Source organism: Plecotus auritus, assembly GCF_963455305.1.
Source record: "Plecotus auritus genome assembly, chromosome: 2".
Taxonomy (NCBI): domain Eukaryota; kingdom Metazoa; phylum Chordata; class Mammalia; order Chiroptera; family Vespertilionidae; genus Plecotus; species Plecotus auritus.
This window is the reverse complement of record NC_137771.1, coordinates 50613314-50685402: the sequence shown is the minus strand read 5'-3', so window position 1 is coordinate 50685402 and position 72089 is coordinate 50613314. Positions and strand designations below refer to the sequence as shown.

The window sequence follows — 72089 nt, the reverse complement described above, 5'->3', positions numbered from 1 at the left end:
GAACCTCAGCTGCCAGCCTGTGGGAGTGGGGCCAGCTCTTTTTGCATCTTTGCCCTTCCTACCGGTCTCAATGTGGCTTTTTCTGTGAATTCTTGGTTATAAGACTTCTCTTCAGCTAGTCTTCTGTTGGTTATTCTGGGTGATTATTCTATAATTTAATTGTAATTCCAATTTGGTCCAGGGAAGATGTGAATGTAGCTTCCACATACTCTGCCACCATCTTGGATCTCCCCTCCTGATGGCTTTTCTGTTTCTGTTTCCTATCCCTCATGAGGCCCAAATGACCTTCCTGTTCCCAACTTATGTGAAATAAGATCAATCCACATACAGTACATATAAATTTGCTCTACAGCACTACTCCCTAGAGTTTCTGATTTGTAGGCCTGATAATTTGTATTTCTAAAATGTTTACAGGTGATTCTGATAGGTGAGAAGGGGACCACACTTTAAGAATTACTACCCTAGGATCATATATACACTGGGTTGGAGTGATGGGATGGGGTGGTTACATAGTTCAACAAATTAGAGTCTTCAATTCTAGATGTGATATGAATTATCCCTGTGATATCAATTGTCCAATCATCCAAGCACCCCTTTGTAGAGTAGTGTTTCTACCCCCTCTGTGATAACTTAGGACTACAGGAACTATTAATGTGTCTCAACCAATGACTTCTAGTGCCACAATCCACTCAGTATTAGAGAAAAACCAAGACTTCCAAGAATTATGGGTATGATGAGAACAAGATGCTGGTTCCTATTACTCAACAACCTTCCACCATCAGTGACACCCACACTCAAGGACTCTAACTAACATTGTCTCTTCTAGGATGGACCACTTCCTTGGAATCCTTCCCAGCCCCAAATAATCAATTTCTATTACCCTGATGAGCCTAGATTTAAAAAAAACAAAGATTCTATTTTATATCCTGTGAAGACAAGGGGCTAAGTCACTGGAGGAGGAGGCAGAGGAGGAAGAGTTAAAATCTCTGAATGTAGAACGCAGATAATTAAATTTTTGGCAAGTACTGAAGTAGATATCTAATAAAGCTGTGCTAAGCTTCATAAAGTACAGGGTCTATGTCCCAGTCTTGAAGAAAAAAACCTATCAACAAGTCCTTAAGGTCAGAATTTCAGAGTATCAAGTCACCTTGGCATCAAAATCAATTCCTGAAGATATTTATTCATTCAACAAATATTCATTGGGAATTCATATCTCAGTGGTGGATCTGGCTTTATGGTATCTTACTCTCATACAATTTGGGAGAAAAGGGTCTTCTTTTCTCAAAATCATCTAGGAAAGTATTTATTTAGAATAAAAAAATAAATCACCACAAATTTTACACAATACCTAAAACAGAAAATCTAAAGATGGAATATTTCTATTAATTAACTTCCTTTACTAAATTAACTTTCAGTTTCACAATTAGTTACTGGTAGAACCTTGCAAAAATTTAGGGCTGTTGTCATATTTGTGAAAACTTCAGTCTGGAAGAGAAGTGTTTTTGATTAAGTCTTGATAGAATCCATTTTTCTACTTACATTTTACTAAAATTAGCTTCTGCATCTGAACATTTCCAACTTTGTTCTCTTTCTACATATTTTGCATACTGAGGCTATAGAATGAATTCATAGCATACACTATCTATGATGCACTTTTATGTCTCGACCCTGATAATGTCAACAGAACAGATTACAGTAACATTCCTAGAAAAGATTTTTGCAATAACATGACTAGCAGTAATTTAACTATGCAGGGGAGTGACTTCCAACCACATAAATAAATTTCATTACATCCAATATATTGCCAAATCAATTCCTGTAAGTCAAATCCCAAAACTTCCCACAACTACCTGAATGCCAACTCAATACAAGGGGAAGTAAGAGGTAAAGATGCAGTGGAAACACTGATTATAGATAGAAAAAAATTGCTTTTAAAAAACATTGCCAAAATTTACAAAAATATATGAACATTATTAGGGCCTCTCCCAAGAATAACGAGCCCATGCAAAGTGAGGGATCCTGAAACCATGTTTTCTTTAATTCATGCTAAACCTACCTCTGCATCTTCTCACAAGCAAGACCAAGAATTAGGATTATTTTAGAAAAATGGGTGATGTGTAAAGTGTAAATGCTCTAGAATCAAGGAAGCTGGGAACAACTTACAAGTTCCTACTTAAACCCTATTGGCCACGGATCATGTACTTCACTTTAGTTCCCTCATTTCCAGTATGAGAGACATGACAATAAATGTCTCCCAAAAGACATAATTTAAGTGAGTGCAGTTTTTAGACTATAGAATATTTTATAAATGTTTATAATTATTTTTATTAATCATATCAGTACTACTGTTAGCAATACTGTTAGTATGAATAATAAACTTAAGGTTCTAAAATTGCTTTTGCCCTTGTGTATTCCTAGCACCCAGTTTCTATGATGTTTGCTCCTCTGTGGCTAACTAAATGAAATAAAAGCATAGCAAGATTATAGCCTTGCTATGCATGGACTCACAGCACACAATTAGTCTTTTCCAGGGAGGAAAAGGTTTCCCTGGTAACTTGCCTTACTAAGCCCACTTCTCATAGGTACCTGAAATAGCCAAGCAAACTGGTTGAGAATACAAGTTATTTTTTAGCAATCTCTATGAATTCCTAGCCATTTTTTTAACAGACTTCTTCAAAAGATTTTATCTTTTTCCCTTTTCTTAAATATTATTAAAATGCACTGGAACAGAACCTTATGATTAATTTTATTTGTGTTTTTAATAAAGAAATGTAGGAATTTGCTCATACCAAGTGATCAAACTAATAGATCTCAAGATAACTCATGGCTTATCTCTAAGGAAAATCTACTTGGGAACCCAGTAATATTCTCAAAGTTTATAAGGAATAATAAGACATATCATTCAGTAATTTAGTCAACTGTACCTGGCACACTAAATTTAGATTTAAATTTTCTCTTAAATTCTTTGCTTAGAACGCAAGTTTTCAGAAAAGAACATTTTAAATCTAGGAAAATAATCAGCCATTTTAAACTAAATATAGAACTCTTACAAAAGCACTTAAGTGCAAAAGGGACTATTTTAATGTGATTTGAAAAAAAAATGAACAAAAATAAAAATATTTCTTGGACTGTACCTTTTAATAATCCTGAGTAGACCTGAGATCATTTCATGTCATTTTCTTATAGCAGAACTCTCTGCACAAACACAATAAAGATTTAAATTTATTTCTCCAATTCTCATAAAGTAATTATTTAACTAATTTGTAGAAAGTTAAACCAAAGCATATGAAAATCTACACAATAAACACAATGATATCAAAGGGACCAATTTAAGAACATTAAGTGTTATAAAGTATTAAGATGATGATAGAAATTTCTCTGGGTACCTATATCCAGGATTGTGTTTTCTCTATCTATTGTGTGCCATAAAGCTTAGGGTCAGCTTTTCCATGTATTGTAATTTTATAATCATACTAGAGGCCTGGTACACAAAATTCGTGCACGGGGGTGGAGGGGAATGTCCCTTAGCCCAGCCAGCACCCTCTCCAATCTGGGACCCCTCGAGGGATGTCCGACTGCCCATTTAGGCCCAATCCTGATAGGACATCCCTCTCACAATCCAGGACTGCTGGCTCCCAACTGCTCGCCTGCCTGCCTTCCTGATTGCCCCTAACCACTTCTACCTGCCAGCCTGATCACCCCCTAACCACTCCCCTGCCAGCTTGATTGATGCCTAACTGCTCCCCTGCCAGCCTGTTTGCCCCTAACTGCCCTCCCCTGCCGGCCTGATTGCCCCTAACTGCCCTCCCCTGAAGGCCTGGTCACCCCTAACTGCCCTCCCCTGCAGGCCTGGGTCCCCCCAAACTGCCCTTCCCTGCAGGCCTGGTCGCCCCCAACTTCCCTCCTCTGCTGGCCTGGTCACCCCTAACTGCCCTCCCCTGCAGGCTTGATCACCCCCAACTGGCCTCCCTTGCAGGCCTGGTCCCCCCCAACTGCTCTCCCCTACTGGCCTGATCACCCACAACTGCCCTCCCTTGCAGGTCTGGTCCCTCCCAACTGCCCTCCCCTGCTGGCCATCTTGTGGCTGCCATCTTGTGTCCACATGGGGGCAGCCATCTTTGACCACATGAGGGCAGCCATCTTGTGTGTTGGAATGATGGTCAATTTGCATATCACTCTTTTATTAGATAGGATAGAGGCCTGGTGCATGGGTGGGGGCCAGCTGGTTTGCCCTGAAGGGTGTCCCGGATCAGGGTGAGAGTTCCCTTGGGGCGTGGGGCAGCCTGGGCGAGGGGCCTGTAGTGGTTTGCAGGCCGGCCATGCCCCCCAGAGACCCAAGCAGAGGCCCTGGTATCTGGGATTTATTTATCTTCTATAATTGAAACTTTGTAGCCTTAAGCGGAGGCCAGGGCAGGCCAGGGCGGGCAGAAAGCTTGGCTTCCTCCACTGCCGGGGGCAACCCAAGCCTCCTGCTCTCTCCAGCTCTGTGGCCACTGCCATATTTGTTGGGTTAATTTGCATACTCACTCCTGATTTACTGGTGGATGTGGCTTGTAGGTGTAGTGGAGGTATGGTCAATTTGCATGTTTCTCTTTTATTAGATAGGATATTCAACACTGGAATATAAAATGAGAACAAAGACTAATGACCCCATTTCGGTGGTATTGGCAATTTTTAGTAAAGTGTAACAGGTTCATATCAGATTTTGTCCTGTTTTCCAGGAATAACTGCAGAGGCTCAAAATTATACACAATACATGCAAAGTTCTTGCATTCTAAACTCAGAGATTCACCAGTAGTTGGGGCAAGACACTTTTATCTTCAAGGTCTAATGAGCGGCAAGAATCCAAGAATCCTCTCCACCATACCCACTGCCCATCATCTCTGACAATCAAAACACATACAAGACTGGAAGTAAGAGAGTAAATTGCCTTTTCAGATACATGGTATCCAAGGAGAAAGACTATTTACTTTCTTTCCAACACAAGTCTATAGGAATGCTTCTCTTTCCAAAATCAACTAGAAATTGGGAGCTTCATGAAAATCACTTATACAATAGTGGAATTTCTACAGGAAAAGGAGAAAAGCATTTTGTTCCCCAGTTATACACTTGCATAACCAGCAGAGTCACTAATCTGCTCTCATGGGTCACCATGAGCTGAGAAGAGAGAAGGAAGATGGAGCTAAGAGAGGAAAGCAGTGAAACCACACCTACACTGTGAGGGCTGGAGCAGTGAACACCTCAAAAGGTAGCTGGATTTGAGCTATCTCGCAGGAGCTTCTCGCAAAAGGAACCACAGCAGCAAGATGCTGTGAGACAAGCCAGGAGCTAACGGTGCAGGGGGTGGAAAATACAGAGCCAGATCTCCTGTATCTAGGAATCAGTAGGAAATCTGAACAGGGTCTTTCCGAGTCCCATGAAAAAATTGACCAATGGGAGCCAGAAACCGCTCCTCAATTCACAAGTAATTGCTTCCACTCACAGCTCAGTAAAGACAGGTTTGCCATTTTCCTCTCCTTCCTCTTCACCATGTTCTGAGACAGAAGCTAGCACCTAGCAGATGGAAAACTCTGCTTTGGCTGCTGAAGATAGATCATCCTAGCTGTGCTTTGAAGAGAAAGGAGAGCTTTGAATAGAGTTTGAGACAGTAGTCTCAAAATATACGAGACTGGATGTTAAATGCTGAAATAGTACTGTTCTAACAACTGAAAGTGCCTGGAATATTAAACTGACTGTTCACAATTCCATTAGGCAAAGGGAGTGGCCTTGCTCTCCCCAGTGTTTGGCCCAAGTCATGAGCAAGGCTATCAGCAACAGAAATGGAGTTAAGTAGATGGGTTTGCTAAAAGCTAGATGTGAGGTTTAATTTAAGCAGGCTGAATCCCAGAAAAGATACCTTAACTGAAGATACAAATTTGGAAGACCTCAGTACTTTAAAATGATAGCACCACCCAGCTGGTGTGGCTCAGTGGTTGATCATCGACCTATGAACCAGGAGATACCAGTTCAATTCCCAGTCAGGGTACAAGCCTAGGGATGCGGCTTGACCCCCAGTGTGGGCATACAGGAGACAGCTGGTCAATGACTCTCTCATCATTGATGTTTCTATCTCTCCCTCTCCTTTCCTCCCTGAAATCAATAAAAATATATCTAAAAATAAATAAATAAAATGATAGAACTGACAAATAGTATTAACAAAAATATAATATTAACAATAATATTAACAATAACAATTAACATTTATTGACCTCTTACTATTTTCCAGACATAGTACTAAGGTTTTTATATGGGTTATATAATTTGATACTTAGGACATCTTAATGTATCAAGGGTACCACTTTTTTGTCCATTTTATATACAAGGATAAAAGAGAATTTAACAAACTTGCCCCAGTTTCCTAGCTGGTAAACAACAGAACAGGTATCCAAACTAAAGTAGTTCTGACTCCAGTGGTCACTTGCTTAACTGAATTCATTAAACTGCCATCTAAACATTTTCAACAGTATAAAAGTAGATGTTATCCTTTAGAGGTACATAATGAAGGAGAATTCTGAAAAACACTTAAATGAGACAAACGAGAAAAATATATTTAAAAAATAAGTGATTAATTTAGATATTTTGTAAGATGAGGACAGTGAAATGATTACAGAAATATAAGGGTTTCTTTGTGTGTGTGTTTTTTTTATCCCGCAACCAGTCTTGAAAGCCAATTTAGGATGGAGAACATGAATTTATAATAGCACCTACTTTGCTGGTGATTGATATATCTCCACAGGTAAAATGCTTGTTTTCTTTAAGAAATAATACTTCATCTCTCAGTTCCATTCTCTATTCATTGATAATAGCAGCAAAAAATAAAGTACATATAAAGTACATAATGAATAACTTTGTAAACACACACCCCTTTATGGAAAAGATATGACAACTGAATGGGCATATATACCTTTACAAAAATAAAAGTTTACTGTACGGATCACATTCTTTTATCCTGATTAGTTTCATAGGTTACAGCATATTCTATATTTACAGTACCATGCAGGCAACTGAACAAAGACTGTTGTCCAAAACTATTGCATTCAGTATCCCTTTTATTTTAAATTGTCATATCTAACTTAACTGACACTGCTCAGGAATGAGGTGTGCAACATAAATCAATTCAGGTATTTGAAGCTTACCCAGTGTTATATCGAACTGATTCTATTTTACTGAATAGAAACCTAAAATATATTACATACTTCTAGTCCTTCTTACAGAAGGTATAAAATGTATCCTTTTCTTGATGGTCTAGAATCATCATTCTAAACATCAGTGTTTGTGCTATGCTATAACCTGTCAATGCCCTGAGGCTATCCAGGTAGTTCTTTTGACTAAGACCACTTCAGAACTGACAAAATATTTTGAATAAAACAAAGCACAACAAAGAACACCATGTGCCTTGGATCCAGCCATTTATAGATTAAAATCTTGGCTGTCCCATTTAAGAGTTGGATTTGTTAGGTAAGCTTTTTACCACTTATAAGCCTTTGTTTTCCTATTAGCAAAATGGAGGTAAAATACGAGCTAACATTGAGTATGTACTAAGTGCTGCCACAGTGTTATGGTTTTGACTCCAGAATGAGATGCAGTATATCTTGTACAGGTATTAAATACACGGATTCTGGAGTGAAACCATTTCTAGCTCTGCTCTAAGTAGTAGGCAAACTACTTAACCCCTCCATGCCTTAGTTTCCTTATAAGTAAAAATAAGATCATAAAAAAGTTTTTATAGAGTTATTGTCCAAGTTAATATATTCAGAATACTTAGAGTACCTGGATCCTAGGAAACATTGAATACTAGTAAGTGATGATGATGAGAACTCACTTAATCCTCATAGCAATCCTGAGAGGTACTTCATATGATGATGCCTTATTTTAAAAACGATGAATCTAAGGCTGAGAGACCTGCACAGCTCTGTAGAGCAGTCCTGCCACTAAGGCTGCCTCCTATCTCCTGCAACATTTTTTGAAGGTTACATGCAAGTTTGGAGGCAACCCATACAATTTTTTGAACACAACCTTTCACTAAATGGTAACAGCTTGTCACCTCTCCATGCTTAAGTTTCTTTAGCCCTTTTTGGCTGCATCCAATATAGTACACCTGGAGCCTAATGAGAAATGAGATACCTTGTCAATTCAATAATTAATGCTAAGCCACTTTCTGGTCTAAATAATATGCTTTTACCTCTTACTAGGAAAGGTTCATGACTTGTTGACAGATATTTTAACCTGGGTGTGGCAGGCAGTTTCTAACATGGCCCCCAATGATCCATCTCCACCTCCTGCTATTTATGCCTTTGTACAATCTATTTCCCTTGAGAGGGGTTAATCTAGTGACTTGCTTCTAACAAATAGGACAGGGCAAAGTGATGGATATCACTTCTGATATTACATTATAATTTAATGACTCCTATCTTGCCTGCACCCCCTTCTCACCCTCTCATTTGCTCATTTTAATAAAGTCAGTGGACATACTGTGGGCTGCCCTATGGAGAGGTCCACCTGGTGAGAAACTGAACGTGGCCTCCAGGCAATAGCAACAGAGAACTGAGGCCTTCAATGCAATAACTCACAAGGAACTGAATCCTGCCAACAACCACAACAGGGTGCCTAGAAGCTGATGGACCCAGATAAATCTGGTGATGACTAGAGCTCAAATTTGATTGGTCCTGAGTCAGAGAACCCACTAGGCCAGCCCCGGGCTACTGACCCACAGAAACTTCTACATAACAAGTGTTGTGTTAAATCATTAAGTTCTAGGATAATTTGTTACATAACAATAGAAAAGTGATATACTGGGGCTTTTTCTATTGTGTCTCAAATCCCTGCTTATGTTTCATGTGTTGGACCAAGGCACACTACTAAAAATAAGCGATCTCTGACACAACTTTTGCCACATAATACTCTCATTATCTGATTTTTTTTTCCTATCATACTAGACTATGAGCACCTTGAGAAATAAAACTGTATCTTTTGCCCTTACTTTTCCAAAAGCAGAGGCCTCATTATTTAATAATTAAAATATCTGGACAAGGTTAAAAGCCAAATATGAAGTGCAAGTTCAGAAGAAGCAATGATGTTAGAGGGAAGAGGAGGCTATAATTAAAGAGAGATTTCAAAATTTTAAATCCTACCAAAAATTTTTTGGGGATGATGATAATGTGTGAAATGGTGACAGTACTCTGCTGGGCACACAATCCATTAATTAGGCCATGAATAGTATCTTATCAAAGGCAATAGCCACATAAGAAAGAATTAGTGGTGAGCCAAGCTCCCTTAATTTTGAGAAAGCAATCTAGAGTTAATGCAGACAACTCACTGCCTCTCTAAAATATCTTCGACTCAGGGATGACAGCCCAGGACCAGAACATCACACCTAGTTCCATTTCCAGACACAGCATGACAAGAAGAATTGGGGGGTACAAACTTTGACACATCACTTAGAGCACGCTGATATAAAATAAAATAAAACTTTCTATATGAAGACTCATGAGCAGAACTTTGAAAGGTTAATATTACATTGAATTAAGAAAAATAAATTGTTTAGTGCATTTTATCTGCCCAAGTTGACCTGATTTTGGTGAGAATTGATTTTCCGTAATTTGGGGGGATTAATTCAGAAATGTCATAATCAGTTTTTAATAACTATTCTACTCTTAATGGCTTAATTTTCCTTAGTTTGTTGTCCTTGCATTTTTATAATTTTAATTAAAGTCAGCAAAAATATTAGCATATCCATAATTTTCTATACTATTACTTGTTATTTATATAACTAGAGGCCCGGTGCATGAAATTCGTGCACTGGGGAGGGAGGGTCTCTCAGCCCAGCCTGCCCCCTCTCACAGACTGGGAGCCCTCAAGGGATATCCTACTGACAGCTTAGGCCCTCGGGGAGTGGGTCTAATCCGTCAGTAGGCCTCCCTCTGCAGGAGGCGACCTGGCTGATGAGGGGAAGGCACCAGCCCCATCACCCCGCTGCTGCTGCCACTGCCAGCCGCCACAGCTGCCAGGGTGTTTTCGTCAACATGGACTCCAGTCCCTTCACCACGAAAAAATGACAACTTTCTTTAGGCATTTTCAAGATGTCTCTTTCATAGGATATGACCTTTCTTTCTTTCTTTCTTTCTTTCTTTCTTTCTTTCTTTCTTTCTTTCTTCCTTTCTTTCTGTCCTCACCTGAGGATATGTTTCCATTGATTTTTAGAGAGCGTGGAAGAGAGAGGGAAAGACAGAGAAAAACATCAATGTGAGAGGGACACTTCGATTGGTTGCCTCCTGCATGAGCCCTGACCTGGCCCCAGCCAGGGAGGAGTCTGCAACCTAGGTATATGCCAGGGGTAGGCAAACTTTTTGACTCGAGGGCCATAATGGGTTCTTAAACTGGACCAGAGGGCCGGAACAAAAGCATGGATGGAGTGTTTGTGTGAACTAATATAAATTCAAAGTAAAGGAGTGGAGAGGAGAGCAAGAGAACCCTCCGCTCTTTCGGCTCCGCAGGCCGGATAGAACAGCCGAACGGTCCAGATCCGGCCCGCGGGCCGTAGTTTGCCCACGGCTGGTATATGCCCTTGACCAGAATCGAACCCAGACCCTGCGGTCCGTAGGCCGAGGCTCTATCCACTGAGCCAAACCAGCTAGGGCAGGATATGACATTTTCTTAGCCCCTCCAGCAGCAGACCTTCGTTTTTTCCTCCAGGAGTGAGGTGGAAAAATCCTAGATCACCTTCTTGGATTCTTATTAGGCAAGTTACCAAGAACACTGAGAGCTTAGCCAATGAGCGGTCAGAAAAGGTGTTTCCTCTGCAGCTCACATGCAGAGGCGGGACTGCTGGCAAGGGCCTGCCCTCGGCTGCGAGCGGGCCCTCTCCCTCTCCCTCTCTCTCTCCCTCTTTTTCTCTCTCTCCCTCTCCCTCCGGTTCACTCTCTCTAAAAAGCAGTGAAAAAATATCCTCTGGTGAGTATTAAAAAACAAAACGAAACAAAACACAGAATAACAGGCCTCCTCCTTGGAGATGCTGAATATGTAGGCCTGAAAGAGAGAATTCTTGGCTCTGTGAAGATCCCTACATGAATTTTATTAACAATATTTGGAAAATTAGCCTAAGCCACACCAATGATTCAAGTTTGTGCTTTTCTGTGTTCCAGGGAAGAATCAAATGATCTTTTGTTTTATTGTGTCAAAACAAAATTTTGCACGTGTTAAATACATAATTCTTATCCAGATACATAATAGCAGATGCAAAAGTTCTGTTTAACTCAGTGAAGGGACTTGGCCTTAAGAAGCCTGGGTTTCTCCATCCAACTTTACCTAATACCTGACTGGAGCTGGGCCATGGCACAAGCTTCCAACACACAAGTCCACCTTGCCCAGAACTCCAGGCCAGCTGTGAATACATCATATTGTACACTTTCGAGTGCCCTCCCCAAACATTCCAGTGAGATCAACTTTGCAGGTTAAAGAGCCCAACAGCAGCCTGTCTTCTTCCTACTGTGGCTGCAGCTCTTTTCGCTACTATTTTCTACAAAACTCTTCTCCCTTCTATCTAGGGAGTTAATCAGAGGGTATTCTTACTTGTTGCTTTATATTAATAAAATACGATCTTATAGTAATAAAAACAACATAAATTCAGCCCTATGTAGTGATTCCTGATGGCCCCTGATTTCAGAGTAGACAAACCTTTTTAGATTATATTACGTAAAATTGGCCATGTTAAGAGGGACCAAATGCTAACCAAGTGTATTTCTCCCTCCAACCCTGCTTCAAACTACCCACCCAGCCACAAACACACATAAACAACCTCCAGAGGTACTAATATCATTTTATTCTGCATGAGAGTACAACCTAGCTCTCTCTAAAGAGACGAACAAGGTTGCCTTTTGGGCAACTATTGCAGTTTATGCTATGTTGCTTAAATCAGAACACAGCATGTCAGCCAACTCTTTCAGAGAATCCAGTCCAATAAGCACATCCCAACATTTGAGCTCAATGCATCCTTCAGACTATGGCCAGTCAAGTACAACCTAAGCAACTTCAGTTATTCTCTAAACCCATCTACTCACATATTTTGTAATACCCAGGTTCTCCATCCGTTCCTAGGTCTCCATGTGCTGTCACTCTTCTGGAGGTCTGAAGTTCATCTGGAAATAAATTATCTTGACCTCCAAAAGCTCTCCTGTCCATGAAGATAGAAATATTCATTCCTAACATAACCTTTCAGTCACTCTCTCTCCTGAAGGCTTTGGCCTCTATGGATTATTTTCCTCTCCTTTTATTCATGTTGTCCAGCCAAACAAGATTATTTATTTTTGTCTATGATGTAGGAATGTATTGAAACAAACTTGAAGGAATAAACTCAGAAATAAAACTCCCAAGGACAAGATGATAAAAGGAATCAAAAGATATCTGAGAACAAGCCAGTAGAGACATTAAGTTATTACACCCTATATTTGAAAGTCATGGTGATTTATTTGGAAAACTAAAGATAAAATTGGTGATGAATCTAACAAAAATGGGATTGACATTTCACAAGGACATTTTACAACTGATATTTCTTATCTTCTATTTGTAAAGGATAAGATAAATGGAAGTGCTCTGGAAATAACACTGCAAGACAAGCAAATAGATCCATGGATCTGCTACCAGATGAGAAAACAGTAAAGGAAAGCTGCCAGCAGATGCCATCAGGAATCATTATAATAAACTTGGTTTATTAGAATGAATACACATAAAGTGGTTAGTAATTGGTAATGATGCATTACCTGCAGGGAAACATTTATTATAATGACTACATCGGTCTCCTAGAGGCCAGAAGAAAATGGGACATTTATAAAATGTTGAAAGAAAATAATTATTAACCCAGAATTCCATATCCAGAGAAAGTATCTTTTAGAAATGAAAGTAAAATATAAATATTCTCAGATGAAGGTAAATAAATGAAGAGAATTTCCTGCCAGTAGATTTATTGTTCCTGCCAGTAGATTTATTGTTCCTGCCAGTAGATTTATTGTTCCCAAAGAATTACTGAAGGAACTTCTTCAGACAGAGGGTAAATAATACCCAAAAGATATCTGCAATATTAACAACAGAAATGGTAAATATCTAGATAAATATAATTACCATTCATATCCTGTTTTGTTTTTAAAATGTTTAATATTTGAAAGCAATTATAACATATCTTATGGGGTTCTCAATGTATGTAGATATAAAAACATGAGATGATTATAATATTAGGGGAGATAACAAAGGAAACTATGTAGTGGAAAGGTGACTGGGTACTTTATGGAGGACAAACTATAGGGAGACAATAGGATATGTAAATATTCAATTGCAATGTAACTGTCTTCAGGACAATGAATTTATTGGGGTGATGTTGATTAATAAAAGTATATATGTTTCAACTATACAATTGTATAATACTAATCAATCTTGCTTCTGATTTTAAAAGTTATTGAAACAAGATTAATCAGGAATAGATTGAGGAGTGGTGTAATGTGAAATCCTTTCACAGCATACAAGCATCCTCATGATCTGACCCACGTTTACCTCTCCAGCTTCATCTCACCCTTCCTTTCTTTGCACCACATACATATACTAATCATATAAAAATTATCTGCAGTTCCCCAAATATTCCATACTCACATACCTCCATGACTCTGTATAAGCTACTCCTGCTCAGGAGTGTTCCTTCTTTCAGGCATGCATGGTAGGAGCCAAAATCTATATATGTAAAAGCCTAATATGCTAATAGTCCCTCCAACTGTTCAATCAGTAGCTATGACACACACTGACCACCAGGGGGCAGACACTCAACTCAGGAGCTGCCCCATGGTGGTCAGTGCGCTCCGACAGCAGGAGTGCTGCTCAGCTGACCCATGGGCACCAGACACAGGGCTCATGGCTGGGGAGCACTGCTGCGGCAGCCCGCCCCTCCCGTGGACACTCCCCCTGCACGCCCCTCCCCCATCTGGACGGGAATGGGGACCAGCATCCAGATTGACTTGGCGGGAGCCCTTGGCCACTTCTTGGTCATGGGTGCATAGGTATTGCCCTAGGACACGCAGATACCGCAGGGGAGCAGCGGCGGCGCAGAGGGCCTGCAGGGATGACTGGGAGCAGTGCAGCGTACAGCCTGGGCTCTGGCTCCTCCCCGGCTGCCTGCTGATTCCCACACTACTACATCCCAAGGGGGATGTCGGACTGCCAGTTTCATCCCAATCCCCTCAGGCCAGGTGGAGGGACCCCACCGGTGCACGTGCACCGGAACTCTAGTAATGACATAAAGGGGCAGAGTCTAGCCTGGAAAACTTGGAAAAGGGAATCAGATGGGATAAGGGACACAGAACCCTGGTCTAGGGGGAAGACCCAGCACAAGCCCTGGACGGGTTAGGAAAGAGACTGGTTAGTTTGAATAAAAGCTTGTTCTTGCCCAAGCCCAAGGTAATGTAATCTAAGGCCTGTGTGGGTAACACGCATTTTTTCCTTCTTCGCCCTTTCCTTTGTGCCCTCTCTCTCTGTAGCAGATGCCCAGGCCCAAGTACAGCACTGGTCATGGCCCAAGCACAACTGTGCAGATGGGGAAATGAAACACAAAGAAGTTCTGCATCTCTGGGACCTGACTTTCCTGGGCTTGGTGAGGACAAGTGCAGGCTAACAGCTCCAGAGACTGGACTTATTCCACAGCAGGACAGAGCTGAGGTACGTGATTGTGAATGAGACACAGGGCACCTAGGGAATAGTTTCTTGTTTTTGCTTCAATAAATCTTACCACTACACCTTATTCTCCTATGTATGGGTCCCCGAAATGCTTTTCTCAGGACTCCATGGAAGAACCCTATTTCCACTGGCAACATTTCCCAGAGCAGTGCTCTTTCTGACATACTATTAATCCTCTCATAGACAAAAGAAATTCTAAACTGTTGAATGGATTTGTTTTTAAAATATATTTATGAATTACTTGTGCTTAGAACTGGGAATTAATTTTTGCTCTATTTTTTTAAAAATAGATTTTATTGATTTTTTCATAGAGAGGAAGGGCAAGGGATAGAGAGTTAGAAACATCAATGAGAGAGAAACATCGATCAGCTGCCTCCTGCACACCCCCTACTGGGGATGTGCCCGCAATCAAGGTACTACATGCCCTTGACCGGAATCAAACCTGTGACCCTTCAGTCCAAAGGCCGACACTCTATCCACTGAGCCACTCCAGTGAGGGCTAATTTTTGCTCTAGAAATAATTTTAAAATTGGGTTGAATTATTAAATATAGGTATTCTGAGGAATGTATAGCCCTTCAATTTAACAGTCTGCAAAACGGGGAAGAATAAAAGTTAAAGGAAGGGTATTTTCATGGGTAGATCCTTGAATTTTACAGGTTAAGCTCCTGGAACATACCACTAATAATTCTTGTTATTATATTTTGGGATTATTGCCCCTCACTAATGGTATCTGCCAGATGTTTTGTAGTTGTTAGCTATCTCAGCTGTGCTAATTCCAAAACCTTCCTATAGGAGCTGTAAGGAGTTTTATAAAATATGGAAGATTCAACATTTTCCTTGGTTTAAATCCAACCACACTAACTGCATCCAGGGCCACTTCATGTGCTTATTACCTTAAGGCAATCAGGTCTACCACCAGAAGGGGCAGCAGTGTATTTCCCTAAACTTATGAATCATGCATGAATGAGGTGAAATGCCAAAGAAAATTCTGAATGTTATATGGAAAGTGGATAAGGGAAACAATCAATAAATGTCCATTACAATAGGAGATAATGTTCCTACGATCTATGAATTTCCTTCAAGGCAGAGTCATTTACAGACTTCATGCAGTCTTTTCTCACCAAAAAATTCACAAACTGACCCCTCCTCCATAAATCCCCTTCTACTAATGTCATTGTCATACACTAAATTTACAGAGCAGTTCACCAAATGATTTTTTTTTCTGATTTGGGAATACATACATACATATGTTAGGGTGGCGCAACAGTAGGTTTACAGCTGCGAGTACAAAAAACAGAATGTATTCTTGTATTATTATTTATTAATTACTAGAGGCCCGGTGCACGAAATTCATGCACAGATGGGCTTCCTCAGCCCGGCCTGTACCCTCTCCAATCTGGGACCCCTCGGGGGATGTCTGACTGCCGGTTTAGGGATCGGGCCTAAACCGGCAGTCGGACATCACTCTCGCAATCCGGGACGACTGGCTCCTAACCACTCACCTGCCTGCCTGCCTGATCGCCCCTAACCCCTCTGCCTGCCAGCCTGATCACCCCTACCTTGCCCACCTGCCAGCCTGATTGCCCTGACCTTGCCCCCCTGCTGGCCTGGTCGCCCCTACCTTGGCCCCTGCCAGCCTGATCACCCCTACCTTGCCCCCTGACTGCCTGATCACCCCTAACCTCTCTGCCTGCCTGCCTGATCTCCCCTAACTGCCTCTGCCTGCCTGCCTGCCTGATGGCCCCTAACTGCCCTCCCTTGCCGGCCTGATCTTGCCCCTAACTGCTCTCTCCTGCTGGCCTGATTGCCCCTAACTGCCCTCCCCTGCTGTCCTGATCTTTCCCCCAACTGCCCTCCCCTGCAGGCCTGATCTCACCCCCAAATGCCCTCCCCTGCAGGCCTGATCTCACCCCCAAATGCCCTCCCTTTTAGTAGTATAGATAGATTATATAGGATAGGATTGCTTAAATGGGGGGGGGGGGGAGCCTTTTCAGCAGGAGGAGATGCTCTTGGCAGACAAAAACACATAATCCCTATATCTGGACTGATAGCCAACCACATGCACTATACTGCCAAACCGGTCATTAAAAAATTGAATCACTTTCTTACACCTTACATCAAAAAGCTGTTTCCCTTAAAACCCCTCCTCAGCTCACACCTTAGATTCTGCCTTCACAATTCACCCAGATTTGGTTCTAATTGGTAGGTTTCTATGCCAGTCAGCGTCAAAAACTCCGCCTCCTAGGCAGCCATTGGCTCCTCACAGTTCACCCAGATTTGGTTTTGATTGGTCAGTTTCTATGCCAGTCAGCATCTCCAGGCCTATCTCCAGGCCTGATCATAGAGGTGGGGCTGATTAGCAGCTGCCCCAGGCTGCTAGCAAGCGGCTGAACTGCTGACTTCTGGGAGAGAGAGAGAGAGGCTTGGCTGCTGGCAAGGGAGAGAGAAGCAGGGTCTGATCACCCTGCTTCTCTATCTGGGCCTCACCAGCAGCCGCTGCCACTGCTGATTAGCCCTGCCGCTCTCTCTCTCTGAGAGGTCAGCAGTTCAGCCCGCTCGCCTGCTGCGCATGCAGCCTGGCAAACGGTCAAGCCTCTGGTAGTTGTGGGTGTTACAACCCTGGCTCTTTATATATATAGATTGTATTGTTTTCATATGAACAACTGTAAGCCTATTTTGCTCCACCCTGTACATACATACAAACATTCATATGTCTTAGACATGTATAATTATATAGCTAAAAACCAACTGATTTTTAATAAATTACTTTAATCGAAAAAAACAAAAATCACATTATAAAGGGCAAATTCAGACATTCAATGGCACATATTACATTAGCATTTTCTACGTACACTGACTGATATTCATTGATAAACTTCACTCCCTAAAGGGTAGTATAAACCCTGACAAAGCAGAGTTAAAAAAGGATAATGAATTGGCATTGAAGTTTAAAGAAAAGTAGAAGTCTATAAAATGGCATATGATATGATAACTAGAATTTCCTACAGCCTCCTCCCTTTCTGCCACCTACCAGAAGAGACAAAAGATAAAGAGAAAAAAGTAAATTCAGTGAAGAAAAACATAAGAGAAAACTACTTCCTGAATGGCAATAAGGAAAAAAAAACTAAAGTTCTACATTAATGCCAGAATATAATTTATAAAACTGTATTAGTGTTGCCGAAACCGGTTTGGCTCAGTGGATAGAGCGTCAGCCTGCGGACTGAAAGGTCCCAGGTTCGATTCCGGTCAAGGGCACGTACCTTGGTTGCGGGCACATCCCCAGTGGGAGGTGTGCAGGAGGCAGCTGATCGATGTTTCTCTCTCATCGATGTTTCTAACTCTCTATCCCTCTCCCTTCCTCTCTATAAAAAAATCAATAAAATATTTAAAAAAACAACCAAAAAAAAACTGTATTAGTGTTATTATCATGCACTAAACACACACATACACACTAGAGTTCTCAGGAGGTCAAACTCACCACTAAACGTAAAAAGTTATAGGTGTCAAAAATAGCTTAGTTGTCAAACATCTGGGAAGCTCCTCAGAAAGGCCAGCACGTGATTCTGAGCAATCCTGATACTCTCCCCAACATAGTTATATGGCTTCTTTATTATCTATATGGGACTCCATTACAATGATAAAACCTTACCAAGGAGTTAATAGCATCCTCCCTGAGATATATCATTGTCATTAATATTCTTAAAAATTCTCTTTTCCTGGAGATCTTTGGATGGTAAGTGACAAAAATCTAAACAAACAAAAAAAAGTGTGTGTATATATATATATACACACACACACACACACACACACACACACACACACACACACACACACAAATATATATTAAATTCTATGGATCCTTAGAAAGACTAAAATTAGTCCTTTCTAACTCTCATGTCTTTCTCTTAGGCATCAATGCATTTTACCAGACTAGAAGTCTCCATTCAGCTGTAATTATAGACACCACTGGCTGTGGCTCATATCTTCTCACTTTAATCACCAGAAAGAGAAGGCTCGTTCCTCTTGACCCAGTTTGGGGAAGAAAAAAAAAAGAGAGAGAGAGAGAGAGAGAGAAAACTCAAAGGATTCTGTTTGACTCATCTTGGCCATGGGACCAACTCAATGAGTCAGGGGAGCAAAATGCTATAATTCAGCAGTTGAATATTGTGCTCATTCCTGGGAACAAGGAAGATGGAAAAGTCTATTCACAATACACGCTATAGTAGGAAAAGCAGTTCTCCAAATGAGGAGGTCTGTATTCCCTAAAGAAATGAGTCAATTGCCAGACAAAACAATGAATGTAAACTACACTTCTAACTCTAAACTATAGCAGCTGTCCACATACTTAAGAATGCATGATCTGGGAAAAGTAAAAAGTAGTTATTTTAAAATATATGCATGGACTTAGTCTCTACTGGGACTCAGTTCAGTTACTCATGGTAAAATTTTTAAGTTTCTTATAAGGATACATAAATTAAAGAAAATCGGTGCACACAATGAAAAAAATTAGCAGTTCAAAAAGAGGGTCCTTTTTGAGCACTTTGTAGTGAGTTTCTATAAAACATAAAGGGAGTAACGGAAATTAGACTAGTGAATTTAAAGCTAAGTTGGAAGAATACTCTCAGAAATTTGAAAGAAAGAAAGAAAAGGAAACAGAGAAAAGAAAATTTAGAAAATAAGATAGATCCAGGAGACCAAATAATCAATAAAGCTTCTAAAAAAGGGAGGAAAACAGCAGACTAGAGAATTTAAAAGGAGTAATTTTCTCAGACCAAATATTAGTCAAGATTCATGAAATCAGACTAATAACTAGGCACAGCATGGTAGAATGGCTGAACTTCAAGGATAAGTAAGTCTTACGTACATGCAGAAAGACTTTATAAAACGTTTCTGAGGAAGGAAAAATAATTGCATTGTATCACCCACATACAAGCTTTCTTTTAAGTGATTAGAAAAAAAAAAACTTAACAATTCACCAACTATTTATTAGATTCCTACCACATGCTGTTAAGCAGCTAGAGATATAACAGGGGACAAACTTATAGATACAGTCTCTGCCATGAAACTTACATTCTAGTGGGAATAAATGAAACTGCATGGGCGGAGAGGAGAAAGCTTCCTGAGTCAGACAATCTCTATCTAGGTGGAAAAAACTTTGTTCCATCATATTTAACAGGTGATGCATGCATTGCATTGCATTTTGTGACATTCATTCTGTCTATTAGGATTAGGCTCAACTGTAAGAATAAGTTAACAGGCTCATATTTTTCTCTTATAAAAGTCCACAGTAAGCAGTTTATGGGCATTCTAGAAGCTCTACCCCACAAAGTCTTCAGAGACCCAATCTTCTCCATCCATAATATACTCTGTACACATGCTGCCATGCCCCTCCATACACACACACACATTCCCCCCAAATTGTTTGCGGAATCCAAGGAATTTGCATTTTTAACAAGTATATCAGGTGACTCTAATGCAGGTGGTGTATAACCCATCTCAGAAATCCTGATGTAGGAGAATGTGGAAAAAGAGGGTAAAGTGACTCCTAAAAACTTGCTGAGAGAAATAAAATTACTTCTAAGAATCTGCCAACAGGATCCAAGACTTTGGACAAGACCCTTTAACGCTTGGATCTTAGTTTTTGTCATTTGATAAATGAGATTTACTGCAGATTTCTAAAATCCCATAAGTGTATAATCATGATCTAAACATAACCAGGATTCTTTTTTTTATTGTTCAAAGTATTACAAATGCCCCCTTTTTTACCACCCATTGACCTACTCCTGCCCCCTCCCAGACCTTCACCACATTATTGTCTTTATCCAGGGGTTACGCATATATGCATATAAGTTCTTTCATTATCTCTTCTGGTCCCCTACCCCTTCCCTCTGAGAATCTTCAGTCTGTTGCATGCTTCCATGACCCTGGATCTATTTTGTTTGTCAGTTTATTTTGTTCACAAGATCCCACATATGAGTGAGATCATGTGATACTTGTCTTTCTCTGACTGGCTTATTTCACTTAGCAGAATATTCTCCAGATCCCTCCACATTATCTCAAAGGGTAAGAGATCCTACTTTTTACAGCTGCATAGTATTCCATTGTATAAATGCACCACTCTCAGCAAAGTGAGAATATAGGGATCATACCTCAACATAATAAAGGCCACATCTGTCAAACCTACAGCCAACATCATACTCAACAGTCAGAAACTAGAATCCTTTTCCCTAAGAACAGGAACAAGACAGGGTGGTCTACTTTCACCACTTTTATTCAACAAAGTACTAGAAGTTCTAGCCATAGCCATTAGACATAAAGAAAACATAAAAGATATCCAAACTCAAAAGGAAGAAGTAAAACTGTCATTATTCACAGATGACATGATATTGTACATAGAAAACCTCCACCAAAAAACTAGATTTAATAAATGAATTCGGCAATGTAGCAGGATACAAAATTAGCACCCAGAAATCGATGGCATTTCTATACACCAATAATGAACTCTCAGAAAGAGAAACATAAAAAGCAATTTCATTTACCACCGCAACAAAAAAATTAAGATACCTGGCAATAAACTTAACCAAGGAGGTAAAAGATCTGTACTCAGAAAACTATAGGACATTGAAAAAAGAAATAGAGGAAGACACAAAAATGTGGAAGCATATACTGTGGTCATGGATTGGAAGATTAACATCATTAAAATGTCCGTACTATCCAAAGCAATCTACAGCTTGAGTGCAATCCCTACTAAAATACCAACAGCATATTTCACAGATCTAGAACAAATACTCCAAAAATGTATATGGAAAAAGACCCTGAATAGCCGCAGCAATCTTGAGAAAGAAGAACAAACTTGGAGGGATTACAATACCGGATATCAAGCTATACTACAAAGTCACTGTAATTAAAACAGCTTGGTCCTGGCACAAGAACAGGCATATAGCTCAATGGAACAGAACACAGACCCCAGAAATTGACCCAAACCATTACGCTAAATTAATATTTGACAAATGAGGCAAGACCATACAATGAAGACAGTCTCTTCAATAAATGGTGTTGGGATAATTGCACAGGTGCATGCAAAGAAAATGAAACTAGACCACCAACTTAAACCATGCAGAAGAATAAGCTCAAAATGGATAAAAGACTTAAATGTAAGTTGTGAAATCATAAAAATCCTAAAAGAAAATGTAGGCAGCAAAATCTCAAGACATCTCTCGTAGCAATATGTTTGCTGATACATCTCCTAGGGCAAGGGAAACAAAGGAGAAAATAAACAAATGGGGCTACACCAAAATAAAAGGCTGCTGCACAACAAAAGAAACCAACATCAAAATGAAAAGGAAACCCAGTTTGGGAGAACGTATTTGCCAATGATAAATATATAAAGTACTCAAAATATATAAAGTACTCATACAACTCAAGAAAAGGAAGACAAAAAGTCCAATTAAAAAATGGGCAGACAGGAATAGACACTTCTCCAAAGAGGACACTTCTCCATACAAATGGCCAAGAGACATATAAAAAAATGCTCAACATCACTAATCATCAGAGAGATGCAAATTAAAATGACAATGAAGTATCACCTCACACCTGTCAAAATGGCTACCATCAACAAATGACAAATGCTGGTGAGGATGTGGAGAAAAGGGAACCCTAGTGCACTGCTGGTGGGAATGCAGACTGGTGCAGCCATTATGGAAAACATTGTGGAGTTCCCTCAAAAAATTAAAAATGGAACTGCCATTTGACCCAGTGATCCCACTTCTAGGAATATATCCTAAGAAACCTGTAATACCAATCAGAAAGAATATATGCACCCCTTTGTTCATAGCAACATTATTTACAATAGCCAAGATCTGGAAACAGCTCAATTACTCATCAGTAGATGAGTGGATTCTTATAAAGATACTAGTGACCTGGTGCACAAATTCCTACACATTGAAAGGAAATTAATCAGAAGAAATATTTTAATAGCGCTATTTGCCCTTTCTCTATAATAGAAGTGTCAACCAAATTCACTATTGACAATGACAGATCAAAACATATGCATGTGATTGGCACCAGCAAGAGCTTTATATGTATCACGCATGGGCAAGTCAACTTAGCCTTTTATATAGAACAAACTTGCTTAATTAGACCTGCTTTCTGATTTATCTAAACTTTTTCCAGCCCAGTGAAGTACCCCAACTTCTCTTTCAGGTAATTGTCAGCAACACAGCAGTAAATATCAACATGAAGCACATTATAATTGTAGATCACGCAGGGAGAACAAAGGGTAAAATATATTCTGCGCAGTGAGGAAACCTGAAGTCATTCTCAAGGTCCACCATTTCTTAATTCTTTTCAGTCAGGTCAAGTTTCTAAGCTTTCTAAATCTCCATTTTCCAGCTAATGAAAAGAAAATAGGATTCCACTGAGTCTTCTACCTACCTACTCCAGGACTTCTGTGAGGATCAAATGAGATGAGGCATGGGAAAATGCTTCACAGACATTTGGTTAAAGTGTAAAATGTTTCCCACCTGGGTATAAAGCAAGTCGTGTTCCTGGGCTGAAGAAACTGCAAGGAGGCTAGTCGTGGCTAGGGAGAGGAAGCCAGGTGTTGCTATGTGACGTCATTACCTGGAGGGAGGGAAGGACACTTAGCATATTAACCTTTTATATAGACAGAAGACTAGAGGCCCGATGCATGAAATTCATGCAAGAGTAGGCCTTCCTTCCCCTGGCTGCCGGCACCAGCTTCCCTCTGACACCTGGGACCTGGGCTTCCCTCGCAGCCCGGCTTCGTCCCAAAGGAAGTCCAATTTAATTAGCATATTATGCTTTTATTATTATAGATTATTACAGATGGTAAGTAGATTTTCTTAGGGGAAGCAATTTGGCAAGTTTCACATAACCGTCCCCAAGTCCTTACTGTGTGTACTTATGAAAATTGCCTCATTCACCAAACAATGGGGGCAAAGGGGTAAACCTACATTTTTGCACTGGGAGAATGGAATTAAGGCACCTGCGTAAAGGTACGGGGTGATGGTACTGCAGCAAATACCACGGGAGTTTTTTAGAAGCAAAACCAAGGGGTTTTTCAGGTGAAAACTATGCCTCTGGGATGCGGCGTTGTTTTGCTTGCTAACCAAGACTCAAGATCCTGGAATAGACAGGGTTTGCTTCTTCTTTTCAATTTTCAAATTCCCTTAAACCAAAGGCTGGACTTCAAACAATCTGGTGTGGGAGAAACCCGCCTCACCCTTCCTGAGTGTGGGAACTTGACTCCGCCTCGCCCACGACCTGGAGAGGGAGAATGGAACAGCTCCAAGGAGGGCGGGTGAGGCCTGAAAGCCGTGCCAGCAGCCCGGCCCCAGCAGAGCGGTCAGTGCAGGCACCAGGCACCCGCGCCGCTCCAGGTCCGAAACGCCTGGGCCGCCCACGCCCGCTGCGCCCGGTCGGCGGCGCGTCACGTGACCAGAGGCGTAGCCAATCAGCGTAGCCACTGCGTTATTCAAATCGGCGGCGCGGCCGGAGGACGGCTTTGCCACACAGCGGGCTGGATCCAGTCGTAGTGTAACCTTTCACCGCCATGCATCGCACCCCGCGCTGACAGACCTCAGGGCCGGAGGGCGGAAGGCATGGAGAATCGGAGTGTGCCTCCGGGGCCTTATCGGGCCACCAAGCTGGTAAGCATAGCCCGCCCGGGTGATGGCCGCCACCATTTTTACGGGAGAGTGTTCATCGTTTTACCTTGGCGGAGGGATGGCGCCCAGAGCCGCTGGGTGCACTGGAAGGAGATTGAAAAAGCATTAAGGGGGATCGCGGAACCGCTGCGAGGCGAGTCTGCCCCCCTCGGTTGCTCCGAGCACCCCGCGAAGGCGCAGCCTACTCCCGCCTTGTTAGGGGCTCCTGCCCGGGTGCTGTGGGCGGCCCTGGAACGTCCGAGTGCAGCCGCTCCCCACGCCTGGTTTCCTACAGCCACAGGCTCCGAGAAGAATTCCTATGAGTTCCATTGCTTTGCGGGGTCAGACTGGGGGCCGGCCCGAACCTGGCAGGTTCCTGTGGCTGGCTCTGTAGCATTTAATGCAGGACGGACCGGCCGAATGCCAGTAGGTAACAGCTGACCCCGTCTAAACGAATAAACCCGGGATATCTGAGGTACCATCCGGAACACTGCTGGTACATCGCTGGGTTTGTGCCCGCTCCCTGGTTATATGACATTAGGAAAGTCACCTCTCTTCTGGAGCTTCAGTTTCCAGGTAAAGTGGGGCTGATAATACATGTCCACCCTGTGACATTTCTGGAGAGGACATATATGTGGAAGTGTGTTATGATATGCAGAATAAGAAACAACTTATCGAGAGGATCGGTTGCAGCTCGTGATGTTTGTTGAATAAGTAAGTGAAATATGGAGGTGTAGAAAGAAAGGAACGCGGACCTTGTGTTTTCAGCGGTGAGATTTTGCGTTGTGATGTTGGGGCCACATAGGTTAGGTACATCATCACACAGCGAGCAGTGGCTAGGCTGGGCTTACAAATAAGATTTCTTGACCTCTGTAAGATTGATCAAATAAAAAGTGTGTGTTACCACCACGTTCATGTTCCACCTTAGAGGTGTCACAAACCTAAAAGTTTGGGTGATTTGGGGACAGTTTGGAAAATGTGTCTTTTAAAAATGTAGACATATCACAGTGTCATTAAATACACAATGGACTTAAAATTTACTTAATTCACCCCATCTGTTCCATGTTCAATATTGGCATCTTCACATAAGAGATACTGTAGTAAATATATAATCTATTTTAATATTAAAGGTGTTTTACCAGTGAAACTACTGCCTGCCATGAGTTTCGTTTGTGGCCAGCATAGTAGTTACAAGCTCAAGTGCTAGAGTCAATCAAACCTGGGTTAGAATACCTGGGTTCATCACTGAGCTGTGTGACATTGGTCAAATTATTAACTCTCTCTGTGCTTCTCCTCTAAAATTGGGATAATAATGTTCATAGAATTGCAAGAATTAAAGTGAAATGATTAATGCAAAGCATAGCGTCTGACACAAATGCTACCACCATACTATTAATATTGAAGATTTTTTTTTTTTTTTTTTTAAACCACAGGAATCAATCCTCTGTTGAGGACTAAAGGACAGGTTTATTGCAGCTCTTCATTATTCCCAGGTTTCCTAAATAAGCCAACCAGCCAATGAAGCGCTTTTATTCAAAAAACTTACATGAAAATATTATCACAACAGTAGGATTAATTAAAATAAATCTGTATGAGGTATCAAATTTTCTATAGCACCAATAAGGTGAATGATTTCTTCATGAATTTTATGATGTAATCAGATGTAAATGAAAGAATTTCCATTGTCTAATTTATTTTAAATCAGTAAGATTTCATTTTTGTTAATTTTTAAAAATATTTTACTTCTTTTGCAGTGGAATGAAGTTACCACATCTTTTCGAGCAGGAATGCCTCTAAGAAAACACCGACAACACTTCAAAAAATATGGCAATTGTTTCACAGCAGGAGAAGCAGTGGATTGGCTTTATGACCTATTAAGAAATAATAATAATTTTGGTCCTGAAGTAACAAGGCAACAGACTATCCAACTATTGAGAAAATTTCTTAAGAATCATGTAATTGAAGATATCAAAGGGAAATGGGGATCAGAAAATCTTTATGACAACAGTCAGCTATTCAGGTACTGAATAAAGAAATAACTGGAAAACCGCATTACTTAAAGTTTAACTCCACTTCAGTATACTTTTACTAAAACAGCAGCTTCTTTAGAAGTAATTATATTTTCTGTAGAGAACTGCGCTTAGTCTACTAGTAATTAAGACCATTTAGAAGTTAAAGTTAATAGCTGCACAATTCAAACTTTTAAAATGTTAGATAGCATATATAATAAAATAGGGAATTGGGAAGAAATGAGAGATTAGCACTTCTGAAAGCTCTATAACATTTTAAGGACAGATCATTATTAAACTTTAATTTCATAGATTTAAGAATTACAAGACAAATTGTCACAGGTCCTTGCCTTCAAGTACCATGATCTTATATAATTTAAGAATGCATGTGATAAGATAAATATTAGCAAACTTTATATAATAAATAACAGAAGAAATACTGTATACCACTGGTTAAAGAGAATAATTATTTATTGTGTATCAGAGACCCTGCTTTATGACTTACATGTTTTCTCATTTAATCACTGTAATAGTTAAGAAAGGTAGGTGTTAGCTCCTTTTTACCGATGCAGAAGCTGAGACCATGCTGTAACAAATCATGTTACCTCTGTCTGAATATGTTCCTCCACCTTGAAACACTGCACCCATTTATCAAACTACTTAAATACATTCCCATGTCAGCTCTATTGTAGCCTGTTTGCGTGGAGCCTTGCTGAGTCTCTCAGGCCACATAATTGCTTTTTCTCTCATGCACCCAGGATTCTTTGTTTTATTTCCCTTAAACTAGGTCTTTGGATTCTAATATCCACGCTTTTTTTCTCTGTAGAATTGGTACTTTTCAAGTGAAATATCTTAGAAATTGATTCTTGCCTATGTTATCAAAGATGACTTATGCCGTACAAATAAACTGCAATAAGGGGCATATGAACAGTTCATTTTGTATAACACTCTAGAAATCTTTCCTCTCTTAAGTAATACTTAGTCACCTTGGTGGGCTCCTTTGCTGCTGCTCATCCTTTAGTTGTTACTGGTTTGCAAGGTCCTAGACTTTTCTTCACCTCTCTCCCTGAGTAATCTTATGCTATGCCTTCACCTACTTTTCTTATGACTTGGAAAACTCCAACCAAAATATCTCTCCTGAAAAACAAAGGAAATTATGTGAAATCATGGTTAAAAAAATATATATATCTCCTGAGTTTTAGCCACTTTTTTTTTTTTTGCCTATTAGACACTTCCAATATAGCAAATAGAAAATCACTATCATCTCAAAATATAAATTTTGTCTTATATTTATATCTGAAAGAATGGCACTATCTTCCCTGTAGATACCTTGACTCCCTTTCTTCTCCCCTTTAAATATGATTTAATTATAAAATGATTTTTATTGTGCTGCCTCAGTAGTTCTCTGTTCTGTCCACTTTTCTCTCCACTAAGAATGTTCTTTTTTTTAGACCATTATTCTCTCTTAACTGGAATTCTACATAACTCTTCAACTAGACCCTCTGCCTTAGTATTTTACAATAGCAACTATAAAGTACATAATAAAGTTTTCCAAAAATGTATAAGACCTTCCTGGGGGAAATTATAAAATTGAAGATAATAAATGGAGAAGGATATCCTCTTCATGAATGAGAATACTTGGTAAAATAGTCACTTTTTCATAAATTGATAAATTCAGTGCATTTTTATTCAAGACCTCTATATAATTGTTATTGTTGAATTTGACAAGCAGATTCTAAAGTTTATTTAATAATGTAAAGGTCCAAGGTACTTTTGAAGAACAAGAAGGGAAGAATTGCCTTAACCTGGTATCTGGGCTTAAATTAAATTAAAACAATTAAGAACTGAGAATACAAACCCATACATATATGAGAACTTGGAATAACATATATGAATTAAATAACTATATATGAAAATACAACTCTTGTGAGATAATATAAGAAAATATTTTAGGATGGAGGAATAAGAAAGAACTTTTAAGTTGACTTAAAAACTTATGCATAAATTAAGTGTATGATAAAAGATACCACTGAATGAAAAAATACCAAACCATATACTGTTTTTGTATGTTTATTAAAAGTATAAAAACATGAACAAGAAAGAAATATGCTAACTATAGGTTAATGATTTCCCTTAGGAAGAGAAATATAGAATAAGCAAATAATTCCTTTCATTTAAAAAAAAAAGATGCCCTGGCTGGTGTTGCTCAATGGTTAGAGCATGGGCCCAAGCACCGAAAGGTTGTGCATTTGATTCCCGTCAAGGGCAAGTACCTAGACTTCAGGTTCGCTCCCTGCCCGTTAGGGAGGCAACCAGTCATGTCTCTCTCAGGTCATGTTTCTCCTTTTCCCTCTCCCTCCATCCTTCTACCTTCTACTCTCTCTGAAAAACAATGGAAAAAATATCAAGTGAGGATTAAAAAAAAACACTTAATGAAGTATTTGGTTAAATGTTAATTGCATTGGTTGATGGTTACATACATAGATGTTTTATATTATTTTCTGTATATATATTTTTTGTATCTTTGAAATATTTATATTAAAATGAAAGGAAAAAGCTATATAATAAAAAAAAGTGGCCCAGCTGGTGTGGTTGAGCATCGACCCATGAGCCAAAAGGTCCCCAGTTCAATTCCCAGTGGGGTCACATGCCCAGGTTTTGGGCACAATCTGAAGTAGGGGGTGTGCAGGAGGAAGCCAATCAATGTTTCTTTCTCGTTGATGTTTCTATCTCTCCCTTCCTCTCTCTCTAAAATCAATAAAAACATTTAAAAAAAGTAACAGACCAACTTCTGGAAATTAGAGCAATCACAAAGGGCAGAAAATATATACAAATTAGATAACTTGAGGAAAATACTAGAAAATGTAACATTCTAAACTATTTTATATGTAAATGATACCTCCCCAACACAATTGATTTAATAATAACCTTGAATTATCCAGAAATAAACTTAAAATAGCCAGTGTACTAAAGAAAGCAGGAAACTATTAAAGTAACTTTAAAGGTTTAATGGGAAAATCTACATAGACTTTTTATTCCTTGATAATGTAAATCAGTTTTTATGCGATTTTTAAGATAAATAAACAGTAAGTTGTTTATAAACAGTAAGTACATTATTTAATTGCTTATTATTCTTAAATCAGATTTCCTGCAAATTCTCCACTTAAAACTCTTCCACGAAGGCATCCAGAATTGAGAAAAAACAGCATAGAGAACTTTTCCAAAGATAAAGACAGTATTTTTAAATTACGAAACTTATCTCGTAGAACTCCTAAAAAGCATGGATTACAATTCTCTCAGGTAAAACATCCTTTTTACTAATCACTAGTTTAAATATAACTACTATGTGCTTAATAATAGAATCATTAAAAGTAAATGATTTTTTAATATTTGTAGCCAGTATTTGACACTCTTAACTTTCATTATACTTTAAAAATGTATGGAACTCATAGAAACAGTAATAAAAAGTGGTAGTGAGACATACTTGAAATAGTAGTTGTATGATTTAAGCGTGTTTTATTTTAAATTTATTTGAGGGTGATTTGCCCAACTGCAAAACCAAAAGCTTTATGTTACATTATTTCACCAGGTAACACCTCAGAGATCCTCATGGAGTGGTATTAGTTCAAGATATCCTTAATTTGAGCATAACATTAACCCAAAGTAATTCTCTTTTCAGGAAAATACTGAAAACATGAACTGTGAAATAATCAATGAAGATCAAGAAAACTCAGTTAATAATAGAGAAATAAGCCAGAAAGATATTGAAGAAGTTTGGAGATACATTATTCTGAACTAGTAAGCTAAAATAAACCAAGTTCCACAGATGTTTAGAATTTCAATTTTCCTTTTTTCATCCATATATGGTAATGCAAAAGAGCAGTTTAGTTCTCAAAGCTTAGAACTTAACCTGTATATGTGTTTCTTAGTTTTTTTGTTGTAATTCTAGTATAGTAGAAATAGAATATTTTCAGTATGACTTGGTGTGTTGTTTTTTAATTGTAGCTGTATATTGGAGTCTATATTGGAATCCTTAAAAAGTTATAAAAATAAATGTTTTTAAAATTAGATACTAAATATAAGCCTTCAAAGTTTGGTTTCAGGAAAAACAAAAACAGTATACTCTGAGGGCTTTATTTGTTTGCCAAACCCTTTTATATTTATATTCTATTGTACTTATTTTATGGAGGAAAATGTTTGTGTTCTTTCTTCTATTTAGCCTGCAAACCATTTTAGGGGTGTCATCCCTAGAAGAAGTCATAAACCCAAAACAAGTGATTCCTCAATATATAATGTACAACATGACCAATACAAGTAAACATGGAGTAGTTGTACTACAAGACAAGTCAGGTTCGTATCAATAAAAGAAGTTGGACTCTTTTTAAACTTGCGAACAAAGTTGTTAGCTATTGTGGGGGTGCACAGAGACCACAATGTAGGAGGCAGAATAGTTTAATTGAAGAGCATCAGGGACACTATTGCTTTATCACGGGTGCTTTAGCAATCACAGTGGAATATTTTTTAAGTGAATATCATATATTATTTTAGTTCTTAAGATAGATTCATGATTTGTTTTTTAAATGGCACAGTTAAACATCCAAAAAAGGGTATCTATATATATAAAAGCCTAAGTGACTGAACGACCCGTCAAGCGGTCCCTATGATGCGCACTGACCACCAGGGGACAGATGCTCAACGCACACAATTGGGCTCCCTCCTATCTGGATCGGGCCTGTGGGGATTGGGCTCCCTCCTGTCTGGATCGGGCCTGTGGGGATGGGGCCGAAACCAGCTCTCTAACATCCCTGAGGGGTCCTGGATTGCAAGAGGGTGCAGGCCAGACCTAGGGACCCCACCAGTGCACAAATCTATGCACCAGGCCTCTAGTACAAATATTAAAACCATTGATTAGTCACATTTTATTGAAGACCTATAATGTGCCAGGCATTGTCCCCAAGATTTAGTGATGAACAAGAGGAAAATGGCCATGCCTTCCTGGAGCTTACATGAGCATATAAATTTAAAGGGGTCAAGACATATGCAAAACGGAAGTAACACAATAAAATAAGCCCAATCTCTCAACACTAGTACTCTAAAGAGCTCTGGCTTTGTATTATGTATATGTTTTTTATGTTATTATATATATTTATATAATGTATTGATTTAAGATATAGGAAAATCAGGGAAATAATTCAAGGCAGAGACATTAGAAAACATAAATATATCAATAAATGTACTCAAAATGTTGTCTTTTTTATTTTTTTCATCCTCATGGGAAGATATGTTTATTGATTTTTGAGAGAGGAAAGGAGAAGGAGAGAGAAACATCAATCAGTTGCCTCCCATATCCACCCTGATGGGGAATCAAACCCCAAACTTAGGTATGTGCCATTATCAGGAATCGAACCTGTGACCTTCTGGTGCACAGGATGGCGTTCCAGTCAACTGAGCCATCCAGCCAGGGCTTGAGTAATTTTTTAATAATCAATTGCTATCTATGGAATTAATTGAAATGCCATTACTTTGAGTTTCTTTTTGTATGCAAGAACTTTGAGGTTTTAATTGTAGGAACAAATAGTAAATGTCCAAACTTAAGAGTTATGTTACATATGCATTTGTCTTTGGACCATCCCAGTGGTTCATTATGTAAAGTAACAGTATATGTTCTCATCCAAGCTTTCTATTCTTTATAGCTATAAACTTTTCAAGTCAAGTGTTTGTATGGTTTTTATGTTTGTATAAAAAAACTGCTAGATTTTATGCAGCATATTTCAATTAGTGACAATGAAAAGATTTGAAGCAGGCCTCACTGTGAAAGCACACTAATAATCAAATATACCTTGTTTCAATTATAGGTCTCTCTCCAATCAGTAATATTAATACAGTATAGCTATAGTCAGAACAGAAATGAGGATAAAGAAAAGATGGTGGTAATGGGTAGAGATTAATGTTAATTTATTTCCTAACCACCTCCCATAAAATAATTAATCCTTGATTTGGAGGTAAGTATTAAGTTTTAAATACACTATCAAAAACGTGAATTACTAAACAATGTTTATTTTTTTTTTTTTTATGTGTAGATGATCTTCCTCATTGGGTATTATCTGCCATGAAGTGCCTAGCAAATTGTAAGTTAAACAAATACATATATATATATATGTTTTATATTGATAGTATTTAATAAGAACAGAGGAATATTTTTAAATAATGTATTAAATTTCTGATAAGATTAAAGCATATAATTTATTTTGATGTTTAAATGAAAATCTAGTAGAACTGGTTACATTTCTTTCCATATGGAGTATGTTATAGAGCCCTTAATTTTTTCTTTGCAGATGGTGTTTTATAATTCAAGCCCATAATTTATGGCTCAATTTTCATAAATCATAAAATCATAGGCTAGAAGATCTCAAATGATTTTTTGGTATAATCTACATCAGTTGTCTCAGTAAGAACCAGAGTTCAAATAACAACTTGTAAGTAAAGCAGCTTATAAATGGAAAGTTTGAATCAGAAATGAAGTCTCATTAAATCCACTTCAAACCCCTTACCATTGTACACAGCTTTAACATTCAGGTGTTCCATGAACAAGCTTCTACTCTATAGGATATACCAGGGATAGTCAACAGGTGTGCTGCAAGAATTTTTAAAATATACAATACCTGACTATTTTGTCAGGGGCACTGACCTCTTTGCCCTTAAATTGTCAAATAAAAAAATGATAATAGTCAACACAGGAATAGCCATTTGGTGTGAATGCCCTCTCTTGGACCATAAATGTAATAGTGTTGTATCTTATTGGGCACATCTCATAATAAGGTTGTGTCTGATTGGTTAATTCTTGGTATCAGAAATCCTTATATACTTAATTTTTTAAAAAGTTACTTTGGAGCAAAAAGGATAGATTATTGTTATTTTTTTTTTTGTAAGTCAATCAAAAGTATACCTATATTTTTTGTGAGATCGGCAAAAAGTATATTTTATGGTGTGCTGCAAAATTTAATGATCAGTTTATTAGTTTATGTGTAGATGAAAAAGGTTGAAAATTGCCGGGATATACTAATGGGACTTTTGTGAAAAAAAGTCTTGTTACTAATCAGCAAATTATTTTTTAACATTGTCATCAAGCTTTTTTCACAGTGATCATTGATAACTGATTTTTATAATTTAAGATTCCAATGAGGTATAAAACCCTAATTGCTTTCAAGAGCAATTTTAAAAATTTACAGAGGTGTGTGAGTCTAAATCATCAAAAGTTAAGTTATATTTTAATATTTTGTTACAAAGGTATTTTTCTAGTCTTTATAAAATTACTATTAATGTTCAATATAAGTATATATTCCCTTGTTGTCCACTGGGTGTCAATATGACAAAATAACAGAACAGTGAAGTAAATAATGTATGTTATAGAAAGATTTTATTTATTAAATCGAGGTAAAGATCTTGGTGATAAACTTAAAATTTTTGAGTTTTCCTTTCTACCTTCCCCCTACCTCACTGCCCTCCACTCTCATACCTTGGCTCATGGTTTGCAGGTCAGATAAGCATACTTCCAGGTATTTCTCTGATGCTCCATCTTGAGAGATTTGTGTCTTCCCTTTCTTCCCAGTCCATGTTATACCTAAATGATACCAAAAGTGTAATTTACTGAATTCCACTTTAATGACAGTATATGTAGCCAAGTATTGAGACGTTTACTTGTTATTTAATCCCCCTCAGTTATTCTGTCACATATAAGAATTAGTGATCAGTATACTATTACTTTTTTTTTCTAGAAAGAAAACTAAGGCTTAGAAAAGTTTTCTAATGCATAGATACTCTAACTATAAGTTGTATAGTTTTAATTCCAGTAAAATATTTCATCTTAGAAAATTTCTATTGATTATCAACTTTTTATTCTACATATTAAGAATATTTCTTATATCCTCCTTAGAAAAAGATTTTGCTCTACATAAAACCCATATTAGCCTTTATGCTATTAAATGTGTGTGTAATATATGATTTGTTTTCTTTAATCCTTTTTTAGTGTGTGTACTCACACATGTGGAGCCATACAAAAGTTTAGAAACAGAAATAAGAAATCATTTGGATTTGGGAAGAGAAGGATTTTAACTTGAAAGATAGCATGCTGACTCTCAAACTTGAATGTATATCACAATCACTAGGGAAAATTTGCCAAAGATTCTGATTCAGTTGATTCAACCTGTCAGGAATCTTTTTTTTAACTATGCCTCCAGATCCTTAGGGCAAGCCCAGATCAGTGTTTAGAAACTACTAGATTAATAAAGCAGAAACAAACATTTCTAGGTCAGTAATTCCAAGCTCTACCTCCATAGATTCTCATCTGTATAGAGGAGTTTATATTTTTAATGGGCACATTGGATGATTCTCATTATATAGTCCATGGACCACATTTGAAATGTTGGACCTCAAGGTCCTGGATGCTGCTCTCACTTTACATTGCTCTAAGGCAAGCATGTCAAACTCAAAGGCTAACACGGGCCAAATAAACAAGGTTTAAGTTTATGTGGGCCACAAAAAAACAAAAGTTTCAATTTTCATAGAAATGTAGGTTTATTTCGATAGAGACATGTTGAATACAAACGGCTGAAAAAAATGAGTTACCATTAACATAAAATAATAGAACATTTTAATAAAAATTAATTTTTTTTGAGCATTAACTTATCAGACACTGAATAATAAGCATAATGCAAATAAACCTATTTTTCTTGTTCTCCGAAAGCAAAATATTTCCTGTTGTACACACCAAGTAAGTCAGTCCAACACTAATGATGTGGCAATCGGCTGCTAAAATATTCACTACTAGTATTAGTGGAGAGAAATGGAGCGCTTGCGCATAAGGGAAATGAATGCAACACATTATAGTAATTAGCAAACGTTGTAGTTCGTGATTAATAATTATGTATAACAGGATATTGTAAAAATTAAGTTACGAAATTTTTATTAAAACGTTTCTTACATAATTTGGTATTGGCTGGGCCACAAAAATATTCATTGTGGGCCGCATGCAGCCTGTGGGCCGCGTAGTTTGACATGCTTGCTCTAAAGTCTAATTCTAGCTTTGCCTCCAAGGGCTCTTTCATCTGGAGCAAGTTACTCTGAGCTTCATTCTCCTCATCTATAACATGAGATCAGATCTTATTTCTGAAGAAAACACTATGAGTAGGCATGGTTATTTCAATAATGTTTAGCTAATAAAACAAATGTAAAGATATTGTTTAAACTTGTTAAGCTTATGTTTCATGTCAGGCAAAATTTATTCATGAAAATGTAAATTTGCAAAAACAATTTGTAGGAATTATTTGCATTATCCAAATATTCTTTGCTTTTTAAAATGAATTGTAGTAAAATTCCATTAAATAAACTTCCCTAATGCTTTTAAAATATATTTCCAATTTTGCTTTATATGCAGTTTTTCAGGCTTATAGATATTTAAAAATGGTAGTAATTGCAGTGACTTCTGCTGAAAAGATGATGAGAAGGAATGAGGTGTGCACAACCCTTTAAATGTTTGAACTGTGACAGAATTTGTTATTAAACATAGTTCCTTCATGAAACACAGGTTTCATATTTTTAAAAGTATATTTAAAAATCTTTTTAAAAATATTGCTTATATTTTTTTGCCTTTTCTTAGGGCCAAGAAGTAATGATATGAATAATCCAACTTATGTTGGATTTGAACGAGATGTATTTAGAACAATTGCAGATTATTTTCAAGATCTCCCTGAACCTCTACTTACCTTTGAATATTATGAATTATTTGTGAACATTTTGGGTATGTATGGATTTTACTTATTGTTTAAATTTATTTCATTAAAGTTTTCAAGTCTCCCATAACTTAAAATATCAAAAAGTATAGTATAGGTAAATAGAAAGGCAGCAAGCTATAACTTATTTTTAAATTCAGGAATACCGATTGCTGTTGTGTTGTTTTCCAATAATTCAGATATATTAATCCAACACCAATTCTCCATATCAATCGGGTGTCCTACAATTCAATTTATTTTTGACACTAGCCAAGACCCCACAAGTTAAAGAAAAAGTCTGATACAGACTACCCATTGTTAGTGTAGACTCCCCAGATTAAGGGCTGAGTTCCACAAGGCTGCTCTAACTTCAGGCACTATCTGCAAATGAGGTCCTCAGGCTTACTCACTCTCCACCCTTCCCTTACCGCTGGCTAACTACCAATTCAGGGGTTAGCATGAAACCCCTCAGGTTGAATAATTCACTACAGGGACTCAGAGCTCTGGGAAGTGCTTTACTTAATGGTTACAGTGTGTTATAAAAGATGCAAGTCTGAAAGAGCCAAATGGGAGGAGAGACAGGGTAAATTATGGGCTGTGCAGAGCTTCCATGCCCTCTCCAGGAGTGCCACCCGCCTAAGTACATCCATGTGCTCACCAACCCGTAAGCTTCCTTAAACTTATTGTTTCAGAGTTTTAACTGAGGTTTCATTACATAGTCATGATTAATTCATTCATTGGTCATTGGTGATTACATTACTTCTCCAACCCCTTCAGGGAGGTCTGAGTTAGGGCTGAGGATTCCAATCTTCTAAACAAGGCCAGCCCTAAGTCCCCTTATTAGCATAAACTCAGATTGCTCTAATAGGCTTATTATGAACTAGTGGGGGGGGGTGGGTTCCCTCAGCCCAGCCTGCACCCTCTCCAATCTGGGACCCCTGGAGGGATGTCCGACTGCCCATTTACAGAGGAAGGCCAAGTAAAGTTGTCCAGTGGGATCAGGCCTAAACGGGCAGACGGACATCCCTCTCACAATCCAGGACTGCTGGCTCCCAACCGATCACCTGCCTGATTGCCCCTAACCGCTTCTGCCTGCCAGCCTGATCAACACCTAACTGCTCTCTGGCCGGCCCGATTGCCCCTAACTGCCCTCCCCTGCCAGTCTGGTCACCCCTAACTGTCCTCCCATGTAGGCCTGGTCACCCCTAACTGCCCTCCCTTGCCAGCCTGGTCACCCCTAACTGCCCTCCCCTGCTGGCCTGGTTGCCTCAACTGCCCTACCCTGCAGGCCTGGTCCCCCCCCCAACTATCCTCCCCTGCAGGCCTGGTCCCCCCCAACTGCCCTCCCCTGCTGGCCTTGTTTCCCCCAACTTTCCTCCCTTGCTGGCCTGGTCTCCCCTAACTGCCCTCCTTTCAGGCCTGGTCCCCCCCAACTGGCCTCCCCTGCTGTCCTGGTTTCCCCCAACTGCCCTCCCTTGCAGGCCTGGGTCCCCCCCAACTTCCCTCCCTTGCTGGCCTGGTCTCCCCCAACTGCCCTTCTCTGCTGGCCTGGTCACCCCCAACTGCCCTCCCCTGCAGGCCTGGTTCCCCCCAACTGCCCTCCCCTGCAGGCCTGGGTCCCCCCCCAACTTCCCTCCCTTGTCTGCCTGGTCTCCCCCAACTGCCCTTCTCTGCTGGCCTAGTCACCCCTAACTGCCCACAACTGCCCTCCCCTGCAGGCCATCATGGGGGCGGCCATCTTGTGTCTTGGAGTGACGGTCAATTTGCATATTACTCTTTTATTAGATAGGATAACAGAAGATTCCTTTCACTCCAGAAATTCCAAGGATTTTAGGAGCTCTCTACCAAGAACCAGAAACAGATCAAATATATATTTTATTATACTATATGTTAGTTATAATTAAAAGCTTTCTAATACTTTTAGACTGTGAGCAGATATTTTAATGTATTTGACTCAATCCATTTAATTCAATTGTTGAAATAAATTTTAGTTACTGGTATCACAAATTGAAAACCTCTAGTCAGTCTTGCACTTTGTAACTGAATGTTGCATGTGTCCTGTTTAAGTGGCTTCTGAATTCAGCAACTGCTATTTGTATTATACTAACAATATGTACTGTAGTGATGCCTTATTTTTTTTAACTTTACTGTTGTTTTTGTTTTATTTTTGTCCACTGTCATACAGTTGCATCTTAATTTTTGTTTCATTTCCTGGTAGTTGTTTGTGGCTACATCACATTTTCAGATAGACCCAGTGGGATACATAAAATCCAAGATGATCTACAGTCTTCAAAAATCCTTCACTTAAACAGTTTGAATTCCTTCAAATCAACTGAGTGTCTTCTTCTCAGTCTGCTTCGTAAAGACAAAAACAATGAAGAATCAAATACTACTGAGAGAATGCAGATAAGCGATCACGGATTTCAAGAAAAATGTGTTAAGAAAATGCAGCTAGTTGATTTAAAAAACAGAAGAACCAGTGCTAATGACATAATAGGAGGAAGCTGTCATAATTTAATAGGCTTAAGTAGTATGCATGCTCTATCCTCTAACATCAAACCAAGGTGCTATTCTTTAGAAGGAATTATAGATTTGCCAGGGAGTTCACGTAAAGAGGTCTCCAATATCATCCATCAATCTGTTCTGAACATAGAAGGACAAAATAAACGATTTTTAGAGTCTGAGATCAAACAGGAATCCATAATGCATCTTCATTCAGAGGAAAGTATTCAAAAACCACTCTGTGTTGGTTTTAAGAGAACCTCTACTATGACTGTTCAAGACCAAGAGGAGTTATATAATGGGAAAAGCAAGTCAAAACAGCTTTGTAGATCTCAGAGTTTACTTTTAAGAAGTAGTACGAGGAGGAATAGTTATATCAATATGCCAGTGGCTGAAATTATCATGAAACCAAATCTTGGACAAGGCAGCACAAGTGTGCAAACAGCTATGGAAGGTGAACATGGAGAGTCTAGTGCCACAATCAATAAAAGACTCTGCAAAAGTACAATAGAACTTTCAGGAAATTCTTTACCTTCAGCCTCTTCTATGTTGACTGGCACACAAAGTAAGGTTGATGCTTTCATTGCACGTAATATTAACTTTTAGTGTTTACTAACTATTTTTGCTTACCTGGCTTTTCTTCTCTGAAATTGCTTTTTTTTCTCCCTCCAAAAGGAAAGTTTCTTACTGTAAAAGACTTGTTGTGATATAACCAAGATTTTTACTACTTACCTAAAGCACTTACTTTCTTTTTTTTCAATTTCACTTATTCTGACTCACTTTAGTTGTAATAACTGTAGGATTTTAATACTCAAATAAGTTATGAAGAAATTAATGAGAATCTTAATCATGCTTTTGAAGAATGTGGAAATTTCTAGGAATAGTTAAAAGAAATGAAATACTGAAATATTATTTTACTTTCTTTAAGTAACTCTGTGTGCTAATAGTATGAAAGCAACTAATGTTATTATTTTTTTCGGGGTTGGGGACTTTGCTTTCTAGGTTTGCTGCAACCTCATTTAGAGAGGGTTGCCATCAATGCACTACAGTTATGTTGCTTGTTACTTCCCCCACCAAATCGTAGAAAGCTTCAACTTCTAATGCGCATGATTTCTCGGATGAGTCAAAATGTTGATATGCCCCAACTTCATGATGCAATGGGTACAAGATCACTGGTAAGTTGATTTCTTAAGGAAAGAATAAGCCCTGGTTCATAAACCAAAAAAAAAAAAAAAGGAAACCAAACCATCTACAAGTACTACTTGAGTGATGTCGTGGTCTTGACATCCTAGTTTCTTTGTTTAGAAATGCTCTTAAAAGTCTAACATTTCCTAGAAATAAAATGTTGACATATTAACCCTTTGTGCCCAGTCTGTTACACTTTCACATCTTGATTTTTTTCCTCTTCACTCATCCTATATCACTTCATAATCGGACCATATTTTATTGCCTTGTGTCAATTCTGTTTGGTGGGAAGGAAGAGGAGATGTAGGTATTGTTGGAAACTTAAGGGCACTAACTCTGAAGCAGAAAGTTAATGGAAATGCATGTATAGTAAGTCTAAGTGTTTCAGAGATTGTGGTAAGCTGTATTTGATAAATTATGTGAATTAGAATGGCACATCATTGTGGTCAAGGAGTTGAAAGAAACTACTATGCAGCCATCTCAGGTTCTACTAGTATATGAGGATGAGGGCAGAGGTATTTATGTGCAGATATTGATTGTAGTATAAACTCTTGAATGTAGTCTCTTCTCTTCTCTTCTCTTCTCTTCTCTTCTCTTCTCTTCTCTTCTCTTCTCTTCTCTTCTCTTGTCTTCTCTTCTCTCAAGAGCTAACTCTTCTTTACAATGGAGCTTCAATTTACAAGAGGTTTTTGTACCAAGGAATTTAGAGCTAAGCTCTATTTTTCCACTCATTAGGGACAGTTCTTTTACAATGATAGACCTAATTTAAGGAGGAAGAATTATTGAGTAATTGTAGCACCACCTTTTGAAAGAAGATATTTTATGAAAATAATTAGAGACATGAGTAGGAAGGGGATAATTTTGTTTTTACACTTTTTGAGTGTGAGGTTATGGGACATCTGAGTGAATTTATCCAACAGAATGTTGGAAATGTGAGTCTGGTGAAAGTTCAGGGCAGAAGGCAGATCTTTGGAAGAGGTAGTAGTTGAAGCTATGAGAGTAAATGAGCTCTACAAAGCTGAGAAAGAAGAATAAAACACTGAGGACTAAGCTTTGGAAGGAGATAGGAAACCTGCCTCACATGCAGGAATAAAAACAAAAATGTTTCATTTCAGTATGCTCATCATATATTATGGGAAAAATACTTAAAACAGAATTCTGATATTCTAATTATTTTAGAATGAGGTGTGTGTGTGACTTATATAAGCTAGTGAGTTACAAGGTGTACCGGTTAATAATGCGGATTTTGTAATCAAAGAAAACACGATAATTTCAAGAGAAACATCAAAAGTGCTTTATTTAAAGTTATGTCCATCGCTAGCTACACATTTCCCCCATCTTTCAGGTAATTTGTGGGTATCGTCCCAATAGAACTTTTCTTGTTTTGAGGCAAGCCATTCAGAGACCCAATTTTCCACTTCTTCATACGTTTTGAAGTGCTGCTTAGAAAGTGTGTGTGCCATCAATCTGAACAAGTGGCATTCTGAAGGAGCAAGGTCTGGTGAATACTGCGGATGGGTTAAAACTTCCCAGGCAAGATCTTTTTTCTTTTTTTTTTTTTTTAAATATATTTTTATTGATTTCAGAGAGGAAGGGAGAGAGAGATAGAAATATCAATGATGAGAGAGAATCATTGATCAGCTGCCTCATGCACACCCCCTACTGGGCATTGAACCTGCCACCGGGCATTCGCCCTTTACTGGAATCGAACCCAGGACCCTTCAATCCGCAGGCCAATGCTCTATCCACAAATCTTTTAACGTGTCTTTAACTGGTTTTGAAGTGTGTGATGGTGCATTATCATGAAGCAAAATAACTTTGCTGTGTCTTCTGGCACATTCTGGTCGTTTCACAAAGTGTGGTTCAAATTTATTATTTGTTTTTGGTATCAATCAGTATTAATGGTTTCACCTGGTTTTAGAAGCTCATACTACACCACACCTTCCTAATCCCACCAAATGCAGAGCATTTTCTTCTTTCTGAATCGATTTGGCCTTGCATTCAATGTTGATGGTTGACCTGGATCAACCCATGATTTTGTGCATTTGGGATTTTCAAAAAAAATCCACTTTTCATCGCCAGTCACAATTCAATGCAAGAAAGACTTTCTTTCATGCCGTTGAAGCAACATTTTACTGATGACTTTTCGGTTTTCCATTTGTCTTTTGTTCATTTGCTGTGGCACCCATTTTCCTTCTTTTAAAATCTTCCCATTACTTGTAAATGATCGGAAATTGTTTGCTGAGCAACATTTAATCTTTCTGCAAGTTGTTTTTGAGTTTGACATTCATCTTCATCCAATAATGCTTGTAATTGTTGGTCTTCAAACTTTTTCGGTTGACCTGGACGTTCTTTGTCTTTCACATTGAAATCATCACTTTTAAAGCATTTAAACCAGCATTCACAAGTATCTTGAGCTGGAGCATGTTCACCATAAGCTTCCCGAAGTATACGATAACTTTCAGCAGCACTTTTCTTCAAAATAATGAATTAAAACTTCCCGGAAATGCTCTTTTATTGGCACAAAATTCGACATTTTTAAGCGTAAAAATATCTATGATGTTAACACCGTCAGCAAATTTGACATACAAAGTTTTGAAATTTGCTGTCAAAACAACAAAATAGCATACATATCAAATGGCATATATATCAACATATGTGTAACTCCATTTATTGATAAAAATCCGCATTATTAACCGGTACACCTAGTATAGGGATATGAATGAGAGTAAATGAGCTCTGAAATATAAAATGTATTCCAGAATTTGAAGATTCTTTGTAACCATTATCATTTATGTGTTATACTAGAGGCCTGATGCACAAAATTCGTGCAAGAGTAGGCCTTCCTTCCCCCGCTGCCAGCACCAGCTTCTCTCTGGCACCCAGGACCCAGGCTTCCTTCACAGCCCTGGCTTCATCTGGAAGGTCGCCCCATCTAATTAGCATATTACACTTATATTATTATAGTCTCCTGATTTGTGTTTTTGTGAGATTAATGTAATAAGTCGTTGCTCTCTAATAGTCTTTAAGCATAATATCTATATGGTATTAATGGGACCTATGGTGTTTGCTGACAAAATTGTGACAAAGTTAAAAGCTAAGCCTTTAAATGGAATTATATTAAGGAAACATATAACAAATACTTTAAAAAGAAGAGTAGACATTTTTACCTTTCTAATAAAATTATTTTTCTCATTTTTAATCTGAAGCCTGCTTATTTGCTACCCAGAAATTACTGATATTCTAACTTATATAAAACCTTAGGTTTTTTTAAATTCACATCTCTTAATATGTTTTTAGATGATACACACTTTTTCTCGGTGTGTGCTATGCTGTGCCGAAGAAGTGGATCTTGATGAGCTCCTTGCTGCAAGATTAGTTTCTTTCTTAATGGATCATCATCAGGAAATTCTTCAAGTACCCTCTTACTTACAGACTGCAGTGGAGAAACATCTTGACTATTTAAAAAGGGGCCTTGTATGTATTATAAGTCAAAATTATCTGCATTAGATGCTCTCCTTCCCAGGTGCACACCCGCGCCATTCCCTTCCTCCAACCCCTTCCCTCCCCTCTAGGTGCCTCACCTTTACCTTCCGTACTTCTAAGCTCCAAGGGCCCTTCCTTTGCCTCTATAACTTTTTTTCTAAGCCCACTTCTTATACGAATTACTTCTTCTACCTCTGTGGTTTTTCAAAGAAATATTCTCTTATAGTTTGAAACAAACAAAAATATCCTCTGCGTTAAGTCAGTTGCAAGTGGCAAACTCATCTCAAACTAGCCTACTCAGAATGGAACACTTGATCAGCTCACATTAATAACCTCTAAAAGTCAGCACTGTAGACAGAATCTGGGGACTCAAATAGCAATAGGACTCTCTTTTCATCCTTCCATCTCTTATTTCCATTTTGGTCCTGTATTTGACAAATGGCCCTTCAACATGATGGGAATATGGCTAATTAAAGCTCTTGAGTTACAAACTTACGTTTGCAATCCAAAGGAAAAAAGAGCAAATCTCCATCTCCAATTTGAAAAGTTCTTAGTGTGGACTCTGGCCCAGTCTAGATTAAATGCATATCCTTTGGATGATTGAGAGTGAGTAGCTTGGAGAGAGGATCTTGTTCTTCAAAAAAGGTCAGGATTGTGATGGTACAATGGGGAGGAACTGTTTACGAGGAGGAGAGAAGGAGTACTGAGCAGCCAAAAACAACAGCTGTCTACTACATTCAGTCTTTGGCTACCCAGCACATATATTCATGTTACTTCCCATACATACCATTCTAATATTGTCCTGGCTTACAATTACAACTATCCCCTATACTTTCTTTTTTTTTTTCTTTTTTCTTTTTTTTTTCTTTTTTTTTTTTTTTGCCAACAGGATGTTATGGGCTCAACCCATATCATTAAACCTCAAAAACTGAAGAGTACTTTTAACTGTTACTATGTCAAACGTTCATGTTTTAAGATGCATTAAAATACCACTTCAGTTGTTATTGTTTTGTAGTTAAAATAATAAAACCCATGATTAATAGTTACAATGATGATAGCTACTTTTATTTAATACTTTTTGTGTGCTAAACGCTTTTTACACATTATTTCATGTAATCAGGGGACATTTTACAGACTAAGAAAAGTTAAATACTTACTGAATCAAAGCTGGTAGGTTATGGAGCTGAAATTTAAACCTTAAAGTATTGAATGTTTGGTGGCAAAATATTAGGTACTAAAAGCCATCAAAAGAACACTTTATCAAATAGGAACATGACCAGAATTAATAGACTTTGTATCATTTTGTTCACTACAGATTAAAAATCCTGGAGATGGACTGATTGCTCCTTTGCCAACATATTCATACTGTAAGCAGATTAGTGCTCAGGAGTTTGATGAACAAAAAGTTTCTACCTCTCAAGATGCAATTGCAGAACTTTTAGAGAATATTATTAAAAGCAAGAGTTTGCCTTTAAAGGAGAAAAGGAAAAAACTAAAACAGGTAAGAGGATGAGCAAATTCTCAATCATGTAATTTTTAAAATGCCGTTGCTGATTATTACTTAATAACACTTAGCATTTAATTTCTCGTTTTGATATTTTTAATTGGATATATAAGCTGCATATGACTACCTGCCTGATTTTACTCTTTGCTCTTAAATTTTAATAATAATAACAAGTACACTCCTTTACTTCTAGTGTTCTGTATGATTATGGTTTGGATTAGGATGGTAAAACAATTACAAAATTTGGATTATTACATAACTTTTTAGTGACTCATCATTACCATTTAGAATTTTTAGCTCTACATCAAGAACCAGTAGCCACATGATTCTGATAAGTTCAATTTCAAGTCTCTGAAGTATAATAGACCCCTGTGACCTTCATAGGCTTTATCAGTGGGAAGGAAGAAGATCTGGAGATTAGGGGGAGATTTAACAGAAGAGAATCCTAGAAAGTTAATACTGAAATCTAAGAAATCTCAACAGTGTACCTTTTGTATATGAGAAAGCAGAGGGAGAACAAGGATAAGTTGAAAGGTATGCATCTCTGTAATACAATCAAACCTTGTTTCTTGAATGTCTCCCAGCTCCAACAGTTCTGTTCTGGGCCAAGTTGTGCACAGGAAAACTGTCTCAGTTGTCAACCAAAACTTCAGTTTTTGACCTGGCAGCCCTTTCATGCTGCTACCTCAGCATGACAAAAAGTGTCTCTCAGGCAACAAACAAAGGAGGGAATGCTTTTGTTGCTATGATTAACACAATTTTAAAACATAAAGTGGCCATCAAGACTGCTAATGTTGCTAAGGGTGTGAAAGTGCTCACAAAACAACAACCACAAGCAAATGAATAGGTAGAAGAACTTGTTGATTGGATAAAGGAAAAGCAGTTAGCAGGTGATAGCATTTTAGAGGCAGTGGTATATGACAAATTCCTTTAAGGCTAGTAAGTGTGGTTCCATAAATTTAAGAAAAGAAGTGTTTATTTATATATTAACAGTACTTTAGACTTAGACGTGTACTGTATATAAGAAAGGTTAAAACGGAATCATTTGGGGGTCTGGAATGGATTAATTCAATTTACATTATTTCTAATGGGACAAAATGATTCGGTTTTCAAACAAATCGCTTCTCAAATAGCCTTTTGGAACCTTGACTGAATTAAGTTCGAGAAATGAGGTTCCACTGTACATCTTTGAGAAAGGCAATTTAAAATATATACTGGCTTCAGCTAGTATAATAATGTTAAATACCCTCTAAGTGCTTATGTCATTTTTAAGTTTCAGAAGGAATATCCACTGATATATCAGAAAAGATTTCCAACCACGGAAAGTGAAGCAGCACTTTTTGGTGACAAACCTACAATCAAGCAACCAATGCTAATTTTAAGAAAACCCAAGTTTCGTAGTATGAGATACTAACTGAATTACAAATTATTTAATACTTGTGGAACTTAAGTAAGTAAAGCCATATCTAAGAATCCAGCTACTTTTTTAAAAGGAAGTCTATTTATTAATTAGTTTTTTCCTAAACAAAGTGCATTGTACAAAGAAGTGCCAAATAGTTTTTATCAATGTGAGACTGCTAAGAAACTAGTGGATCCCAACTGAGAGAAAATAATAATAGGTGATACCAGATATTTTAACAGAAATCAATCTTTGTTTTTTTATACAGCTATCTGGAAAAGCTATCATCGTGTGTACTAAAATTGTATTTACTTGAATTTTGAAACTGACATGTTCAGCTAGATTAAGCTTTAATTCTGTGTTTTAAAAAAAACTTCTCAGAATGTATAGATATGGATATTAGCTTAAAGAATTAGTTGTGTAGGGTCACTTTTGTTTTTAAGTTAAGAATGTGAAGAATATTTGAAAACTCAATGAATTCTCAACTGCTAAATATTGCACTCATATTATTTCTACTCTTGATCTATTTATATATGTATGTGTTTTTAAAAGGTGTATATATAAGACTTTGGTTTGCCTTAAAAATGTATCCTAACTGCTTCAGTCATTCATTTTTTTCAGTAAATATATAAGTATAAGACAATCATGTATTCATTCATAAGATATTTATTTAGCAACTACTATGAGCCTTTCATTATTTTAGGTATGGAGAGACAATGATGAATAACATAAAACCTCTTCCCTTAAAGAATTTATTTTCTAATTAAGGGAGATACACCTAACAGATACTTAAAAATAACAATCACCCACCCCCAAAAATCAAGTCATGGGGAGTCCTTCAGCTGAAGACTGACCCCTTTGATTATGAAACAGTTCTCTAAGCTAGTATTTTGTATTTTTCAAACTGTTACATATTAATAACCTGGAGAGCTTTTAATAATGTATTCTTAGGCTCTACCTTATAACAATTAAATCCAAATTTTGAGGGATGGTATATAGCAGTGATTTTCAACCTTTTTCATCTCATGGCACAAATTACCTATAATATTTCTGTGGCACACCAAAAAATCTCATTATATTTTTGCCAGTCTTACAAAAATCACATTGATTCAGTCACACTGGACAGCTATTGCTGTGTTGGTTGTTATTTTTTTTATTTGACAACCTAAGGGAAGAGAGGTCAGTGCCCCTGACTAAATAGGTATTGCATGTTTTAAAAATTGTTGTGGCATACCGGTTGAAAATCGGTGGTATATATAGTATAGGTATCAGTATTTTTCAAACTTTCTACGTGATTCCAGTATTCAGCCAACTTTGAGAATCAGTGCCCAAAACACTTTGTAAAGTAAATGTCAGGCTGGGGGCACACTGGCTTTTTATTAGAAGAAAATCTATAATAATAAAAGCATAATGTGCTAATTAGATCGGCTGTCCTTCCGAGCGACCTTCCAGATGAAGCTGCAGCGGGCAGGGGCCGAGGCAGAGGCAACCACCGCGGCAGAGGCAGCCACCGCGGCGGCGGCAGGGGCCAAGCCCCTTGCACAAATTTCGTGTATCAGGCCTCTAGTACCAGTATAAATACCTCTCATCTTAATACAAAATTCTCCTAATTTAGGTTTGACTTGGCACAAAATCGAAGCAGTTTCCCTTCCCTATTTTATTCCAAGATAAACTGTGTAATATCCATTTCTTAAGTGTAAAGATATACATAATGCCTAGGATGTGGTAAACACTGTTCAATGATGTTCTGATTTCTCAGTGTAATGTTGTACTATAAAATGATAATTTTCCATTTGAAATTGCTATCTTTTTATTACAAATTTGGACAGAAAATAATATTTTTTGCCCAGAAACCTTAGCTATGAAAAATATTGGATCAGGTTATAATTTTTTCCAAGGTGTTTGTATGCTAAAAGTGTTTCTGTTTAAAGGTGTGTAATAATGTGAACTATGTTGCATATTGAGATAAAAATTATGGGTTTTGTAAAAATTTTTGTCTTTGTATTTATTGATTGATATTAAATAAATATTCTAAAGACACGGTAAACTTTCATCTGCATTAGTGTTGAGATTACAAAATAAATATGGTGTAATACTTTAATATTGTGAGCTCTAAAGTCAGGTTGGAATCCTATTGTGCAATTACTGTGTAACCTCAGACAAGTTACTTTCTAAGTCCCAGTTTTTTTTATCTGTAAGATATTTTACCTTTCTTTTATGATTGTTGTGAGGATGTGAGTGAGGATTAAATAGAATAATGCATGTGAGGTGTTTAGTGTTTAGCACAATATCTAGTGTAGAAAAAGCACCCTATAAATATTAGCAGTCATTACTAGTATTCAAACCACCTAGAATCAAAGCACTAGATGAGGTCTTGCAAAAACATAATGCTCTCAATTACTTTGGGCAGAATGAATCAAAATATAATTGTGAACAATTGGTTCACAATTGTCTTATTAAACTACTAGAGGCCCAGTGCACGAAATTCATGCACCGGAGGTGAATGGGGGGTACCCTCAGCCAGCCTGTACCCTCTCGCAGTCCAGGACCCCTCACTCCTTACCACCCGCCTGCTTGCTGCTTCCTATCGCTCAGCCTGCTGCTCCTTAGTGCTGCCACGGAGGCTCCTGCCACCGCCGCTGCACTCGCCAGCTGTGAGCCCAGTTTCTGGCTGAGCAGCGCTCCCCCTGTGGGAGCGCACTGACCACCAGGGGGCAACTCCTGCATTGAGCGTCTGCCCCCTGGTGGTCAGTTAGTGACCAGTCATTCCACTGTTTGGTCGATTTGCATATTAGGGTTTTATTATATACTAGAGACCCAGTGTATGATGCCCCGCCTCTTGCCATGCTAGGAGGCACCCCGTGGGGGGACGGGACCCGCACCTAACTCGCGCAGCGCCAGTCACTGCAGGAGTCAGGCCAGACCAGCACCGCGGGAGGCTGGACCCGCACCACAGCGGGCCGGACCCACGCCTGACTCGCAGCATCCCCCGGCCCCCCTGCCTGTGTCTGCTCCGGGGCCGCTCAAGCTGCCGTGCTGGCTCAGGCAGGCCCCCCTGTCTCTGTCTCCGTCTCCGCTCGGGGCCTCACCTGTGCGCGCAACCTCCTCCTGTCTGCTTGACCCGTTACGGTGTCCTGGCCTAATTTGCATATTACCTCTTTATATATATCTATATATATATATATATATATATAGATATATATATATATATATATATATATATAGAGAGAGAGAGAGAGAGAGAGAGAGATGATAGGATATTGAATGTGACCTGTAGATGAAAAATAAAATTTAAAAAAGGACCAAATAAAATTTTAGATCTGAAAATTTTTTAATATGTATATATTTTTAATTCTCACCTGAGGATGTTTTTTAAATTGATTATTAGAGAGAGAAACATCCATGTGACAGAGAAATACCAGTAGGCTGCCTCTGCACTTGCTGACCCACCAGGATCTAACCCAGGGGTGGGCAAACTTTTTGACTTGAGGGCCACAATGGGTTCTTAAACTGGACCGGCAGGCCGGAACAAAAGCATGGATGGAGTGTTTGTGTGAACTAATATAAATTCAAAGTAAAGGAGCGGAGGGGAGAGCAAGAGAACCGGATAGAACAGCCGGATCCGGCCCGCGGGCCGTAGTTTGCCCAAGGCTGATCTAACCTAAACCTAAGTATGTGCCCTAACCTAGAATCCAACAGGAAATCCTTTGGTGTACAGGTTGAGACTCCAACCAATTGAGCCACCTGGCCAGGGTACCTCCAGGCCCTGTTTGGTGTGGATCAGTAGTTCAAGTGCCCTCCCATGCATCAGAGTCATGAGTTTGATTCCAGATGAGGGCACATACACAGGTTGTGGGTTCCATCCCTGTCAGATTGCTTGGGAAACTGATAGATGTTTCTCTTTCTCTTTCCCTCTCCCTCTAGAGTCAATGAAAAAAAATATCCTTAGAAGAGGACTTAAAAAGAAAAGAAATGCTGTTTTGGTTCAGTGGATAGTGCTGCAGGCGCACTGAAGGGTACTGGGTTGGATTCCGATCAAGGGCACGTACCTGGGTTGCAGGCTCAATCCGGGGCCTTAGTCGGGGATTCAGGAAGAGGCAACCAATTGATGTCTCTCACATTAGTTCCGTCTTTCTCCCTCCCTTCCACTCTCTAAAAAAAAAATCAATGGAAAAATGTCCTCTGGTCAGGATTAAACAAACAAATACCCATCTCCAGTGTGATTATTGAAGGAGTATATGAAATATTTGTTGAATGAACGGGAAGGGATGGGATTCGTTTTCTAACTGTTTAGCAACTCTGCAAGCCAGAGGGTTTATTTTTTATTTTAATTTTTTATTGATTGATTATTTTAGAGGAAGGGAGCGAGAGAAACACCAGTGTGTTGTTCCACTTATTATGCACTCTGGTTGCTTCTTGTCTGTGCTCTGACCAGGGATCCAACCTGCAACCTTGCTGTATTAGGAGGAGGTTCTAACCCACTGCGCTGCGGGCTGCCTGTCAGGGCCCCTCAACAAAACCCCTCTAGCGTGCCCTGGCCCCTGCTGTGGGCCAGAGCTCCTCTGCCACACCAACGGTTTGGGTTCCATTCTGTCAGGGCACCTACTTAGGTTTCAGGTTTGATCCCCGGTCAGGGCTGACTGCTGCTCAAGAAGTGACTGAGGACCGTTGAGGTCCGTGTACTCTACGTCATTCGGTGGGGAGCTGGGGTTCCATTGCCAACATGGCCGACTCTGATCCCTGCTACCCCCGCTCCTCCATTGAGGACGACTTCAACTATGGCAGCTGCGTGGCCTCCACCAATGTACACATCCACATAAGTAGGTCAACTTTTCCACGGCTCCTGTCTGCTGTGCAGTCGCCCCGGGAGGCAGATTTCCGCGTTTCCAGGGAGAGCACCCTTCACCCTGGACTCCCAGGGAAAGCGGGATCCCGGTGGGAAAGCACTTCACTCCACCTCCCCTCCGGGTTCCCGGGCCAGAGCACCCATCCTGCTCAGGGCTCAGAGGGGAAGGCCGCCCCAGGGAGGCATCCTAGCTGGGTGCTGTGAAAACGAAAGGAGCCCTTTCCCCTTAAACCCTGTCGTCTTCGGTGTAGAAAGGGACAGATGAAAGCCTCAGCAGCCTTCCTGGGGCATGCTGCGCGTGCAGCCTGCTGATTGGTTGTGACTGTGATGATGTGCCAGACAATCTGCATATTCTATTATTAGATAGGTTTTCAATTTAATGCGTTCTGAATGTACATACTGGTTGGACATTTTTGATCTGGTATAAAAGGAAAATTTGATGAGGAAGGAAGCATATATCTTCAGAATCAATATCCTTCAGTATATGAAAACATGAGATGCAGTACACAAGTAGAGGGTTTAGCCACCAACTGGAGCATGGACAGATTTTGTTCTATCAGAATAAAAGGCAATCTTTAAGTTCAAGTATAGATGGGCTGATTGGTTGATTTGATGCTTGTAGAAATTGTCTCCTAATTCCTTTTACTTTCTCAGGAAATAAGAGTCAATATCAGCTGCCTAGACTACAGTGGGGTGAGGAGGATACTGCACGTTTGAAGAGAGAGGGTGTGAAATAGTCTAGCAAAGTTGTGGACATGCACAGATTACACCAGATCAGATGATATGTTATTTGAACAATTGTATTTCTGGTCCCAATAGCTTCTGCTAATTGTTGTCATATAATGAGCCACTCTCCCTATATATTGTCTGGTGACAATAGACTCTAGTCAGTTATGTAGCATTAAGTACTAGAGAGTATATGACATTTCCTACTGACTATCTTTCTGTCCTTGGAAAACTTAAACTCTGAGTTTCCTCATATATAAAATATTAGTAATAACACCTATTAACCAAGTTGTTATAATAATCTAAAGGCAATGCATTTAAATCTTGAATTTAGAAAGCCTGTGCTAAATTTCTAAGTCCTATTTTTCTTTCCTTATATTCAGCTTAACAAGATGTCTGCTGATTTAAAAATACCCTTTTCCTACCAAATCTTTGTCCTCACATCTCACAATATATTTTCTGTTCTATCAGTGGTATTTTTTTTACCTCATGTTTGGTGGAATTAATGATAGCTCTGGAATTTTATATCCTGGTAATCTGTGTACCTCTCTACCAAATATATCAACCTTTAATTTCAAAGGTAAAGAATATGTGTGTGTGCACATGCGTGCGTGTGTGTGTGCATGTGTGTGCTTGTGTATGTATGTAGTTTTATTGTTGAAATGAAGCTTTCCTAGGAGAGAAATGAAGGATTGCTAGTTTAATATTAAACTTAAAATTGAATGAAACAAAATGTCATTTCTCTAGAATAAACAGTTCTAAATGTGATAAGGCATACCAACTAAGAATCTTAAGAATCTTTTCTATTAATTAAAAATTTCATTTTCTGCCCTATTGGCATGTCTCAGTGATTGAGTATAGACTATGAGACAGGAGGTCATGGTTTGATTCCCAGTCAGGGCACATGCTAGGGTTGTGGGCTCAATCCCCATTATGGCAGTCAATCAAGGATTTTCTCATCATTGATATTTCTATTTCTCCCTTTCCCTTCCTCTCTGAAATCAATAAAAATCTATATCTATAAAAGGCTAATATGCTAAGTATCTGTCCACTAATATGCTAAGGATGTCACAAAGCAATGTCCGGCTTCCTCTCCCTAGCCACAACTAGCCTCCTTGCAGTTTCTTCAGCCCAGGAACACGACTTGCTTTATACCCAGGTGGGAAACATTTTACACTTTAACCAAATGTCTGTGAAGCATTTTCCCATGCCTCATCTCATCTGATCCTCACAGAAGTCCTGGAGTAGGTAGATAGACTCAGTGGAATCCTATTTTCTTTTCATTAGCTGGAAAATGGAGATTTAGAAAGCTTAGAAACTTGATCCGACTGAAAAGAAGTAAGAAATGGTGGACCTTGAAAATGACCAGGTTTTCTCACTGTGCAGAATATAGTCAAACACTGCTGCAGTTAAATATTTGTTCTCCCTGTGTGATCTACGATCATAATGTGCTTAGTGTTGATATTTACTGCTGTGTTGCTGACAATTACCTGAAAGAGAAGTTGGGGTGCTTCACTGGGCTGGAAAAAGGTTAGCTAAATCAGAAAGCAGGTCTAATTAAGCAAGTTTGTTCTATATCTATAAAAGGCTAAGTTGACTTGTGCATGCACGATACATATAAACCTCACTGGCGCCAATCGCACGCATGTGTTTCGATCTGTCATTGTTGATCGTGAATTTGGTTGACACTTCTATTATAGAGAAAGGGCGAATAGCGATATTAAAATATTTATTCTAATTTCCTTTCAATGTACACAAATTCGTGCACTGGGCCACTAGTATATACATATTTTTAATTTTTTTTTCATTTTCTAAGACTTGGTAAAAATGCACAAAATAGCTGTTTTTTTCTTTCCCTGAAAACCTCACAATGTGTACTGAAGAACACTGAATGTATGACATAAGTTTAAGTAGTGTTGACTCTTGCTCATTATAAAAACAATTTTTGTATCAAAACCTAGCCTCAAATATATCAGTTGATTTCTGAATTTCCCTTTCTTCCATAAGCAACTAGAAAACCAGTGTACGTGAAACAACTGTTTTTAGACATTAGACTACAAGAAAAGTAGTGAGCCTTGTGACTGCCCCCAGATTACTGCCTGGAGGCAGTTACCAGGCCACAGTGCAGGGAAGCGAAACAAAAATAAAGCCCAGGGTCTCACTTTGTTAAAGAGCTAGATAGAGATCACAGTTCAGAATCACTGAGGGAGCTGCAAAACAACAACAAAGCCCCAGAGGTCTGCAGGGTAATCTAGAGATTACTATTGAGTACTAATGGGATAGGGCAGGGTGAAGGAAGTCCAGTTGAGTACTAATCAGCAAGGCCAAGAAAAGAATGACTGGAAAGTAGAAAACAAAACAATTGCTGGGCCTCACAGAGCTGGAAATAGCTCATGTTTCCACCAACCAGAACTGAGAGAGCTAATGCGGAGGCATTGAGTAGCATCTTCAGAAGAGTTGAGTTGTACTCTTGTAGTGGGGCCAAATTAGCCCCACTACAAGAGTACAAACTGCTATGGATTCAGCCTAGATATTAAAAAACAAGCCTCAAAATGTTCATATTATAACTTCCTGTGTGCCAGAACAAAGTCTAATACTTGAAAGAAATAGAAGATCCAGAATTCAACAATGTAAGAAACACAGTGTTCAACATCCAACCAAAAATTACCAGACATGCAAAGAAATAAAAAAATATATATAACCCATAACCAGGATTTTTAACATCTATAATAATAATATGCTAATTAGACCAGATGTCAGACTGGACGTCCTTCCGGACGAAGCTGGGGCTGTGAGGGAAGCCTGGGTCCCGGGTGCCTGCTGGTAGCCGGAGGAAAGTCCGGGTCCTGGGTGCCTGCTGGCAGCTGGAGGAAAGCCTGGGTCCTGAGTGCTGGCGGCTGGAGGAAAGCCTGGGTCCCAGGTGCCAGAGGGAAGCCAGTGCCAGCAGCCAGAGGAAGGAAGGCCTATTCTGCACAAATTTCGTGCATTGGGCCTCTAGTTTATTATAAAAACACTAAAGGCCCGCCGGTGCAAGAAATTTGTGCACAGGGGGTGAGGGGTGTGTCCCTCCACCCAGCCTGCATCCTCTCCAATATGGGACATCCCTCTCACAATCCATGACTGCTGGCTTCCAACAACTTTCCTGCCTGCCTGCTTGATTGCCCCAACCACTTCTGCCTGCCAGCCTGATCACCCCCTAACCATGACCCTGCCAGCCTGATCAATGCCTAACTGCTCCCCTGCCAGCCCGATTGCCTCTAACTGCCCTCCTCTGCCAGCCTGGTACCCCGCAACTGCCCTCCACTACAGGCTTGGTCCCCCCCAACTGCCCTCCCCCGTAGGCCTGATCGCCCCCAACTGTCCTCCCTTTCAGGCCTGGTCCCTCTGAACTGCCCTCCCCTGCCGGCCATCTTGTGGCAGCCATCTTGTGTGTTGGAGTGATGGCCAAGTTGCATATTACCTCTTTATTAGATAGGATTCTAGGATATAAAGAAAATCATGACTATAGTGATAGAAATGGAAGATATAACAAATGATGTAAATAGAAATTCTAGAGATTAAAAATATGTGAAATGAAATTTGGAGAACATTAGCCAACAGCAGAAGAAAATATCTGTGAACTTGAAAACAGCAATAAGAACTACCCAAAATAAAGTATAGAGGAAACAAAATGGGGGAGAAAACACACACACACACAAAAACTAGACCTTTAGTTAGCTGTGTGATAATATGAAACTGAGTAATGTGTGCAATAGGAGCCTAGCGGTGAGAGAAGAAAAAGGGAAGACAAAAATTATTGGCCAAAAATAATGGCTGAATTTTTTTCTAAATGTGATAAAGACCATAAACGCCATAGAAACTCAAGTAACCCTCCAGCAAAAGAGCCACACAACCTCACCAAGGCAAATATAATCAAGTTGCTGAAAACAAGTGAAAAAAAAACCAAAAAACTTAAATGCATCCAGAGAAAAAAACATTTTATATAGAGGAACAAAGTAAGAATTATTTTTGGACTAGTCTTAGTTCTGTCTTAGGTCATGTTCCTGATAGTATTGAGACAAATATATGTGTGTTTGAGGTTAGTGGGAAGTACACTTGGGAACAATACTTATAAGAAAGGGATGAAGTTGGGATGGGGCAAAACAAAAGGTTGACTAGTAATGCAATGGCAGCAAAGGCCACAGCTGATCCCATAGAAGATTCAAGCTAGATAGCCCCTCAGGATTGTCTCAAATTGAGGGAAGGCCTGGGTCTCAATACTTCCCATAAACTGTCATTAGTCATGGGTTAATTCTAGGGAGGATGTGTAACCTTGGATGAGGCAACTCTCTTTGGCCAAGCACATTTCCTAAAGAGGAATGCAGCCAATATTAGTGATAGCTGAGACAATGTATTACTCAGCACTGAGTCGGGATCTATGCAGAACACCTCCAAAAGAGATCCCTGGTATTAAAAAGAACAAACAAAAAGAGGGTTTGTGTTAATATGAGAGAGATAGGGCTTATGAGCATGAATGTTTTGTATTATTTTTTACTTTAGTATTTATTGATTTACCTTCATTAAAAGTGAAGTCTACTTATTATAGATGACTTGGAAGTGAACATTGAAATCACCTATAATCTTATCAATCACATACAATCGTATGAAAATCTTGGCATATCATGGCTCCAGAACTGTATGCCTCTTAAAGACCTAAGAAAAAGTAGCTCTTGTTTTGTCTTCCAAAGCATGTGTGATTAGCTAGGATTAGAGATTAGCAACAATTTTTCTTAAAAATGTATAATGAAGCTAAAATACAGTGAAAAGACCTGCATTTTTGTTCTTTATGCACAATGTGTCAGACTTCAGTATTTGTAGGTTTTCATCAGCTTTCTGATTTACAACTTGGAAATTCTAAAGACTACTTGGATTTTAGCATCCCCAATCTATCTCCTGACTTAAGTGATCTGATTTGTCAGACAATACCTTATGCTAGAGCAAAGAGTCCACATCTCTTTCTCTTCCCCAGCTTGATAGTCATGTGTCCTCTCCACCCAGATTTGTGCTCCACCTGTTGCGAGGCTGGAATGCTATTAAGCATTACAAACTCATTGTTCATTAAATTGAAAATTAAATTTTAACATCACACCATAAATTGGAAGGAATTATTACACAATTCAAAAATCACTCAAATGTTGGTTGAAAATTAACTTTTGGAATCAGTGTTGTGTAATTCCTAAAGCAACCCTGTATATTTATTTTGTAAGAAAGCTGAAGTTAGATTTGGGTGACTCCTGGGCAGCACTGCCATCTGCAGGCCTCATCTGATGCAGCTCCTTTTAGTGTTCGGGTTCTCTTCTTAAAGGGGATTTGAATAGGAGACTTGACTTTGAGTAATGAACACAGAATACAATATACAGATGACATATTATAGAATTGTACACCTGAAACCTATATAATTTTATTAACCAATGTCACTCCATTAAATTCAATTTAAAAAAGGGATTTGAATCTACTGAATATTTATGGCTTTATAACGTCAGGTATGCAATACTAGTAAACACAATTTTAAAGGTGGATTCACAGGTACAGATCCCCATAAGGAATTTTTAAACCAATGAGCTAATATCAACTGCCATATCCACATTTGTAATCAAAATATTAAACATAATGTATAGGATGCACAATATATACGGAATGAACATGGATACCAGAATCATGCAGAACTGGGTTCTAATTGTGTCTTCATTACTTATTAGCTCTGTGACATTAAAAAAATTTGCTTAACCTCTCTGAGATGGAGTGTTCTTATTTATAAAATGGGGATAATACTTAATTCATGGCATCTTTGAGAGCTCAAATTTGATAACATGTATAACGTGCCTAAGCACAGAGTCTGCATGTAATGTGCCCCAACTAATAATAGTTCACTTTCCCTCATATATATAGTCTGAGATGGTTAATAGGATGTGACTATTGCGCACACTTAGGAAATTCCTAAAACGGAAGCTCTATTTCAAAAAGCAGTTTTGGGAAAGAGCTGAGTCCACATTTCAAGTCACTTTAGTAAGGATGATTTAACTTGGACATATCCGTGGGAGAATTTATCCTTCTAAAAATAAACGACACCAATGGGAGTTCCTCTTGGCTTTCCATCCGGGGAGTGGGGGGGGGGGGGGCAGCAGTGTGTTTCTGTGTCTCTTTTTCCCAGTCATGATCTACCAACAATGTTGTCCTTTTCCTAGTGTGAGGATGCTTGACATGTCACTACCTATGTTCCCATGTGTGGTCCAAGAGGCTGACAAAATCCCTCCACGTATGGCCCAGTGTCTCATTGCTGCTATTCCCTGTACAGCTCTGCTGACCTCACCCATGGCTGCTGCCTTCCTGCACTTTTCCATTTCTCTTGTCTCTGCTTTCAATTTGCATTCTGCTTTTCTCTCCCGCACACTGCAGTGTGTCTCTCTCTGCATCCTCTGTTCTTCTGCCTCCTGTCTCTGACATGCTGGAGGCTCTTTTTACACTTGGGAAAAAGTTCTTCTCTAACACCCTGAATCTTGGGAACAGGAAGCAGTAAGTAGTTTTTCTTCATTCCAGAACATCCTGGGCCATAACGACACAGCAGGGATCAAAGCAGGCACACATCAAAAGCACCCCAACCAGGAGGAGCAGCCCTGAAGCTTTCAGTGCCTTCGGCTCTTCTTATCATCACTGCCTGTGCATCATGTACATCTCATCTCATCTCTGCCCTGTCTGCTGTTCCTCCTCCAGGCTCAGCAAAGAAATCTGTTCTTTACCAAACTTTCTTAACAACTCAAGATAAAAACTCCTTCAAATTCACTTGCCTCCTTTCTCCCGCTTATAATTAGCTAATCGACAAATAATTGCAGTGATACTCATTCATTTGACATTTTTTAAGCCCTTACTGTGTGCTTGGTACTATGCTGGACATATGAATGGCACACACTCCCTACTCTCAAGGACCTTGAAAGATAGCAAACACATAAACACATTGTTTTAATATACTGGTAGTATACTGGTAGTATACACATAAACACATTGTTTAATACACTGGTAGAGGCCCAGTGCAAGAAATTCATGCATGGGTAGTGTCCCTAGCAGCTGCCGGCTGCCAGCCGGGACCTTCCTTCCCCCGGCTGCCTGCCACCGTCCAGGGCCTTCCTTCCTGTGGTCGGCAGGCCGGCCCTGCCCCCTGGTCGAACTCCTGATCAAACTCCCAGTTAAGAGGACAATTTGCATATTATGCTTTTATTATATAGGATAGTCAGTGCTACAGGTAGACACAGGGTCTTTGGGGAGTAAAAAAGAAGGGGACCATGTCTCAGGTCAGGTAATGCCCCAGCCGAATATTTTGCTAGACGGAGTACAGAGATGTAGGAAACGAATATGGGAAAGTAATGCCTTTGTAGGGGGGGTAAGAAACAGCATATGTGTTTTTGAGGGATGGATCATAGTAGCAGATCAAGATTTCTGAACTGTGTATTTGAGGCAAGGAATTACTGGAGATCTGGCTGAGGAAAAAAGATACTGTTAGGCAGCCCCCAGAATGTTAGGAGCAAGATGATAGTCCAGGTACAGAAACTCAACAGGGCAGAAAGCCCTGGATGTCTAGCAAGGAGCAAAACTGGGAAAACAATAACCTTGCCCCCAGGGTAATATTTCCTCCCCAGGGTAATATCGCTGGCCAGGCAGGTTAGACCCCCTGACCTTTTTCTCCCTAAAGGTAACATCTAGGCCTCAATTGTATTTTAGTTCCAGGCCCAGAAAAGCAGCAAAACCAGGCAAGTGATGTGTGGCTGCCTCAGGACTAGCTATATTGACCAATGACCCCCTGCCCCAGCACTGACCAATCAGTGGAGACCACAACCCTGAAAGAGCACACCTGGAAAGCTGATGAATATTCTATTAAAACCCTCACCTGAGACCTCCCCCAAGATTTCTAACTATAAAAGAGTGATAAATACACTCAGGACAAAGTACCTAGTATGTGCTCTCCCTCCAAGGAGCACGCCCCTGCCAATCCCCCACTGGCACGTATACCCCAACCTCTAAGGGACCCCATGAGACTTGCAACCAGGGGGTCAATGGGCAGTAGCAGCTTGTTCAGGGCTAACCCTTGAACCTGTCTTCAAGGCCCTCTTTTTTCTGACTTCTCGGTGAGCTAGAGCAGCCCAGCCCAGGCTTCCCAGTTCCTTTTCTATGCCCTTCCTAACTTCACGGTCCCAGGTATATTTTGGCTGCTACCTTCGACCCAGTGTCCCCTTGGTTTAGTGCTGTGCAGCCCTTCCTTTTGGATATCCCACCCCCACCCCCTTTCCTTAAATAAATTCAATTTTTCTTTGTCCACCATCTGAGATAGCTATTTTGCCTGCCCACGTAGCACCATGTTCACCTTTCATTTACCTGAGTCATATTCAAGAACTTGAACTTTATCTAATAAATATAAGATAGATCTTTTGACTGTGACAGTTAAAATGTAATTTCAGTCCAGTTAGAACCTTTCTAAACCCGGTTGTTAATGTAAATTGCTAATTAAATTAAACATCTCTAATTAAGGAATGCAAAAAAAAAATAATACATTAGGCACTCAAAAAATTGTCCTCATGCAAAAAATAAAACAGAAATTTGCCTCAACAGTAGGTGATTCAGACAAAGAAATTAAAAGTGTTCATTTAAAAGTATGAACATTAGACGGGGAGTTCCAGTCGAAATGGCGGTGTAGGTAAACAACATGGTACTGGAATCCTCCCACAAACAAATCAAAATTACAACTAAACTACAGAACAACCATCATTCAAAACTGCTTGAAATCAAGCTTAACAAAAGCCCTACAACTAAGGATAAAAAGAAGAGCCACACTGGAACTGGAGGAGGCATAGAACGGGCTGGTCCCACACCCACGTGTGGTGGATAAAAATCAGGAGGGATATTTTGGCTGCAGAAGTCCTCCCTAAGGAACAAGGAGTTCCAGCCTCACACCAGGCCCCCCAACCCAGGGGTTCAGTGTCAGGAAGATAAGTCACCATAACTTCTGGCTGTAAAAACCAGGGGGAATTATGGCTGAGTGAGACCGAGGGCTGCATTTATCTTAAAGGGCCTGTGCATGGACTTACATGGAATAACTCACTGTGAGTTCTAGTCCTGGGGCACCAGGGACATATGGGGAGGAACTGAATTATCTGGCATTGGGGTGAGAGCTAGAGTGGCAGCTTTCTCCCAGACAGAAGTGCTGGCAGAAGCCATTATTCTTTTTCTGAGCCTTCCCCCAACAGTCAGCTTCCAAATCTGAGTGTCTATCAACCTAGCTAACACTGTTCACCCCACTCTGGTGATTCCCTGAGACTCTGCCTCATCTCAGCTACAGGCCCAACCCAAGCCATTTCCAGTGGCTTTTCTATACAAACAGCCTGTCTTGGGCCATGCTTCAGACTTTCCTAAAATCTCTCAAACAAGCAGCATCTGGCCTTAGCATGCTTCATACCCCTTGCTAAGTGGTCTGGGGAATCCACCTTTGTTCTCAGCTTGGCATCTCCTGGTACTTCTAAGCCCAGCACAAGAAGCAACCATCTACAGATCACTTTGTAGCTAATGCCAGGTGGCCTCGGGCAGGGCACAGGTGGTAGCTGACCTGGCCTGTACCTTCCAGGAGGCCCCAGAGATAGTGCACCCAGTGGACAGCTTCAGACCATGTTGAAGCACCACCCAACCACTCCACAAGAGACACATTCAAGGGGTGAACTCAATGGTGCCAGAGCCCCACTGAAGTAAGTCCTGCTCCATGGGGTGGACCCCTGCACAACTGATCCTCCACATTGGTCACAGCCAGTCCTCACAGCCAATTGGCCTGGATGGAAATCCTTCCCACTGACATGCCAACAACAATCAAGGCTCAACTACATCAGACTGTGAACTGATTTCTCAACAGAAACTCTGCAGTCTTCAAAGGATTGCCAAGAAATATTCTAAGTGATGAAAAGCAAGGACCTACAACTAAGATTACTCTACCCAGCAAAGATATCTTCAGACTCAAAAGACATGTAAAGAGCATTTCTTTTTAGACAAGAAAAAGCTAAAGAAGTTCATCACCAGCAAACCAATATTATAAAAATGTTAAAGGGTCTTCTATAAGAAGAAGGGAAAAAAGGAACTAAAGTATGAATAACAAAATGGCAATAAGTACATATTTATCAACAATTACTTTAAATGCAAATAGATTAAATGCTCCAATCAAAAGACATATGCAGGCTGGGTAGATAACAAAATAAGACCCTAACATATGCTGGCTACAAGAGACTCATTTCATATCAAAAGACACACACAGACTGAAAGTAAAGGAACAGAAAAAGATATTTCATGAAAATGTAAACAACAAACAAAAAAAAACCCCAGCTGAACAGCAATACTTATACCAGACAAAATAGTAATACTTATACTAGACAAAATAGACTTTAAAACAAAGGCTATATAACAAGAGACAAAGAAGGACTCAGCAAGCCCACTTCTGGGTATTTATCCGAAGAAACCCAAAACACTAAATTGAAAAAGACATATACATCTATATGTTCATTGTAGCATTATTTACAATAGCCAACTTAAGTGTTCATCGATAGATGAATGGATAATGAAGTGGTGCATGAATAAAAGGGAATATCTATCAGTCTTAAAAAAAGAATGAAATCTTACCATCTACAACAACATGAATGGACTGAGAGTATTGTGCTGAGTGAAATAAGTCATACAGAGAAAGACAAATGCCAAATGATTTCATTTATATGTGGAATCTAAAAAACAAGCAAAAAAGCAGAACTGAAACAGACTCATAAATACAGAAAACAATTTGATGTTTTTCAGATGGGAGGGGGGTTTGGAGGATGGGTAAAAAAGGTGAAGAGATCAAGAAGTACAAATTGGTAGTTACAGAATAGTCACAGGGATGTAAAGTACAGCACAGGAAATATAGTCAATATTGTAATATATACCTGGTATGGTGTCAGATAGTTACCACATTTATCAGAGTGATCACTTTGTAAGTTATATAATGTCTAATCACTGGTGGTACACCTGAAACTATATGATGTTGTATGTCAACTGTAATTGAAAGATAAAAAAGTAAAGTAAAAAAATAAAATTATAAACATTAGAGATTAAAGTTTTTAGACCAAGATTCTCCAGATAATTGTTTCAACAACATACAACTGTGGCAGATATGGTTCACTTAGCTAAAGAAAGATTACGAGAGATTTAGAGTGGGGGGAAAATCGCTAGCAAATCTGACTGTGGATTTCTGCATTTATGATTGATGCCAAGAAAAGACATAATGGCAGCTTCATGGAATATCTCACAACTCTAATGCATATTTTGTGCAGTTATCAGCAGTTGCAAACAAATTGACAAAGCTTGCAAGGAAAGCTATTAGAATCTAATCATCTGCATTTTGACTCCCTCAGCTTTTTATTTTTCCCTTTATGCAAGATAAGCAGAGACTGGAAATAAGTAATTCAACAAGTTTTATTTAGGCATCTTTAATGGTTTCTTTTTAAATGTATCTCCTTTTCATAATTATATTTGATGTCTTATCAAATGTTTGGCCAAATATTTAATTATAAAATATCATTAAAGCATTATAACTTATGCATAACTGTACCACGTTTTCTTTTGTGGGAGGCTTTTCTCCTTCTCTTGCCCTTTGTGCCCTTGTCCTATTCTGCTGCTTACATAGAAGGACCTTCTGAGAAGCAATTTAACTCTAGCAGAGATTTTCAATCTGACCTCATTTTATAAACTTGATTGGAATTCAGGGTATTGAATTGTGCCTTGAATAGCTTGGCCTGAGCTAAAGCATTAGATTCCACAGATATTCTAAAAAACAATCTGCTTGCCCATTTGTGCAGAGGCCCAAGTCTATTTGGTTATAAAAATATCTGTTTTAGAAGAAATCCTTTGGGAAATGGGAATTCTCTTCATAAACCATAATAGCATCCTTATCAGATATAGATATTATTTTGGGAAATGGGTTTATCTTTTCCTTTTTTTTCAGCTCTTATCTCAGAATCATTTTGCTGATAGTGAATTAAACTTGAGAGGATGAGTTGTTCATTCATCTATTTATTCATTCACTTCTAGGTATTATTACAGATACTAGGAACACATACAAGGATTCTTATTCCATAGACATGGTCCATAATTAACTACTGCTCATTTTTCCCCCTTTACATTTGAAGATCACAAAGCTACCTTTCCCATATTGTGAAGTACTGAGTAATGCTCAAGTGGACACATAATTAGCATCTCAGTACTCTAAATTTAGAAAGTACTACTGCACTTTTTTCTTTTAAATTTGAAAGTAAAAAACTTGAAGTTCTCAATAGAAGATTAGTACTTAAACTTTACAACACATATACTGAGCACTTAACCTATTATTATTACATACCACTTTCAGTTGGGCTTGAGAATAAATATGTTGACCATTTTGATTGATATGTGTCAGGGCAGTGATCTAAAAGTAACCAAAAAACCCATTTATCCAAAATAACTTCTTTAACAGTCAACCCTAGTACAAAAATTTTATATCACTCATTCATTCATACATCCATTTATTTATTCACTCAGTAATATTTGCTATGTGCTCTGCATTGTGCTAGACAATGAGGATAAAAGTCTAAATAAGACACCCTACTCCTGATGTAGAGAAGCTCACAGACTTGTTAGAGAAAGAGATGGATAAATTGCCAATTATAATATAATGTAACAAATGCTATGATAGAAGTAAAAAACTATGAGGTAACATGGCATATGTTGTGTGTTTTCAGGGGTTATATTGCCTCTCTCTCCACTGGGTGAATTTTGCTGAAGAAAGGGACCCTGTCTTTTTATTTACTTCCATTTACATAGTGTATGACACTATTTATTTCTTCTTCATCTTAACAGTAATTTTTCTTAAGTTTCTTGCTTCTTGCTTTACCCAACCACCATATTGCACCTAATGCCTTCATTCATGAAATTCCATAATCTTATGTTTCAACTTTCAAAGACACACAATGCAAGTGCCCTGGGCTGTTCTATATGACACTCAGGAAGTTTTCTGAAATTTACTTCAAAACAAGTATTTATCAATTGGTGAACTTCAGCTCCCAATCTAAATTAAGCACACAGGACCAGATTTACCCTCTTGTCTGAAATAATTAAATAATAATAATTAAAAACAATTTTAAAAAGTGTTCAAGATACTGGACATCAGCCATTAAAGAATAATGATCCCTAAATAAGGTAAGCCATATGATTGCACCAGCTTAATCTTATGAAAAGCTTATAAGTGTGATGCCCAGGAAATGAACCTAGATAGAGTTGGAAAGACTCCCTGAGTTGAGGATATAGAACTGAGAATGTGAAGAGAATGAAGTGACTAGCATTCACACTGAGTCCTATAGAGGGAGAAATCTACAGAGTGATAAGTATGAAGCTCTGCAGAGTGTTCCCCTTGATTATTTAGTTGAATATTTACCAGTTCTTCTGTATGAGGAAATTACCCAAGGCCAAGAGAACCACTAAACGGATTAGAGGTAACAGTGCTAGATACCCCCCACAGAGCTGAAACTAGTGCCTATCCCCACTGCCCAAAACAGTCTACCAATAGAAAACTTCATGATTCATGAAGAATTTGGCAGAATACCCAGAAGAATCTTGACTCAGTATTGAGTAGTAATCCTTGTATAATACAGTGTTGGGAAAAACTGGCCTTACATTGAGCCCTGCTTCAATCCCACCTAACAAATCTTAAAAGCAAAACCCAAAAGGATCAACTGTTTCTGGTAACACTGAGTTCCAGAACAAAGCTTAAGAATATTTAAAGGAATGCAAATAACCCCAGCAGCCAGTGAGATAAAATTTAAAATTTCTGGCTTCCAATAAAAAATTACCAGGCATGTAAAGCAGTAGAAAAATATAAGCCATAATTAGGACCAATCAATGGACACTAACCCAGAACTAACTATATATATATATATATATATATATATATATATATATATATGCATGCCTAAGTGACAGTTATGACTGGTTGACCAAATGACCAGTTGACTGGTAGCTATGATGCACACTGACCACCACGGGGCAGGCACTCAATGCAGGAGCTGCCCCCTGGTGGTCAGTGCACTCCCACAGCCAACCTCCCATGGCCAGCCAACCTCCTGCGGTCTCTCCCACCAGCCAGCCAACCTCCTGGCCCCAATCAGCCCAACTGGGACTGGGCGAGACAGGCCCTGATCGCCCCGATCACCGGCCAGGCTGAGGGACCCCGCCCGTGCATGAATTCGTGCACTGGGCCTCTAGTATATTATAATTATCAGACAGGTACATTAAAACATTCAAGAAATTAAGTAGAGATATGGGCAATATTAAAAAAACACAAATAGAAATTCTAGGTAGAAAAACCTCAATGCCTGATTTGAAAAATATATTAGATAGGATTAAAAACAACAACAAAATATAAGTAATCCAAAGAAGAAAGGGGAAAAAAAGAGGAAAGGGGAGCAAAGAACAGAAGAAATGTACAGAAAACAAATAAGATGATAAACTCAAGTTTAATCACATCAATAATCACATAAAATGTAAATGGTCTACATATTCCAATTAAAAACATATTATGGTACTCACCTCCTCCCACAACCACATCAAAATTACAACTAAACTACAAAACAACCATCATTCAGAAACACCTGAAACCAAGCTGAAGTCCTACAACTAGGGAATTAAAGAAGCCACATTGAGACTGGTGGGAGGAGCAGGGATGCTGAACGGGCTGGTCTCATACCCATGTGTGGTGGATAAAAACCAGGAGGGATATCTTGACTCTGGAGGTCCCCTCTGGGGAGTAAGGGGTCCCAGGCTCACACAAGGCCCCCTGGTTCAGGGTTCCAGTGCCTGCAAGTGAAGTCCCCATACTGTCAGGTTGTAAAAGCCAGCAGGGATCATGGCTGAGTGAGACAGAGGCTGCTGGAATACCAGGCTAACATCATGGTGAAAAACTCACTACTAACATAATAGTGAAAAACTCAATACTTACTACTTAGATCAGGAACACAAAGTCTTCTTTCATTCAACATTACATTGAAGGTTCTAGCTAGTGCAATAAGCAAGAAAATAAAAGATTGGAAAGGAAGAAGTAAACTCTTTATCACAGACAATATGACATTCTATGTAAATAGAATATATGATGGAACATATAAAAAGGCTACTAGAACTAATAAATGAGTTTAGAAAGATTGCAGAATAAAAGATCAATATACAACTATCAAATTTATTTATATACACTAGCACCCAGCAAGCAGAAGTTCCAAAATTTTAGAAAAGCAATGCAATATACAATAGCCTAAAATATTTAATAACTACTTAATAGGTGTTGGGATCTATGTTATAGTGATAAACAGGGCCGCTGCTTTCATGAAACAAGCATAACAACAGATAATACACTCTGATAAGTAGAGGAACAGAGATAAGTGTGGATATTCAGTCAACTATTATTAACTTTCTCCTGTTAAGAAACCTGTTCTCCCCTTGTCTGAGAATGACCCATAAATAATCTAAAAATTCAGTAAACTAGATCAGCACAAGTAGGATTCCTAATGCTATCAGAATAGCACTTTTCCTGATGTCCTTGTAGTTAAGAGGACAAGTCATTCCTAATTTGTATTTGTCTAATACTCCAGTTCTCTGGCCCAGAGAGGGGCTAAAATGTCTGTTCTAGAAGATTTCAGCTGCCCATTCCTCTCTGCATTTGTACCAACTGGCAGAAGCTGAGAACTTAAAAGTATACTGAGTCCCTCAATAGCTGAGGCACCATTAATCCAATAGTGCTGGCCCAGAATCCTCTTTTGTGCTTTTTTTCTTTGTTTGGTTGGTTGGTTTTCTTTTTGAATCAAGAGCTGATTGATTAAAATAAGAGTGTAATTAAGATTTTAAGTAAAATATTTCAAATTCTTTGGGGAAAAAACAAACCCAAATCCTTAAACACTCATTTATTAGCGCAATTTTGGAATTCTTCGTGTGCTCAGTTAAGGCAGTTTTTCTACAGGTTTCTACTAACTTGGTTGAACAAATAAGTTTTATCAAACTTTTTACTGAAACCCTGAGCATAATGATGCATAAGTATTACAGTAAGGTTGCTGCCAGGCTCTGCCTTTTAAAGATATCAGTTGTCAAAATACATCACACCCAAACCTGAGACCCCAAATAATTTAAATGTTTGTTACACACCGGTGTGTACAAAGCAAGGGGGATTCCCAGAGTGAAAGGTAGGACCCACCAGCAAGATGTCACCGATGTTCCCTGGAGGAGAAGAGAGAGAGGATACCTGGGCATAAATGTTTATATATATTTCTTCTTTCCCATGGTATTTTTGAATGATGCCCAGCAAACTAAGTTCTGGAGGTGGTGGGAAGACAGAGGGACAGAGGGGCTGGATGTGTTACCTCACATGTAATTATGGGGGTGTGTAGAAGTGAATGTAGAGCTTTTGCTAGTCTGATTTTCACCTCGAGGGAGCCGCTGGGATGGTTGCCAGTTTCCATCTTGAGAGGTGTTGAAAGATTTAGCCAAACGCCATTGTGCTAGGGCAGTGGTCGGCAAACTCATTAGTCAACAGAGCCAAATATCAACAGTACAACGATTGAAATTTCTTTTGAGAGCCAAATTTTTTAAACTTAAACTTCTTCTAAAGCCACTTCTTCAAAATAGACTCGCCCAGGCCGTGGTATTTTGTGGAAGAGCCATACTCAAGGGGCCAAAGAGCCGCATGTGGCTCGCGAGCCACAGTTTGCCGACCACGGTGCTAGGGTGATTAATTCTATGTCACTAAAATAAGTAAAGAGAGACATGCTAACAAATCAAACAAAATGATGTGATACAGACAAAAATAGACATATATGTTTCAAAAAAATTACAAAGGAGAGCATCCTGTCTGGAGCATAACGGGAAAGTGATGCTCTAACAGAGTTGTGATGGAAACTGGGCATTTCCCAGATGGACAAGGGAAAGAAGAAAGCAAAGGAGAGGGCTGTAAGGAAAGGGCAGCATGAAATGGTATGAAATCAATGGGAAGCGGTGAACAGCTTGGTACTGCTGGCATCCAAATGAAAGGGCAGAGTGGCAGATAATGACACTGAGAAGTATGCATCTTACAGCTGTGCCAAAGTGCACTTTATCCAGTATGGATGCAGACCTCTTGAAAGATCCTAAGTATAGAAGGGACGTGGTCTGATTTGCCTTGAAGAGGAATGACACTGTGGTTGAAGGCACAGAGAAGAGGTAAGTCCACTGGAAAGCTTCTAGGAGCATATGTCTACAAGGATCACTAACAGGGTGAAGATGAGAGCACAGAGGTGGCAGAGGAAGCTGGGTACCAGAGAATGGTGCCAGGTTCCACTGGGGTGACCTGGATCAGCTCTGGCCTGATGCTTGCCACTCCCACACATCTCCTTTCTTTCTAATCCACTTCTCATTCTCTTTGGGAAGGATTGAGGTCTCTGGAAAATAGGCCAAAAAACTGTTATGGGAACAGCAGCCCAAATAATGCTCAAGCATTAGGAGGATCTGAGTGCTGAAAGCCACCTCTGTTCCCCTTCCCTCAGCTACGGGGGTGGAGGTGGGGGGGGGGGGGGGCGGGAAAGGGTTCTCAAAGCCGCAACGCCCTTTAGGAGGATTGAGAAGGCATATAAAGAGCCCTGACTGAGGAATTGCTTCTTCATTCCAGAGTTGGTGCCAGAACTCTCAATCCTCCACTGAGAGAAAATGTCCATCCAGTAAGTATCTCTGGGAGATTTCTTTTAAATGCCTTGGTGGGTTGGTGGTAAATAGGCTATTTCAGGAACTCCTGAAGAGGATTGATGTCCTGTTTAGGGAAGGCCTGAGTCTTGTTGAGGGAGTTTCTTCCTATTTATATATTGAAGCAAATATCTAGAATTCAAGTGGAATCTGTGTGACTTAGAATGGACCTTGGAAGCAGCTGTGAGCATGAGGATTTCAACAAGGCAGACTTGGGTTCCATGTCTCACTCAACCACTTCCTAGCTGGGTGATTTGGGGCAAATTACTTAACATATTAAAGTCTAGGTTTCTCCATATATAAGATGCATATAACAATAGTACTTACCCCATTGTGTTGTTGTGAGATTTAAATGTGCTAATAACATACAAAGTGGTTTTTAATGGTGCATAGCACATAGTAAGTGCTTAATAAAAGATAACTATCATTAGTTATTAGGGAGCTGGTCAGAACTCCCACTTTAAGAAGTTATACAATGGAGCCAAAGTGAGGAGGCAGAAAATAAGCAAAAATATAAAACTATTTATTTAAAAGTACTTGGAGTATTTTTCTTAAAAGCTCTTGGAGATTTGTGAAGACCTGAGATGACAGTAAGAGATGTTGGTATAATACAGGTGAAGAACAAAGGATGAGGTACTGACCCAAAAAGCTGTCTTCTCTAAACGCATAGGAGGGAGAGAGATGAGACTGTGAGGCAGGAGAATCAAGATGGAGTAAGCTGAGAGTATCAACGGGGCAGCGTAACTGCATGGGAAGGACGCTGTTAGGAAGAGAAGTGACAACAGCAGGTTTGGTTGATTTAACTTCAGAACTATGGGAAAACTGCAGAGGGCAGGACTAAATCCACTGTGACATTAAAAAGGAGGTCATTTCTCCGAACATTAAGGAAGGAGCGCTGACCTGGGCCCCTCTTGCAAACCTGCGCATGTTTTTATCCCCCAAGCACTGTGTGCTCCTTTGGCAGGAGCTGGACTGGTAGGGTGAATTGGCCTTGGGCCAGAGAGCACCGTTTGTCCCCGAACCCTGCTACTGCCTCCATGGACTTCTTTGCGTATTCACATGGGCTTCTTCCTTGTGATGCCTCATTTCAGAGTTGAGCATCCTGCCGGTGGTTACAAGAAACTGTATGAAACTGTGGAGGAACTCTCCTCGCCAGTCGCAGCTCATGTTACAGGTGGGTCTCACTGATCTTGGAGTCCTCCTCTCTTTTTTTCAAGATCTCTCTTCTCTCCCTTCTTATTCATTGGCACCTCTCCTTACAGCCACCCCTAAGGGCTACAGAAGGGAATCTGGAGGTTCAAGAATTCTATACCCAGAATCCATTTCTTCTCACTTACCTTTTATTTATTTCTCTAATGTAGAAAAAAAATGCTACCGAACTGGAATTCCTTGAGGATTAGGACTACACCTTTGTCATTTTTAAATCGTCAGTACCTGGCTTAGTGCCTGGCAGATAGTAAAGGCCCTGTAAATATCTGCTCCGTCAGTGTCTGGGTAAGTGAGGACCTGCTGACAAGCATCTGGAAATACTACATTAACAGGTGGTAGGTTTTAAATCCATTATATTGGAAGAGTCTTGGTTCTGGAGTCAGGCAAATGTAGGCACTAATGGCAGCTCTATCATTTTAGTAGCTGTGGATCCTACAGCTTACTTAAACTTTCTGAGCCTCAATTCTCTCACCGACCAAAGACCAAATTTTACCTCATGGGGGTGTTGTAAAGATGAAATGAGCTAGTGTAAATAGAAAGATTCACCCAGTATCCGAAACAGAGTCATCAACAGGTGGTAGTTAGTACTGTTGTTATCACTAGCTAAGATATTATATAACCCATACAGCATACTTGCTTGGACATGGTGTCATGGGAAGGGCCAAAGCTTGGGCAAGTCTCTTTTCTCCCAGTTTCCTCTTCTGTAAATTAGAAGGAATGAGCCAAACACTCTAAACTAGATTCTGATGCTAACAATTTAGGTTCTAGCAATTATATTAGCGCTGCGCCTTTAAGTTGAGCCACACCTTCTTAAAAATTTTACCAGAAATATAAATCTTTATCAAATAGGTTGCTAAGATTGAGCTGCAGAAAATAATTTGTTTGTTACAAAACAAAACAAAACAAAAAAAACATTGGTAAGGATTAAGCAAACACTGCCAAACACTGCACTTTTCAAGGGATAAAAGGGCACAAGTGTAATTGGTTAAACTGAAAGGCCTTGAGGTCTTTCTTGTGTGGCCCTGGTGTGCGGATGAGGACACTGAGGCCTGGAGATGTCACCTGGCAAACCCTGAACCAGAATCCAGGTCCCTAACCCCAGCCCTGTGCAGTTTTTGCTACAGCAGGTTGGCCTTCGCCTGGACAGTAGCACATACCCTGGAAAGAATATAGCTCTAGATTTTAAAAGGCCAATATACTTGTTGTAGCATTTAAATAATTT

The 72089-nt window shown here is 39.2% G+C and overlaps 2 protein-coding genes across 2 annotated transcripts in view; both read left to right on the top strand.

Annotated features, from left to right (window-relative positions):
* The first annotated feature begins 24357 nt into the window (after nucleotides 1-24357).
* On the top strand, nucleotides 24358-48253 carry DEPDC1 (DEP domain containing 1). The gene is made up of 12 exons (XM_080655622.1): nucleotides 24358-24420; nucleotides 26172-26437; nucleotides 29570-29726; nucleotides 30106-30224; nucleotides 30646-30776; nucleotides 32507-32554; nucleotides 36082-36222; nucleotides 38412-39260; nucleotides 39698-39870; nucleotides 43181-43357; nucleotides 44682-44867; nucleotides 46144-48253. The coding sequence occupies exons 1-12, from the start codon at nucleotides 24373-24375 to the stop codon at nucleotides 46282-46284; spliced, it is 2436 nt and encodes an 811-aa protein (XP_080511748.1). The 5' UTR covers nucleotides 24358-24372; the 3' UTR covers nucleotides 46285-48253.
* A 22517-nt stretch (nucleotides 48254-70770) lies between these two features.
* Nucleotides 70771-72089, top strand: part of RPE65 (retinoid isomerohydrolase RPE65) — an 18873-nt gene continuing 17554 nt past the window's right edge. The window contains exon 1 of the mRNA XM_080654283.1: nucleotides 70771-70832. The gene's annotated coding sequence lies outside the window, so the exon portion shown is untranslated. The remainder of the gene's footprint in view (nucleotides 70833-72089) is intronic.

What these genes read in the sequence shown, in the direction of transcription:
- DEPDC1 (XM_080655622.1), top strand. Translation starts at nt 24,373, where the DNA reads ATGGAGAATCGGAGTGTGCCTCCGGGGCCTTATCGGGCCACCAAGCTG. An exon ending in GACAACAGTCAGCTATTCAG is followed by an intron (nt 26,438 to 29,569) that starts GTACTGAATAAA and finishes TTCTTAAATCAG; the next exon opens with ATTTCCTGCAAATTCTCCAC. An exon ending in CAATGGGTACAAGATCACTG is followed by an intron (nt 39,871 to 43,180) that starts GTAAGTTGATTT and finishes ATATGTTTTTAG; the next exon opens with ATGATACACACTTTTTCTCG.